The 72,089-nt window shown below is 40.5% G+C and overlaps 1 long non-coding RNA gene across 1 annotated transcript; it reads left to right on the forward strand.

Moving 5' to 3' along the window:
• The first annotated feature begins 11,013 nt into the window (after positions 1 to 11,013).
• LOC104086643 (uncharacterized) lies at positions 11,014 to 12,207 on the forward strand. The gene is made up of 2 exons (XR_684141.4): positions 11,014 to 11,501; positions 11,627 to 12,207. It is a non-coding gene; the product is annotated as an uncharacterized lncRNA (long non-coding RNA).
• The last annotated feature ends 59,882 nt before the right edge of the window (positions 12,208 to 72,089 follow it).

The following is a 72,089-nucleotide window of genomic DNA, read 5'->3' on the forward strand; positions in this document are numbered from 1 at the left end:
GAGGATGCAGAAGAGATCGTGCAGCCTCACAATGATGCACTACTAATATCTGTACTCATAAATAAAATTCGGGTTAAGCATGTGTTAATTGATCCAGGTAGCTCGGCCAACATCATTCGATCAAGGGTCGTGGAGAAGCTCGATCCACAAGACTAAATCGTGCCTACAGTTCGAGTTCTAAACGGATTCAACATGGCGTGTGAGACCACTAATGGCAAAATAATGTTACTGGTAAACACCGTCGGGACCATCCATGAGACTAAATTTTATGTGATCGAAGGGGACATGAGGTACAACGCTCTATTCGGAAGGCCATGGATCCACAACATGAGGGCAGTGCCTTCAACACTGCTTTAAGCATTGAAATTCCCAACACAAGGCTGAGTTAAAATAGTCTATGGTGAACAACCGGCCGCAAAGGAAATGTTCGCGGTCGAGAAGGTGATACCAGTGTCTACAGTTTCAATATCGAAGGGCCCAAACCAGATGGTAAAAAACGGGGCCAAATAGCAATCACTGATACCATTTTCGGCAGATTCGGACGAACAAAAGGAAGTCAAGGATGATGATTATGGGGTTCCCAAATCTTTTATAGCCCCCGATGATTCCGACGCCACTAAGTCGATAGTGAGGAACTGGAACAAGTCATATTGCGAGAAAGCTTGCCCGATCGAAAGGTATACCTGGGCACGGGGCTAAGCTTCGAGTTTAGGGAAAAACTCATTCAATTTCTTATAACTAACGAAGATTGTTTCGCTTGGTTCCACCTCGATATGACAGGTATCCCACCGGAGATAACCACTCACAAGCTGAGCCTGGACCTGAAGTTTCATCCAGTTAAACAGAAGAGGAGACCCCAGTCCGAGATCAAGCATGCTTTCATCAAGGATGAGGTATCTAAACTTCTTAAAATAGGGTATATTCGGGAGGGCAAATACCCGGATTGGTTAGCAAATGTAGTGGTAGCCCCTAAAAAAGGGAATAAACTGAGAATATATGTAGACTGCAAAGATTTGAATAAAGCATGCCCCAAAGACTCTTTTACTTTGCCCAACATCGACCGTATGATCGATGCCATGGCCGGCCACGAAACCCTCAATTTTCTCGACGCTTATTCCGGGTACAACCAAATACAGATGGACCCGGGTGATTTAGAAAAAACTTCCTTCATCACTAAATACGGCACATACTGTTATAACGTAATGCCGTTTGGATTAAAAAATGTTGGTGCCATATACCAATGCTTAGTAAATCGGATGTTCGAGGAACAAATAGGAAAATCAATGGAGGTTTACATTGACGATATGTTAGTTAAGTCCTTGCGAGCAGAGGACCATTTAAAAAATTTGCAGGGAACCTTCAACACACTGAAGCAGTACAACAAGAAGCTGAACCCAGAAAAATATGCGTTTGGAGTGGGGTCGGGTAAGTTCCTCATATTCATGGTATCCAATCGAGGAATCGAGATTATTCCCGATAAAATCAAAGCCATCAAAGATATCACGGTCGTGGACAACGTAAAGGCCATGCAAAGGTTAACCGGACGACTAGCCGCCCTGGAGCGATTTATTTTGAGGTCGTCTGACAAGAGCCACCAATTCTTCATACTGTTGAAAAAGAAGAACAACTTCTCTTCGACCTCGGAATGCCAACGAGCTTTAGAGGAACTCAAGAGGTATTTATCGAGCCCTCCCTTGCTTCACACACCGAAGACATACGAGCAACTGTATTTGTACTTGGCGGTCTCTGAGATAGTGGTAAGTGGAGTCCTAGTTCGGGAAGAGCAAGGTACATAATTTCCAATTTACTATGTTAGTAGGACCTTAGGTGAGGCCTAAACTAGATACTCTCACCTGGAAAAACCGACGCTCACTTTGCTAAGCGCCTCTAGGAAGCTAAAACCATACTTCCAATGTCACCCCATATGTGTCGTAACTACTTACCCATTGAGGAACATTATGCATAAGCCCGAACTCTCGGGTCGATTGACCAAATGGGCCGTAGAACTAAGTGGGTACGATATTGAGCATCAACCTAGGACTGCCATTAAGTCTCAAATTTTGGCAGACTTTGTGGCCGACTTTACACCGGCCCTAATACTCGAGGTCGAAAGAGAGTAATTGGTTAACTTAGGAACTTTCTCGGGAATCTGGACCCTCTTCACGGATGGCGCCTCAAACGCAAAAGGGTCCGGACTTGGCATCGTACTAAAACCACCAACATATAATATAATTAGACAATCTATTAAGACTGTGAAATTGACTAACAACGAGGCCGAATATGAGGCCATGATTACAGGCCTTGAATTAGCCAAGAGCTTAAGAGCGGAGGTGATCGAAGCCAAGTGCGACTCCCTCCTCGTGGTAAACCAAGGCAATGGAACATTCGAGGTCAGAGAAGAACGAATGCAAAGATACTTGGACACATTACAAGTGACATTACATCGGTTCAAAGAATGGACTTTGCAACACGTACCTCGAGATCAAAACAGCGAGGCCGATGCCCTCGCTAACTTGGGGTCGTTGGTCGAAGATGACGAGTTTAACTCGGGAGAAGTCGTACAACCTATGAGATTGGTGGTGGACGAAGGCCACACCGAGATCAACTCGACGAGCCTAACTTGAGACTAGAGGAATAAATACGTGAAATATCTCAGGTCCGGTAAACTGCCTCAAATCTAAAAGAGTCGAGGGCCCCGCGTACAAAAGCGGCTCGATTTAGCCTGTCCGAGGATGAAACCTTATTCAGAAGAACATTTGATGGCCCACTCGCAATATGTCTAGGGCCGGGGGATACTGAGTATGTTTTGAGGGAAATCCACGAAGGTACCTGTGGAAATCATTCCGGCACCGAATTGATGGTTCGAAAAATCATCAGAGCCGGTTATTACTGGATTGACATGGAAAAAGACGCAAAGGAGTTCGTTCGAAAATATGATGAATGCCAAAGACACGATCTGACGATCCATCAACCCGGGGAGCTGTTGCACTCGGTGTTATCTCCATGGCCATTCATGAAGTGGGGAATGGACATTGTTGGCCCCCTTCCTCGGGTACCAGGTAAGGCTTAATTTATATTGTTTGTGACTGATTATTTTGCTAAGTGGGTGGAAGCCCAGGCATATGAGAAGGTCAGAGAGAAGTAGGTCATCGATTTCATTTGGGACCATAACATATGCTGATTCGAAATGCCAGCCGAGATCGTATGCGGTAATGGGAAATAATTCATCGGAAGCAAAGTAACCAAATTCCTCGAAGATCACAAGATCAAAAGGATCTTATTGACACCCTATCACCCTAGTGGGAATGGACAAGCTGAATATACCAACAAAACCATAATCCAAAACCTTAAAAAGAGGTTAACCAACGCCAAAAGAAGATGGAAAGAAATATTACCTGAAGTCTTGTAGGCATATTGTACAACCTCGAAGTCCAGTACCGGAGCTACCTCATTTTTTGGTTTATGGCACCGAAGTTTTGATACGGGTCGAGGTTAGGGAACCAAGTATCAGATTCTGATATGCGACAAGGGAATAGAACGACAAAGCTATGAGTACAAACCTGGAGCTATTAGATGAAAAATGCGAGGCCACCCTTGTTTGGTTGGCCGCCCAAAAACAGCGGATCTAAAGATATTATAATCGAAGGGTCAACCTTAGACACTTCAATACCGGGGAATTGGTACTAAGAAAGGTCACGCTAAATACCTGAAACCCGAACAAAGGGAAATTGGGGCCGAATTGGGAAGGACAGTACCAAATTATCGAGATCACCGGGAAAGGATCCTACAAGCTCGGAACAATGAACGATGAGTTACTACCAAACAACTGGAATGTAACTCACCTGGAACGATATTACTGCTAAGGTACGATCCCATCCATTTTCTTTTACTTATATTTTGGACCAACTCTTGCAAGTGATCGATAAGGAAAAGTACGGGATTTTAGGTCGGAAAGCATGCGTTGCACTCTTTTTTCCTTGAACCAGTTTTGTCCCAAATGGGTTTTTCGGCAAGGTTTTTAACGAGGCAATAAGTAAATCGTGATATCATAGAATCGAAGGCTGGCAGTGAACCGGTGACAGTGATCAAAATAGTATTCGAGGTCACTCTTCTATCAACCTCAAACACTAGAGGGCATTACCCTACGATATCGACTGTAGCATGGAGAGAGATTTCAGGATTGAAGGGTCTCGATCGATAGGATTAAATAAGGGTCAAACAGTTAAATGAATCGTGCCCACATAGACTGCTCGAACCCTGACACAAAGCATGCACACATACATCATTATTATGCACAAGAATAAAGAGAAGTCTCTTCCTTGCAAACATCTTGTCTTTTAAAATCTTTTCATTTACATTTCTAAAGGAATTCCCCGCTACTGATCCCCTAAAGGAAACGTTCCCATAGGCCACCTTAACCGGAGTTTGAATAATCACTCTCTCACTCGGGGACTGCCGTCCGAAAACAAACTCGGATAGTCCATGCTATTAGACCTCGAGGGTATAAGACCTATTAGGCAACCCCCGAATTTTATAGGCTAAGGCCACCCCCACTTGGGGATTGCCTTCTTAGGTAGCCCCGGATAACTCGGGATAATAATATTAACACGGGACAACACCCAAACTATAAAGGCTACGTCCATATAAACACGGCTCGGAGACGTCCGAGGCCCGTAACAAAAACAACAAGGCCTTAAAATTTCTTAACCGGTTCCAAAGTCTACCCTCGACAGACTATGACTTAAAAAAGTCTAAGTACTTTGTGGAAAGAAAACTTTCGGTCACACCGAACCCCCACGATGCCTTAAAATGAAATAGTTGAAGGCAAGGTTTCTTTGAGTCTTTTTTTCTATGTCAAGGCACTTAGATCTTTGCAAATAAAAATAACAAGGCAAAGGGAAAACTTAAAAGCTGTTGAAGGGAAAAGACCTTATATTGATAATCAAAAATTTCTTTTACAAGGGCCGAACTGTCCGATGAAAATCTTTACAAGGGCCAAAAACGGCCTTAACAAAAAGATGGTACAAAAAACAAAATGCAAAGATGCCTAAAAAGATCCTAAACGGCCTAATCTTCATCGGGGGCCACATCATCATCTATGGGGTCTTCGCCACCATCGGACTAAACTGACTCTTTAGACCCCTCGAAATCTTCCTCAAGGTAAGCAAGCTTCCTGGACTTGGCTTCGTATATCTTGGTTGTCTTGATTTTAGCCAATAAGTCAAAATTCTGAGCATGGACTCCCTCGAGGGCCTCCCTTCGAGATTGCCACTTCGCATCCTTCACTATGTATTTTGTTTGGTCCTGAATCGCCTCGGCATTAGCCTTGTGCTGATCCACCTTATCATCGGCCTTGGCCCTTACTACGACAACCTCTAACTTGGTCGCCTCAAGCTCTTTGACCAGATTCTCTTGACCGGAGACAACCGAGTTCAGCTGAGATTGGAGCCCTTCGGTATTTTTGGCCTGCACCAAGTTTTTCTCCTTTACAGTCCGAAGCTGAACCTCAGCCGAATTCAACTGTGCCCGGGCAGTCTCCTTCTCCGAGGCCTGGCAATCCATATTCTTCTTCCATTCTTCGACATCGACTCTGACCGTATCCACCTCCCCCTGGAGCTGCTCAATCTGGTCAAGCTTCTTTTGAACCTGCGGGTTCGAATCGTTAGCCATTATGTCTGACTCATTATCACTAACTTTAAAAACTCTTCTTACCTTCTCGACTAGGTCGGCATTCTCCTTCTGAGCCGCTTCTAGCTCAGCTTGGGATTTCTCACTAAGAAGCTTGTAAGCATCCTTCTTCTCAGTAAGCTCCCGAGTCTTGACCTCTTGACGTTTGAACTCTTCCAGGTATCGGAGAAAAGCCTCATGATGAAGTACCGAGGCATGCAAGCACAAAGAAAAATGTTACGATTATTTATGACTAAATCTAAGAACATAATAAAGGGACATTTGAAGTTATCCGATTCAATGCATGTTGAGCTTCGTTGAACAGGTAGGGCGCTTCCACCTCATTCATTTTGGCCTAATCCTCTTCGGTCACCAAGCACCGAAGGTAATCGGCAATTCCTATGGGGTAGAGAGAACCCGGGCATCCTCCAGAATGTACATAAAGATTGCTCACTTCCGGGTAGGATCAGCATTAGGAGCTGGGAACCGGTTCACTAATTTTGGGCTCGAAGAAGACCCGCCCGCTCCCGGAGATAGTATCTTCTTCGGTACTGGTAAGTTACCCAACCCGGTGACATCTTCCGAGGCGGTAGAATCCAAGCCATCGAATAAGTTGTGAAAAGAATATGCTGCTCCTTGGGGCCCCTCACTGAGGAAACCTTTTAGTGTCTGAGCCTTGTTTATCATAGAATCAGTAAACAAGGGCGACCCGGAGAGATCTATCACCCAAGTGCATCTTTCGGTATATTATCTTATGATTGGGGAGTACCGGCCATGGTTTCTTTGTCAACCTCCTCAGTTCGGGTCAAAACAGCCTCGACCCTCCCTAGTTCGGAGGCTTCGGCCATTGTTTCTTCGTCAGCCTCCCTGGTTTGAGGCAGTTCGGAACCGCTTCTCACACAGGCCACCAAGTTAGAATCTTCTTCTTCTTCTTCTTCTTCTTCTTCTTCTTCAGACTCATCCCTCAACCGATGAAGTGAGTCCGATGTGAGTTCTCTTGTGCTTGTATTTTCTTTAGGTTTGTGCGCCAGCCGCTTTCTCGTTTTCTTTTTTTCGTGGCTCGAGGAACTCAGATCTTTTCTTATTTTCTTATTTTTATCCTGTTTCGGAGCAAAGGGCTAGGTGAATATGTCATCATTACCTAACGGAGGCCTCATCTCAATATCTTTTGATAAACCTGCAAAAGGAAAGTAAAACAAGTTAGAGATCGACAGCGTAAAAATGAGGTCGAATTTAACTTAAAGAAAACTTTCACCATGAGAACGGGCCTCCCAACGTCCCTTCGAAAGTTCGTGCCGCACACGCTCGGAGCAGGGCTTTTGCAACACGATGCCCTCAACCCACTCCTTGAGTCGAGGTACTATATCCAGCATCCGAGCAACAACTGCACCACAAAGAATCGATAAGACGAGGGTCAAAAGAAAAATGATGAACAAAACATCAAAGGCAAGATTATACTTACACTTCATGTTCCATTTATCAGGAAATAGCATGTCCTCAGCCGAAATTAAGTCCGAGGCCGGCCCAACCAGCCTCGGTCCCGATCCTCATTGATGCTAGAGAATGGGGACTTAGTGGCCTGACGTGCAAGCTTGATTAATCCCCCCCGGTATAGTCTGGGGCTATACAGGCGCATAAAGTGGTCGATGGTAAAGGGGCACCCTCGAGTTTGCTCATGAAGAAACAAAGTAGAATTACAATCCTCCAAAACGAAGAATGAATCTGCCCGAGAGTCACCTCATACCTTTTGGAAGAGTCTATAATAACTGGATCTAAAGGACTCAGCGTGAAAGGGTAAGTGTAAACACTTAGAAAACCCTCCACGTGGGTGGTGATCGATTCCTTGGGGGTAGGGACCACTATAAGCTTATCGGCCCAGTTGCATTCCTCATTGACCTTCTCGAGGACACTGTTGGTAATCAAACATATGTATCTCGAGACCGGCTCGCATCGACTCGATACCGAGGAGGTTTTCTCAACCTTGAAGTCGGCTCCGGTTGGGCATCCTGTAGGGATGAACGACTTTAGATGGGGTTCCTGTATCAGTTCCTCAATAGCAACATGCAAAGCATTCTCAAACGGTCTCGAGGAAAAAGGGGTTTCTTTTTGGGGAACAAACTTAGAAGTCTTAGCCATTCTTTGATGAAGATGAAGAGGAAGGAGTTCAAGGAGCACGCTTGAATAAGTTCAGGCAAAGGAGGAACCCTTACAAAGCTTACAAGAAATTGGGGTAAGCACTAGAAAATGCAAAGGTTCTTTAAGGACAAGAGTAGGAAAAAATTGGAGGTAAAGTTTGAATGAATGAAGGAGGAAGTATTTATAGTTTGCAAATGACGGTTCAAAACCTGTAGTGGACGACCAGAAACTGACGGACATTTAATGCCATTATGATGTGACTGACGAGACGTTTCACACATTTTGTCATTTTTGGCGCAAAGTATCGAAGTATGATCAAGGGCTCATATTGTTCCTCTTCGTTTACTCTCCGAAAAATGAGAGGACTATCTGTATACGGTAGAAACTGAGCTCATCTATTGCATGACAAATTGGGAATGAAACATAATGGATTAGAGATCGACCGTGGATTCCATCGAACCTAGGCACGAGGTTAGAGCAAGCGTCTTCAAGATTGTCGAGTTCATTCCCCCGGAACTAACCTCGACTCCGAATTAGCCCGAGAAAACATTATCGAACCAAAATAACGGAATGCCGAAATATCCGTAACCGGTCGGATATCACGACGGGGATCTCAGCATGTATCAATAAAATCGATTAATTAGCAAAGCATGAGATATTTTTACCCTATATAGAATTGTACCTAGGGTAGGACTCCTCTACTATATAAAGGGGCCTGAGTATTTGTAAAGGACATTGTAACACGCATCCCAAAGCAATAAACTGTCATTTTCTAGTTATTATTATTTTATTACTTTGTTCCGGCACCGTTTGTAGCATTTTTGATTCGAGAGTGATCAACCTTCAAGGCCAAGATTGTTCAACTTGTGTGATTTGCATTTACTTTTCTTATCATTAATTTCAATTGTATTATGATTTCTCAATTTGTATCAAGTTAGATCACGTATCCTTAAAAATGCGTATAAATTCAATTGTTATCCAATTTTGAGGGTAAACAATCAGTTTGAGCATTAGTTTCCTCACTTTAAGTAAGTTTCCGTGAAGATTGTTTAACTAACGAGTTTATGTTATATATATCGTTGGTATAAAGAATTTTTATATCATTAGGTCAATTTTGCAGGTCGCATGTAGAGGAACACTTGTAGATATTCTTTGTCCATCTAACAGTGTAAAAATTCTTATATTGACGATGTATATAACTTAAGCTCATTGACGTGGAAGCAGCCACTAATAATTGCATTAGGGCAGGAGGTTGTCTATACATCATACTTCTTAAGGTGCGGCCCTTCTCCGTACTCTATATGAATGCGCGATGCTTTGTGCACTGGCTGTCTTTTCTTTATAACTTAATCTTATTATTAATTGAAACGGTCCCCACAGACTTGATCTTTGAACTGCTAAATAACCTATTGTAGGACAATTCTTGTATAACGGGGTTACTATATGTGACCTTTGCTTTCTAAAATTGGAGCAGTGTGTTTACCCTAAAAATCGGATAACAATTGAATTTAAACGCGATTTTAAGGATACGTGATATAACTTGATACAAATTAAGAAAGCAGATTTATATTGGAATCGACGATAAAAGAATAAATGCAAACCACACAAATTGAACAGCCTTGGCCCTCGAGTTCGATCACCCTTGAACCAAGAAATGCTTCAACTGATGTATGAACAGAATAACAAGATGATAAAAGGTAGAAATGACAGTATATTGCTTTGTGATGCGTGTCATTTTTTTGTTACCAATGATTAGACCCTCTTTATATAGTAGGAGAGTCTTACTCTTGATACAATTCTATGCAAGGTAAAAAATCTCATTATTTGTTAATTAATCGGCGTATCCTTGATACGTACTGAGATTTCCGCCGTGATCTACAACCGATTGCAGATATTTCGGCCTTCTGTTATTCGGCTCGGCAAATTTTCCTCGATCTCGTCTGATCTCGATTTTGTTCGGTCCCGGTGTCTCGAGCTTAACGATATAACTTCGCACCTCGGTTCGATAAAATTCGAGGTCGAACTTTAACCTATCATATTCCAGTCTCGATTAGTCACACAAAAGGCGAACCCGATTTTGACCGTATACACAATGTATATAAAATCCTCATGACAGGGAATTTGGTTTTGGTTCAGTAGGCCTTATGGCCAATTGGCCATTCCATAGGAATTTCATGTTCATAGATTGGAGGAATTGGAGTTTAACAATAAATTTTACCATAAACTACGAGTAAGGCACATGCATGTAAGGCCTATAAATGTCGTTCGATTAATTTCTCTGTCATAGTGGACTAACTAATTAACTATATATGAGTATGACATTTGTTGGCACTAGATTAATATATAGACTGAAATAAATTTTACCATAAACTACGAGTAAAGCACATGCATGTAAGGTCTATAAATGTAGTCCGATTAATTTCTTTCTGCCTTAGTAGACTGTCTAATTGGATATATATGAGTACGACATTGTTGGCACTAGATTAATATATAGACTTAGTCCGACGAAGAAGGTTTCTTAGATAGGATTGTACAAACATATTTGGCGTGCTAAATAAACCACTAATGTTTATTTATAGATGGGATGGCCCTCTTTAGCCTTATAGGTGGGCGTGCGCATGAATACTTTTGGTAAGCTCAGAAAGAAGAACAAATTAACGAAAGATTAATATCGATAATTTGTTGGGTATGAAGTGTCTTAAACCTGCGTGAATAAGGCTAAAAATATATCGGCTTTTACATACACCAAACCGCGACTCAGAAACATCTCTTTTTTTCAGAGAATATATGAAAGACTCAAAAATATAAAGTTCCGTGTAGGTACGTAGTTATCGAGTATTGAGAACCCTCGACCTCTCTATATAAAATGAACCGAGTGATGTCTGCTGTCAAGAAGTGTCATTAGATAGATATATACATATATTAATATGATTAGTACAATTAAATGATATTAGAGCAAAATAGGAAACAGTAACGAATTCCTGAAAGAGAAAAAAGAGCTCTTTTGATCCCTTAATTCTTTCCTGTTGGTTTTCTTTATATTACTCACTTGAAGTCACTTTCCATGAACATGAAGATTATTAGATTAATGATAATCATCATTAAGTGGTTATCCTTTAATTATCCACTAGCTAATATGAGAGAAGAAGTGTGCCTATAAATATTGGGCCTTAAACACATCGATCACACACAATTAACCAGCTAGCTAGCTTAATTTCTATAGAGAAACCATCGATCATGGCAACCAAAATTACTCTCACTAATCTCTTCCCCTTAGCAATCTCCCTCACTACTCTCTTCTCTTCATCAGCTGAAGCAAAAACTACTGGCAGTGGATTTAGCATTCAGCTTATCCACCGTTCTTCAAAATTGTCTCCTCTATCTTCTCCAAATTCACGGTGAATAAGCTGAATGCTAAATCCACGGCCAGTAGTATTAGTAGTTTTTGCTTCTGATGAAGAGAAGAGAGTAGTGAGGGAGATTGCTAAGAGGAAGATATTAGTGAGATTAATTTTGGTTGCCATGATCGATGGTTTCTCTATAGAAAGCTAGCTAGCTGGTTAATTGTGTCAAGATCATATCCATCCCGGTGAAATGCTACGCATCACGTCAGAAAAGTAAAAGAAGAGATAAGAAGTGATGCACCTCGGTGAAACAACTAAAGAAGAAGAAATAAAATAACATATCAATATTTGAGGGTAAGTGATAAATGATGAAAAGTGCATATTTTTGAGTATATTTGCATATTAATTCTTGTGTGAGTCACGGGAGATTACGTGATTTTTGAAGTGAAATATGCTCATTATGTATTTCTTATGTGTAGGAACGAGTTTGGATGATAAATAATCAAATGATGACAATTTGACACAAAAAGGAAGAGATGGAAAGAATTGGGAGTTCGTCTAATCTCGTGCGTGGCACGAAAACGGACGCAAAAAAGGAGAAAACTGAAGGCACAAAACATCGAAGTGAAGGGAAGGCAGGGATCGCTTCGCGAACTGGAAAATTGCAAAAGCTGAGTCCGCGTCCATGGGCGCGCGACGCGCGAAGGCAGACACAGATTCCAGCTGTCCTATCCGAGATTGGATTGTATTGTACGACCCTCCACCATACTAGGTCATATAAATACACGCTAAGCATGATTTTTACGGAACTTTGGAGGAGGAGACACTATTTTAGGGTTACACAATATTTTTAAAGGCAAGAACAAGCAAGGACCAAGGCGGAAGATTCAGAAACGAGTTTTTATCTTTCTTCTTCCATTTTCTATTATTGGTGATGAATTCTTATATTGTAGTTGTGCAAATAATTATGAGTAGAGAAACTCTTTATTCTAGGGTTTGATGGAACTTCTTGGAGGATGAATTTTTGTTGCGTTTAATATAAGTTTGCCATTTGGATTTTCTCTACTTGTTCAACTACGTGATAATTATGGTTGATTGAAGGGCCCTCAATTGATTATGGCTATTTAGCATGTATTACTTCAAAAAGGGTACATATTTAGGTAGTTGTTGAACAACATCACTTCTAACGTATATGAGAAATCAATACGGAGGGTTTAAAAGTGGGATTAGGAATAATGAAACCTTGGTGTGAATTTTAGTGAGCGGTGAATTAATGCTAGCTAGCGTAGTTCGGAAGAATACGTTTAGTAAATTATTATAGTTTCTCGGAAGAGAATTACGATACCTAAAGTGCTTACGATCGGTAGAGAATATCTAGGCGAATTTATAGGAGACGTAGCTGGGAGAATTTCGATAAGAGGGAAAATCGTAACCCTAGACCTTTCCAATCTTGTTTACAGTATTTGCTTTGTTAGTAATAAAATTACAGTTTTTTAATTACCTTGCATTTAGTTAGTAAACACTCAACTCATTATTCAATATTTTTGAAAGTTGATTACTTGAGTTCTTGCGAAACTAGCAGTTGTGATTAGTAGGTTAATTCCCTGTGGGATTCGACTCCGTACTTATAAACCGGATTATGTTTGCAACGACCGCTTAGTTCTTTTTATAAGGCATAGTTGGCGTGATGAGTAAGTGACAAAAGAGTAGATAAATAACTTTTTGTGAGATTGAGAATTAGTTTGATTACCGTAGGTGAAATTAACCCCAATATTTGACGATCAAATAACATATATACGGTAGACATTAAAATTTTATTGGATCAAATCCATATGAAATTTGGACAAAATCTTAAATTTAAGATACTACAAGTAGAGTCCATCGATATTTTTGAAGGCAACTCTATTTGAAACCCTAACTTGAAGGCTACTGTACCTGAAACCCTAGCTTGGAGGGTACTCTACCCAAAACCCTAACTACACCTATAAAAGGAGGCCACGTATTCCCTTTTAAAATTATCTCGAAATTCCATAAAGAATTCATGGATTATTCACAAAGAGATCAAAGACATCAAACATTGTATTTCTCAAAACCACTGAAGTGATCAACGAATGTTATTCCTTTTCCTGAAGATCAAATACATCCTAAGAAAGTTCGCACCATCCTATGTTTGAGAAATATGCTGGTTAAGCCCTCGAATCCCGGAGAACTATCTAAAGAGAAGAATCAAGGGAACAAACAAAATTATACCCACATCATTTTATCAATAAAATTAGTTTTCTTCATATTTATATTAAGGTTGCAATTTATTTTTGTGTCACAAATAATTTGTTGCAAATAAATTGGCACACCCAGAGGGACCAAATCTGCCCTTCATCTCTTCTCTCGCGATGAAAAGAATGTTGTGTCATCTTTGCTAGTACTTCAAGTCTCGTCTATGACGATCTTGTAAATCTACGCCCCAACAAGCCTTGAAGTAGGGGGCATTTGTCGACCTCAAAATTTTATCGGATCAAATCCATATGAAATTTGGGCAAAATCTTAAATTTAATATACTACAAGTAGAGTCCATCGAGGTTTCTTGGAGGCAACTCTATCTGATTCCTTAACTTGGAGGCCACTATACCTGAAACCCTAACTTGGAAGTCACTCTACCCAAAATCTTTACACCTATAAAAGGGGGCCACATATTCCCTTTAAAAGCATCTCGAAATTCCATAAATAATTCATGAAATATTTACAAAGAGATCAAAGATATCAAATATTGTCTTTCTCAAAACCACCGAAATGATCAACGTATCTTCCTCCTTTTCCTGGAGATCAAATACATCCTAAGGAAGTTTGCATCATCCTACGTTCGAGATATACGCTGGTTAATCCCTCGAATCACGGAGAACAATCTAAAGAAAAAAATCAAGAAAACAAAAAAAGTTATACCCGCATCATTTTATCAATAAAATTATGTTTCTTCATATTTATATTGTGATTGCAATTTATTTTTGTATCACAAATAATTTGTTGCAAACACTTACTTTAGATATCAAACATCCACATGATAGAGACAACAATTGTGTCAATTTGGCGCAATTTGTGGGTTTAAAAGAAACAGTCATCTTTGTCAAGATCATACCCAACCAAGAAGAAAGACAAACAATGCCATCTCCAATATCAACAAAACTATTTATCGAATTCCACTTTACCTCTGCATTTTGAAATTGAAATCTTATAAAAGGAACATCTGAAACACGCAAGCCTCGATAACACAATTAATTGTGTTTCATTGTTTCCTAGAGGATTCAACTTTATTTCACTCTCTCATTACTATTTTCATCTCCGAGAAAAATTGTGTTGATTAGAAAGTAATCTATGGCAGTGTTTTCATCGTTACCGTTTTTCGAATCTTAGCAATATGGCAATTCCTATTCGCATAAGTATTTTTATCACATGAGCATTTTTATTAATTTCATATATTTTAATTTTGTAACTTCAACTCAATTTTTTATATAAATTATATGGTTTTTAAAAAAATTATTTATTAAGAGTGTTTATCCTTAAAATGGATAACAATTGGTTTTAAAGATATGTGGATTGATTCGACACGAATGATCAAGAATGTTGGATAAATAAATTAAAGGTATTATAAATAACCAAACCAGTTGTGATATTGAGTTCGAGCTCGGATTTAAGCTTAATAATAGTTTTGCCCTCGACCGGGCCCTCGATTCGGAGACAAATGCGTTTGAAGAACTATGATTAAAATAAGAACTTTCCAGTAACTAGAAAGTAGAGAAACAAGTTTGTATTGCCTTGGTATGCGTGATACAATGTCCCTATTGAATAAGAAACCTCCCTTTTATATTGTAGGAGAGTATTACCTCTCGTACAATGCTAAAAAAATAAAAATCCTCCTTGTACATCAATTACTGATATGCTACCGACATCGGGCGAGATCTGCGCCGTGATATCCGGTTGGGTGTGGATATCACGACCCTCTGTTAGTGTAACGACCCGGCCGGTCGTTCTGAGAATTTGAGCCCCGATCTCCTAATAACTCTTTTCCCCACGTTTGTTTCCGCAATTGGGACTTGCCGGAGTCTGTGTGAAGACGGATCCGGAATAGAATATCGTCAACTCTGTTAGCTCCGTTGAGTGATTTTGGGGTTACGAGCGCGTCCGGAATGTGTTTTGGAGGCCTGTAGTAGATTTAGGCTTGAATTGGCGAAAGTTAGTTTTTTTGGCGATTTCGGCCGATAGTGAAAATTTTGACATCGAGCTCGGAATGGAATTTTGAAAGTGACTGTAGGTTCATAATGTCATTTGTGACATGTGTGTAAAATTTGAGGTCATTCGGACTAGATTTGATGTGGTTCGGCATCGTTTGTAGAATTTGGAAAATTTTAAATTCTTAGGCTTGAATCCGTGTTTAATTCATGATTTTAGTGTTGTTCGATGTGGTTTGAAGGCTCGACTAAGTTCGTATGATATTTTAGGATTAGTTGGTATGTTTGGTTGAGGTCCCAGGGGCCTTGGGTGTGTTTAGGATGCTTAACGGAATGAATTTAGACTTAGGAGAAAATCAGGTGTTTTTGCTGGTTCTGCTGTAATCGCACCTGCGCAAGGATGCTCGCAGATGCGAGAAAATTGGCGCTGAAGTGGATTTGGGTGGATTGGTCAGGGGTCGCAGGTGCATGGAAAAAGGCCGCATCTGCGATACCCGCAAATGCGCAAGACCGTTCGCAAGTGCGCAAGTTATTAGCAGAAGCGGAAGGGATTTTCGCAGGTGCGGCCCTTTCGTCGCAGGTGCGAAGGTAGAGGGGGCAAGTGAATTGCGCAAATGCACACTTTTTCTGCACAAGCGCACCCGCAGGTGCGAGCCCAGATTCCGCAGGTGCAAAAATATCTGGGCAGTGGTTAAAACCGAAGGGCTTCGCGATTTTTGTCATTTTTGACTTTGCAAACTCGGTTTAGGGCGATTTTTGAGAGCATTTTTGAGGCATTTCTTGAGGTAGGTCCCTTGTGCTTATTTTTTATCAATAGTCTTGCTTTGCCATGAATTGTTTCACCTAGTTAGTGTGTATTTAAGGTGAAAATTGGAAGTTGGAGGCTAGGGATTTGGAGGTTTGATTTGTGAATTTGGAGGACCAAATGGTGTCGGAATTTAGTAAATTTGATATGGTTAGACTCGTGAGTGAATGGGTGTTCAATATTTATAATTTTTACCCGATTCTGAGACGTGGGACCGGAGAGACTTTTTGGGCATTTTTCCTAATTTCACGCCTTAGCTTCGAATTAATTAGTTAAATTAGTTACTTGTAGTTATATTTATATTATGCAATTAATTTGAATAGATTCGGGCCATTTGGAGGCGGATACTCGTGGCAAGAACGTGATATCGAATTGATTTGAGCGGTTCGAGGTAAGTGGCTTGCCTAACCTTGTGTTGGGGACTTTCCCCTTAGGATATCTTGATATTATTTGGTGTGTGGGCGCGGTGTATGTGAGGTGATGAGTACGTACACGGACTGTTATTGCAAAAATTCTGTTTATCCTTTTTAAATCATAAATTATTTCTCTTATTAAATTGCACTAATATGTTTATTTTTTTAGTTTAAACTAGAAAGGCATGTAAGTGTTTTAACTACCTATTTGACATTCTGTGCTCCATGCTTAGTTAAATCCCTATTTTCCTTATCTGTGATTAGTGTAAACTGTTTAATTCGAGGCCATGCCTGTCATTTTATCTTGCATTGCATATTTAAATTGGGACTACGGACGTATTCCGGGAGATCCCCCAGCACTGCATATTTACTTTGGGACTACGGACGTATTCAGGAAGATCCCCCAGCACTGCATATTTACTTTGGGACTACAGACATATTCCGGGAGATCTCCCAGCACTGCATATTTACTTTGGGACTACGAATGTATTTCGGGAGACCCCCCAGCACTGCATATTTACTTTGGGACTACCGACGTATTTCGGGAGATCCCCCTGTACTGAATATTCATTCGAAACTACGGGACAGTATCCCAGGAGATTCCTTATTGTTTTTACTTTGTTCTGAGCCGAGGACTCCCCTAACTGTTAAATTTTCGAGAATTTTCTTTAACTGTGTTACCGTAAATTTTACTTATATCTTTTACTGTTTAATTTATTATATTTACTCCGATAGGGCCTTGACCTGACCTCGTCACTACTCGACCGAGGTTAGGCTTGGCACTAACTGCGTACCATTGTGGTGTACTCATGCCCTTTCCTGCACATGTTTTCGTATGCAGATCTAGGTACGAGCTATCAGCCTTGGGGTTAGTACGTGCTGCTGATTCTAGGAGACTTCAAGGTACTTCTACTTGCATCCGCAGATCTTCGGATTCCCATTCTACTCCCTCGCCTAGAGACTTTCTTTATTATCTTCAAACTTTTGTATAGAGCTACATAGATTATAGCAGCTTGTGACTTAGTGTTATTCCGGGTCTTGGAAAATTATTTTGTATATGCCGAGTGGTACTACTTTTGGCTATTCACAATATGCTGTTTATCTTTAAGATGTTGTATTTTCTTTACATGTTTCGTAATATTAGGCTTACCTAGTCGTAAAGACTAGGTGCCATCACGACACTTTACGGAGGGTTAATTTGGGTCGTGACAAGTTGGTATTAGAGCACTAGGTTCATAGGAGTCGCGAGTCACAAGCCGATTTATTAGAGTCTCGTGGATCGGTGTAGAGACGTCCGTACTTATCTTCAGGACGCTATGTAACTGTTAAGAACAATCATATTCCTTAGATTTCCTTGTCGTGCGAGTTATTGACATCAAAATTCTAAAACTCTATTCTATTCTTTCTCACAGATGGTGATGACCTGTACTGGGAGGACCAACGATTAGGCACCCGAGACCCCTACCAGAGGCGCCAAGGGCCAGGGTCGGGGTAGAGGACGACCACACGGTGCATCCCGAGCACCTGCGAGAGCTGCGTCAGAGGAGCCCTTAGCAGCTCCAGCTGGAGGGCCAGCACCAGAGATCCCTATTGCTACTCCAGCCCTCCAGGAGGCTTTAGCTCAGTTCTTGAGCATGTTCAGCACTCTGGATCAGGCTGGACTATTTTTGAAAGCTCCCGCTACATCTCAGGACGGGGGAGGGGCACAGACTCACGCAGCCCGCACTCCTGAGCAGAGGGTCCAGGTTGATCAAGCCCCAAAATATATTCCTATACCCCCAGTGGCTTCGGTTCAGCATGAGACTAGGGTAGCTGCTTCTGAGGCAGAGCAGCTCAGAATCGAGAAGTACAAGAAGTACCACCCACCTACTTTCAGCGGACTAGCTTCAGATGATGCTCTGGGTTTTCTTGAGGAGTGTCATCGTATTCTCCGCACTATGGGCATTGTGGAGACGAGTGGGGTTTCTTTCACCGCTTTCCAGCTGAGGGGAGCGACATATCTGTGGTGGCGTGCCTATGAGCTGAGTAGTCCGGACGAGGCAGCCTCACTCACTTGGACTCAGTTTTCAGAGATGTTCTTGCGTGAGTATGTTCCTCAGAGCCTCAGGGACGCTTGGCACGCAGAGTTTTAGCAGCTGCGTCAGGGTGCTATGACTATGTCGGAATATGCAGTCTGTTTCAGTGAGTTAGCTCACCATGCTCAGGCTTTGGTTGCTACAGTCAGAGAGAGAGGGTTCGTCTCTTCATTGAGGGACTTCATCCCAGTATTCGAACCAGCATGGCCAGGGAGTTGGAGATGGACATCACTTATCAGCAGGCAGTGAGCACTGCCAGGAGAGTGGAGGGCATGTTTGCCCGGGACAGAGAGGAGAGAGAGGCCAAGAGGTCTCGAGAAACTGGTCATTATTCAGGAGCTCGTGCACCAGCAGCACGCTATGGTAGGGGTTTTGTGAGTCGCCCTTTTCATTCAGCTCTTCCAGCAGCCATCGGTGTTCCAGCTCCTCCTAGTACTCAAGAGCTCTATTATACACCGCTAGTATCCAGTGTGCCTCCTACTCGAGGTGCTATCACCGGCCAGTCTAGCAGGTCAGGTCCGAGTCAGTTTTGGCCGCCGCGTCCTCCGAGAGGTTGTTTTGAGTATGGTGACACTCGTCACCTGGTTGGATATTTCCCCAGAGCCAGGAGAGGTGCACCTCCACAGACTTATCAGTCTCCACGTGCTCCACCGGGTCCTCCAGCCATTCTTCCCGCACCAGCTGCCACCCCGCCTACTCAGCCAGCTCGAGGTGGAGGTTGAGAAGGTCGAGGTCGCCCTAGAGGGGGAGGCCAGGCCATGTACTATGCCCTTCCAGCCTGTTTAGAGGCCGTTGCTTCAGATTCAGTCACCACAGGTATCGTCCCTGTCTGTCATAGGGATGCATCAGTATTATTTGACCCAGGCTCTACTTATTCATATGTGTCTTCTTAGTTTGCTCCACATTTGGGGATATCTTGGGATTCTTTGAGTTCCCATGTTTATGTATCTACTCCCGTGGGAGATTCTCCCATTGTGGATCACGTATATCGGTCGTGTTTGATTGCTCTTAGTGGTTTTGAGACTAGAGCCGATTTGTTATTACTTAGTATGGTAGATTTTGATGTTATGTTGGGCATGGACTGGTTGTCACCTCATTATGCTATTTTTGATTGTCCCGCTAAGACCATGACGCTGTCTATGCCAGGCTTGCCGAGATTAGAGTGGAGAGGTACCTTAGAGTATACTTCCCGCAGGGTCATTTCATTTCTTAAGGCTCAGCGAATAGTTGAGAAGGGGTGTGATGCGTATTTGGCCTATGTGAGAGATGTCAGTATTGATACCCCTACAGTCAAGTCAGTTCGAGTAGTGAGGGACTTTCCAGATGTGTTTCCAGCTGATCTTCCGGGCATGCCGCCCAACAAAGATATTGATTTTGGCATTGATTTGTTTCCAGGCACTTAGCCCATTTCTATTCCTCCCTATCGTATGGCTCCTCCTGAGTTGAAGAAGAAGGATGGTTCTATGCGTATGTGTATTGATTATCGGCAGTTGAACAAGGTTACAGTGAAGAACATGTATCCTTTACCTCGCATCGATGATTTATTTGATCAGTTACAGGGTGCCAGGGTGTTTTCCAAGATTGACTTGCGTTCTGGCTATCATCAGTTGAAGCTTCGGGAGCCGGATATCCCGAAGACTGCTTTCAGGACTAGATATGGTCACTATGAGTTTCTTGTCATGTCATTTGTGCTAACCAATGCCCCAACAACCTTTATGAATTTGATGCAAAGTGTATTCCGGCCTTATCTTGATTCCTTCGTTATTGTGTTTCTACTTTCTGATCCAAGCTTCCACCTTCGAATCCACTAACGACTATCATTTTTTTCAAATCTTTATATATTCATCTTTGATCTTCAAATCTTTATAATTGTTCTTAGGTTTCTACCCAGATTTTCATCCCACCTTCAAACCTTCATACTCCTCTCTTCAACCTTCACACTCTTCTATTCAACCTTCATAAATGTTCCTTCAAATCTTCATTTTTTATTCTTCAAATCTTCACATTTTTTCCAGATTACAATTGCTAAAACTTTCAAATCAGTTCCTCAGCAGGCTGTCCCTTTATCTTCCCATCCGGCCACAGATGCCGAGGTGGATGCTTCTGAGGCGGCTGCTCCCGAGGTGGCCGCCCCTGAGGCAGGAGCTCCAGAGGCTGCCCCCGAGCCCCCCATATAATATTTTATACACGGGGGGTGTTTAATTGCAGATACTTCAAAGTCGGGGTGAAGATGCATGGAGATACATATGCTCCATTACTGAGGACACTCTTCCCATAGTCTGAGAGGATATTAAATGGGAAGGCAAAAACATGGTTGTCCCCGAGCCAGAGGACAATATCACTACTCATGTGGAGGGGTATTTAAGTATTTACACTTACCTCTTCACGCTGGACCCCGTAGACCCAATAGTTTTGGCATTTTGCAAGATATACGAGGTGTGCCTGGACAAATCCTCCTATCTCTTTGGAGGATCGTGATCCTCCTATGTTATTTTGTTAAAAACATTGAGTCCCCTCACTTGACCCTCGACCATCTACTCAGTTTGTACAGTCCTCGAATTTTCTGAGGGGGACTAATCAAGCTTACTCGTTGGGCTAGCAAGGCCCCCTTTTAGAGCATTGATAAGGATCGAGACCGAGGCTGGCAGGGGCGTATTTTTGGGGTGAAAATTGAAGATTTGATCCCTCCCAAATTCCTGCAATTTCCCAAGAAATGGAATGCATCTCGTAAGTGTAGCCTTTTCTTAAGTGTCAAGTTCCCTCTGTTTCCTTTCTCACTATCAGTATTTGTGGTCGTGTAGCTGTTGCCCGGGTTCCCAATGCAGTCCCCCAGCTCAAGGAGTGGATCGAAGGCATCTGCCAGCAGATGTCGTATTTCGAGCGCTCGTGGTGCAAGCTTTCGAAGGGACGATGAAAGGCCCATTCTCATGGTATAGTTCTCTTTTGAACAGTTATTATTATGCTCGAAATTACACAATGCTGACCTTTCCTTCTTCTTTCGCAGGTTTGCCTAAGACCACCAAACTTAGGCCACTAGAAGGGGACGAGGAAGCGACCTTATCCATTGATCCCTCCATTAGGGGACAGCCGGGGGTGCCGCAAATGAGGAGAAGAAGAGAAAAAGAAAGTCCTTGGGCTCCCTGAACCCCGAGGTAAACATTAAGAAGAGGGCTGCCAACCAGACCCGCAAACCCAAGAAGAATACCAAGTCTAGGGTACCAGACCCTGATTTCCTTTATTGGAGCAGGGATGAGTTCGAAGAAGATGATATCTTTATCTCCCACGGATCGACCCCTGCCATGGAACAAGCGATGACTGGGGAGAAGAGCCACGAGGTCGAGCCCCTTTCGGTCTAAGAGGCCGAAGTAGAGATGGAGGTTGCGACCTCTCAAGAAAATGCTCTTACATTGAAGGAGGCGACCGGTGTGATTGACATCATTGAGACGCCCTCATATATCGAGTCTATGCTTGAAGAGGCCCAAGCGGGCAAAGAGAAATCACGTGAAGGAGCACAAAGTTCAAAAGACCCTCTCCACTCCTTCTTCAATGTCATGGATATGTCAACTCTGGAATATTTCTCCCGGTTGGGCCACCTGGAGATATCGAAGAAGGATGCACCTTTGGGAGCTGACGGGCCGAGCATTAGCCCGTGATTGGTGAAGAAATTCCCTTCACCGAGTGCATACCCCGAGCGCAAGAGGATGATTATTCTCACGGTCCTAGAGGATGCCCCGATCCTATCCGCTCTAGTAGGCATAGCCATTTACCTCCGATGTATGGTAATCGAGGAGGAACAGATAAAGATGAATGAGATGGGCACGTCGAGAGTCTTCAATGAGGCACAACATGTATAAGCCTCTCAGTGAGCAACAATATGGGGCCATCAAGGACCTTCAGGCCGAGCTGGACAGGGCTCAGAAGAAAGCTTCGACCCTGAGGCGGGAGCATACCGACCTGGTTGAAAAGGTATAGGTCTTTGAAGTTAAAAACAAGGAGCTAGTCGTGGTGACTAACAACACAACCTCGCAGGTCCAATAGAAAATCGACCTGATCGACCAACTCCGAACCGACAAGAAGGGGGACCAAGCCATAGTGATCACATCCACAACACACCTCTATAATAGATATAATACAGTCGTATGCAATAATAATTACCCAACTATGAGTCGGGTCGAATCCACTGGGAGTTATGAGGGGTGTTAGGAGTATATATTCGAAGCAGGCAAATGGTTTATCTAAGATTGCACTTCCATAACAAGGTTTTGTTTTCTATTTCTACTGTTACTCTAATAAATGCAAGCTAAAAAAATAGATTATAGATAAATGTTTTTGAGGTTTTTCCAATTGGATTAAAGGCCTAGGGTTGTTACCATAACCTATGTGTTCGCCTAATGGGATAAAGACGTTTATACTTATTTTGTTGATTGGGGTGTATTATAGCTCTTAACTCTACGTTACCCACTCAATACCTCTTGTTTTGTTTTTTTGTTGTTTGGATGGCTTGCCTATGGTAATGCAACTCTTTGTGAAGGTGGATCACATTTGGATCACCTTGTGGAACATTAGCCCAAATTTGCCACGCCGATGATGTTTCCGCCATTTCATCTAAAATCTCACACGCCTCCGCATAAGGCGTAGTCATGAAATTCCCATCGGCAAGTTGATTCACTACATATTGATTGGTTGTGTTAATCCTATGATAGAAAGTTTGTTGAATCATATTCATCTTCATATCATTGTTGGGACATTCCTTAACCATTGTTCTATAGTGTTCCCGTATCTCGTGTAGTGGTTCATTTGGCTCTTGCTTGAATGCCAAAATCTCATCACAAAGTATAACCATGTGTCCCAGATAGAAGAACTTAGAAATAAACTTTTCCACCAACTCATCCCAAGTGTGAATGGAATGGTTCGGCAAACGTTCCAACCAATCTAAAGCTTTCCCCCGTAGAGAGAAGGGAAAAAGTCTTAGCCTCAATGCATCCTTGGAGACATTTGTTTGTTTTCTCCCCCAACAAGTGTCCACAAACCCCTTCAAATGTTTGTACGCATTTTGAGTTGGAGCACCGGTGATGAAACTCCGTTGCTCAAGCAAAGTGAGCATCACATTGGTGATTTGAAAGTTGCCCGCCCTAATACGGGGATGGGCTATTGCACTTGCATATCCTTCATTGGGTAATATCCGGTGTGGAGACGCTCGTGGTGGAGGTGGGGGTGGAGCGGGGACATTGTCATGAGGCGCTCGGCCTCTTCTATTGGCTTGAGGTTCAAGAGGAACCTCATTAACTTGCTCATCCTCGACGTCAACATCCCCCAAAGGCAAATTTTCGAGCTCATTGTTCGCCATAGTTGTACGTACGATTTCTCAAACAAGTTAGTAACACGGAAGGAAAAGAAGATATTCTAAAAACACATCCAAATATATAGCTAACTTTCCAGCAACGACGCCAAAAATTGATCACGTCCATAACACATCTCTATAGGAGATATGCTACGGTCGTATGCAATAATAATTACCCAACTATGAGTCGGGGTCAAATCCACTGAGAGTTATGAAGGGTGTTAGGAGTATATATTCGAAGCAGGCAAATGGTTTATCTAAGATTACACTTCCACAACAAGGTTTTGTTTTCTATTTCTACTGTTACTCTAATGAATGCAAGCTAAAGAAAATAGAATATAGATAAATATTTTTGAGGTTTTTCCAATTAAATTAAAGGCCTAGGGTTGTGACCATAACCTATGTGTTTGCCTAATGGGATAAAGACTTGTTTTGTTGATTGGGGTATATTATAACTCTCAACTCTACGTTACCCACTCAATACCTCTTGGTCAGAGAGTGGTTTTGCCCAATTTGAATTTCTCAATTCCAAATGAGTATCAAACAAAATAGTTGATATGAGCTCAAGTCGGGTTCTTACCATCTCTAATTTGAACCCTTTAATTAGGCTAATCAATCTCTCAATTAACCGAATTCCTTGTTAGCCAAGTTATCCTAGACTAGGTCTCTCTTTCTCAAGTAGAGACTAAGTCAAATAGGCATAAATCAATATTTGCAACCATTAATTCAAAAATTGAAGCATGAACTAAGCTAAATAATCAACACCCAATCATAAACAAACATAAAGTTAATCACCCATAAGGTTTACACAATAGGGTTGGGTCACATCCCTAGTAAAATTATAGCTACTCATAATAGGTATTGAAGAAAACAAAGAAGAAAAACTAATAAAATTAATAATGGAAGATTAAAATGATGTTATCTAATGTTAAAATGCTCAAATAAGCTAAAATTTCCTAAAACAACAAAGAGAAACGGCTAAATCAACTTGTATGTTCAAAACATGACCTAATTTTGTGAAACTCATCTATTTATACAGGGCTAAAAATCTCGGACAAAAATATTCATCGGGAGGTTCTGCGGCCGCAATATTCCATGTGCGGTCCGCAGATTTCTTTAGTTGGCAGGAAGAGGAATTCTGCGGCCGCACATTTCTGAACTGCGGCCATGAGGCAATCTTCTGCGGCTGCACATTTCTAGACGGCGGCCGCCTGGAAATCTTCTGTGGCCGCACAATTCTTGTGCGGTCCGTAATTCATAAAGGCTCTTGGACTTGGTCTTTTTTGCATACTCTATGATCTTTGACTCTTAGCCCAGTTCTGCGGCCGCACAATTCATGTGCGGTCTGCACATTGTTGAAAGTTCTGTTATATTTCTCTTCTTGGTTTGCGGCCGCAGATGGAATTTTGCGGTCCGCAATTTTTTCTGCGGCCGCAAAATTCCTTCTGCGGACCACACATTTGTGCTTCTGCGCCCTTTATTGCCTTGTGCTTCGGAACACTCCTTTTTTAGTCGGATTTCATCTCAGGAGACCAAAGTTCCAGCATTCCTACAATTTATACAATTTCATTAGTTTCGGAAATACAATTCAATACTTTCAGACAAAAATAAAAGCTAAAAGATGTTAATAAGCAGTCAAAATCCCCACTTATCACATGGCCTATGGGTGGAAAAACAAAATGGACCTGCTAGCTTCGGAGAAGGAAACCGCCAAGGCAAAGCTGGCATCGGTGGAGGTCCAACTCTGGGTGGCAAAGGAGAAAGCTCATAAGTGGCCTCAGCTGAATGACGATCTCCGAGCATAGCTCGGCTATCATAGATAGGGATGCCATCGGTAGCGAATACGAGGTAGTAAAGTCTAAGTTGGATACAACCTCCGCTGATGCCGAAGAAATGGTGGCCCAATACAAGGCTGATGTGGAGGTAGTCGAGGCCCACCTAAAGGCAAAGGCCAAATATATGAAGTGACTATCCCGAAGAGAGACCCTCAAGGAGATCCACGCCCGAGGTTTTGACCTGTCGGCTGAAATAGAGGAAACCAAAAAATCTGAGACCGAGGCAAAGAAGGTTTATGAGCCTGAAGGTACCGAAGGCTCTGGCGACGAGTCGGGCCCCGGTGAAGACCAGGCATAAATGCCTTAGTACTTATTTTTAGTTTTTGTCTTATGTATATTTTTTATTTATTTTGAGGTCATTTTTGTTGGGCCTTTGTATGTATATTCCGAAATATATATAAAAATATTCCCTTTCTGGCAATTTCAAGTCTTTACTTTTTCAGCATCTTCTCATAATTTCTATTCTTGCAATGTTTCTAATGCCTTAGCATAGAATCCAATGTAGTTATAGGGCGTTCGTTTTTTGAAGGTCCGAATGGAGCCCTATTTCGATACAACTTTTTTCTTCTTGAGGCTTTGAAAACTCGGTGTTACCGAAAGTTTTTTCAAGATGCTTAAGTGATTTTAGATGATGTTTTTGCTAAGGGTAACCTTTTAGCAAGTTTTAAATTTTTATAAAGGCCTTACTTTTGATTATGATCTTCGAACGTCTCCAAGCCATTTTTAGGTGGCTGTAGACTTTTGTGTTTGGGCACCGCCTAATAGGTTTGGTTCTCCCGGGATTTGGTAGCCCAGTTTATCTGAACATTTTTCGGATGATAGTCCCTGAGTAAGGGTAGCCCTTGGGCTCGATAGTCCCCGAATAGGGGTAGACCTTTGGCTCGATAGTCCTCGAATAATGGTAGCCCGTGGGCTCTTGGGATCCATTTTTTCAGAGGTAAGAATATAGCAAGGCGGAACTTTATTTCATTTCAATGTGTAAAGTACATGATAAAAATTTGTATCATGGCTAAGGTGGGCTATGTGGGCACGGTTCTCACGACTTTTTGGCCCTTACAATGAATCCTAACCAAGTATAAATTTTCCTTCTTTCCTTGCTAAAAACCTTAACCCGAGGGTAATAGCCCCCAGTATTCGAGGTCGAGCTTGAGAGAGCTCGGATACTGTTGATGCACCCATTGACTCTGGTTTGAGACTGGTCTTTGAATCTATGTTAGCACATTTTATTGTTGCCTCATTAAAAATCTGGCCGAAAAACCCATTTTGGGACAAAACCGGTTCAATGGAAAAAGAGTGCAATGCATGCTTTCAGACCTAATAACTACATCCATCCTTTGTCGTTGCCTTCAAGTGTTAGTTCAATCCATAATATTATCAAAGAGTAATTGATATTGTACCTTAGCAGTAGTACCGTTTTAAGTGTCTCACATTCCAGTTGTTCGGTAGTTGCACACTGTTTCCTGCTTCGAGTTTGTATGAGCCTTTGCCATTAATTCCGACGACTCGATATGGTCCTTCCCAATTTGATCCTAGATTCCTTTCGTTCGGGTTCCGGGTATGCAATGTTATCTTTCTCAACACCAAGTCCCAGACCATAAAGTGTCAGAGGTTGGCCATTCGGTTGTAGTATCTTTCTATTCGTTATTTCTGGGAGTCCAACCGGACTAGGGCGGCCTCACGCCTTTCATCCAATAGTCCCAGGCTCGTTCTCGTGGCCTTGCCATTCGACTCTTCGGTTGCATATTAGAACCTAAGGCTCGGTTCTGCCATTTCGACTGGTATTAAGGCCTCGACACCGTAGACCAATGAAAATGGGGTGGCCCCGGTACAAATTCGAGGTCGTGCGGTATGCCCACAAGACTTCGGGCAAGATTTCCTTCCATTTTCCTTTGGCATCGGTCAACCTATTTTTCAGCCGTGCAAATCTATATTCCAATAAGCCCTTGCCTTGCGAAACAACCTCCGAATGCCTCGACTCTAGCCACAAATAACTCGATACAATCAACAAAAGCTATAGGAATCAATTATATATGAAAATGCTAAGTGCTTAATCAAATATCAAAAAGTCTACTCAAAACGTCAACCTCGGGCCCACATCTCGGAACCCAACAAAAGACACAAAATCTGAATACTCATTCAACCACGAGTCCAACCATACCAAATTTACCAAATTCCGATGCCAAATCGTCACTCAAATCCCCAATTTTAACTCTCTATTCCCTAGCCCAATACTCCCAAAATTCCACCATAAAAACATATATACTAGGTGGGAAATTCAATGGGTAATCAATGTTATTGAATAAAAATGATCAAAAGTGACTTAGCTCAAGAAATCACTCGAAACCCCGCTCATAAATCGCCTTAATCCGATCTTGCAAAGTCCAAAATTGATAAAAACTTCAGAACCCTTCAACCTATATTCTGCCTAGTGCTTTCTCAGCAGTGAAATCTCTTTTGCGATAAAAATCCTGCTTCTGTGGAAATCTAAGTCCACAAGGTCCGCACCTGTGCTACAAGTTCCGCACCTGTAGAAGCGCTTCTGCGAAGTCATCTCACTCCCCCATTATCCGCATATGCGGAGCCTTGCTCGCATTTGGGGGCTCACAAATGCGGAAGACCCCTCGCACCCGCAACACACCTCAGGCCAGCCTAGATCTACTTTTGTGCCACATCAGCCGCACCTGTGGCAACGCACCTGCGGCTAATCCCCTCGCAGGTGCGATCACACCAGAAGGCAAATTCCAGCAATACTTCAAGTCCAACTTTTTATCCATTAACCATCTGGAATCCACCCGAGGCCCCCGGGACCTCAACCAAATATACCAACAAGTCCTAAAATACTATACGAACTTAGTTGAGGCCTCAAATCATATCAAACAATATCAAATACACTAATCGCACCCCAATTCAAGCCTAATGAAAACTAATGAATTCCAACTTCAACATTCGATGTCGAAACCTATCAAATCAAGTATGATTGACCTCGAATTTTGCACACAAGTCATAAATGACACAACGGACCTATTCCAACTCCGGAACACAGATCTGTGCCCGGTAACCACAAAGTCAACTCTCGGTCAAATTTCTCAACTTTTCAAACTTCTAATTTTCTAACTTCTGTCGTTTCAAGCCAAAATCAACTACGAACCTCAAAAATTAATATCCGAACAAACTACAAAGTCCAAAATCACTCTACAGAGCTGTCGGGATCATAAAAACTCCATTCTGGAGTTATTTACATATAAGTCAACATCCGGTCAACTCTTTCCACTTAGGCTGCCAACCTTGGGACTAACTATCCCAATTCATTTCGAACCATCCTCGGGACCAAACCAACTACCGCGACAAGTCCCATAACCACAATTAAACATAGAATAAGCAGTAAATGGGGGAACGGGGATACAACACTCAAAATGACTGGCTGGATCGTTATAGTTTTTCCCTTGTGATAAATACTTTAGTGCGTTTTATCATCGGCCCTTGAAGGACAACAACTCCTCCAATGATCATATTGATGATGTGTTGAGGTTCTTCCTGTTCAGTCTGTTTGCTGGTGTCCCTATTTTTGAAGTGGTTCTTGGCTCGATCACTCAAGAATTCTCGTAGGTGCCCGTTATTAAACAACCGGGCAACTTCTTCTCTCAATTGCTGGCAATCCTCGGTCCTGTGGCCATGAGTGCCATCATACTTACACATCAAGTTAGGATCTCTCTGGATAGGGTTGGATTGTAATGGTCCAGTCCACTTGGTATCCTTGATGCACCCGATAGCCGACATGATGCTGGCAACATTGACGATGAAGTTATATTCTGACAATCTTGGTGCCTCCCTGGCCCGGAGTGATCTATTGAAACCATTTTTAATCATTAGACCTTGGATACTAGGCCCTCGATCATTTCTCTATGCATTCCTCGTAGGGTGTCGCCCAGGCCCGATTTCCCCTATGATCTCTACCGTATGGTTGATACCGATCTCGGATCGATATTGATTCATGATCGATGACTCTCTTAGACATGTCGTCAGTTCCAACGTGATAACCAGGCCTAGAAGGGGTTCCGATTTGGTCTCCCTTAACTCTAATTTTTGATTGGTACCTGTTGTGGACGTCAGCCCAAGTTACTACCGGATATTCAACTAAATTTTATTTTAGCTGTTGCGAAGCCAAGGAGCTTCGTGGGTTAAGTCCTTGAGTGAATTCCTGAACGGCCCAATCATCGGTGACCGGAGGAAGGTCTATCCGTTCCATTTGAAACCTTGACACGAACTCCCTGAGTTTCTCGCTGTCTCCTTGCTTAACCTTAAAAAGGTCCAATTTTCTGGTTGCGACCTTGATGGCACCGGCATGTGCCTTCACAAAAGCATCTGCAAGCATATCAAACGAATCAATAGAATTTAGGGGTAAGTTGTGATACCATATAATTCCTCCATTTGACAGGGTTTCCCCGAACTTTTTTAGTTAAACCGACTCGATTTTGTCATCTTCTAAGTCGTTTTCCTTGATGACGCATGTAGAGGAGGTCACGTGCTCGTTTGGATTTGTGGTTCCATTGTACTTTGGAATAGCGGGCATACAAAACCTCTTTGGGAGCGGCTTTGGTGAAGCGCTTGGAAGGAAAGGCTTCTGGATAAACTTCTTAGAATCCGGTCCTTTTAATATCGGGGGTGCTCCCAGGATTTGATCGACCCTGGATTTATATGTTTCCACCTTTTTGTCTTTGGACTCAATTTTCTTTTCGTATGATTCCACCCGCTTCGTCAGTGCTTCAAGCATTTTCATTTTCTTTCCGTTGTACTTGGGCCCTAGGCTCAGCTTAACCCGACCTTTCAGTGGTTTGCACATTTCTTCAGGTGTTCTCCCAGGATCGTCTGGGCTCAACCCTACCGGGGGTGCCTTGATTCTGTAGTTGTGCTATTGCCTCCTATTGAGCCTGAAACATTTTGAAGATTAGCCGCAGACTTATCCCACCACCTTCGCCTTCAGACGTTTCTTGGACTGTTGGTCGAAGGCCTCCACGAACGCTATTTTCGGGGTTAGTTGGAAAATGTGCGTCGACAGCGACCTGTGAATTAGCGTCGATTGGATCAGCAGTCGGGACTCCGTTGGGATTAGCAGGGGGCACCTCATTGCTAGGCACCAGGTTGTTGTTTTCGCCATGATAACCAGATTCAGCCTCAACGCTCAAATAAGCAGACTGAGAATTTGACATCTTTAAGCAAACCTGAAATTGAAAACTTAAAGAATAAGTGTAAATAGAGTGCGTTATGAAAATTTGTATCAAATCACCACTATTATCCTTAGTCCCACGGTGGGCGCCAAACTGTCTACCCTTAAAATGGATAACAATTGAATTTATATGCGGTTTTAAAGATATGTAGATTGATTCGACACGAATGATCAAGAATGTTAGATAAAAGAATTAAAGGTATTGCGGATAACCAAACCAGTTGTGACGTTGAGTTCGAGCTCGGATTTAAGCTTAATAATATTTCTGCCCTCGACTGGGCCCTCGATTCGGAGCCAAGTGTGTATGAAGAACTATGATTAAAATAAGAACTTTTCAGTAACTAGAAAGCAGAGAAACAAGTTTGTATTGCCTTGATATGCGTGTTACAATGTCCCTATTGAATAAGAAACCTCTCCTTTATATAGTAGGAAAGTTTTACCTCTAGTACAATTCTAAAAAAAAGGTAAAAATTCGCCTTGTATGTTAATTACTGATACGCTACCGACATCGGGCGAAATCCGCGGCGTGATATCCGGTTGGGTGCGGATATCACGGCCTTCTGTTAGTTGCGTGCAACCGTTTGTAGTGCTTTCTGAGGTCTTGGAGCTCATACTGGGTTCGGGGGTTGTTGTCTTGTTGGGCCCGGTGGCGAGCACTCCGTTCGGGCCTTAGTACGAGAAGTTCCCAACTCCAATTTCGATCCCATGTAGTCATGCCCTTGCTTTGTTTGACCTACCGGAAAATCGGGGTGCTCATTAGCGTCGGTATTACCTGTACATAAAGATAGGGTATACATACAACGTGTGTACCCTGAGACAACTATATTAAAAGCACAAAGTCCCTTAGTGAAATATTGTTTGTCTTTTTTACCCTTTAAAATAGATTTTTACTTTAGATAAAATTATAATTTAAGTTAATTTCTTAGTATTCAAGACTTTAAAATTAACTAAATTTTCGTTATTAAAATTTTTCATATTGAACTAAGTAACAAATACTAATATTTAGATTTGTTTGTAAAAGAAAAAAAACGCAAGTACTGATATTAATGGGTGCCAAAATTTTTGGAAGATAAGATTTTTCTTACTAAAGCTAGGGCATGTTTCCCAAAACCATTTCCCTTAAATATGTAAGATGCTTGTTAAATTAATTTAATTTAGACTTAAAATTTTTGAATATGGCTAGTGTCAGTTCATCTAAACATGTAGTTGAGGAAATGAAAGTAAAATTGGACTCGACCACAATCAATAACTCACATGCATTGTATTTGCGTCTTTCTTCGTATAGTAAATTAAACCTGTTAAAATTCGGAACTACATATTTTTCCTTCCAATTCCGTCTCATAATTTTTTATACACAAAAACTTTACTGGCAAATCGAAAGAGATCGAATATCTCTGTTTATGGACTCGATATATAGATCAGTTACAAGAATTAAGTTTAAGCTATTTGGATTCGATTGATTAGTTATCCAAATTAATGTCATCAAATTCGATTGATCAGTTGCCAGAATGAAATTAAAGATATATGGATTTGATTGGTCAGTTCCAGGAATGAAATTAAAGTCATCTCGATTCGTACCGAAACAAAGTTAAAGTGATTCGAATAAGATTGATCAGTGGCAAGAACCAAATTAATGACTTGTGCCACCGTTTAACAGCCCTAGTTGTTCAAAGTCGTCTGAATTGGATTGATTATTTACTAGAAAGTCATCTGAATTCGATTGATCGGTAACCATATTAACGCATTGGCCACTGTTTAACAGCCCTAGTGGTTCAAAGTCTGAAATCGATTGATCAGTTACGAGAATAAAATTAAAGCCATCTGAATCTGATTGATGAGTAACCAAATTAATGTCTTCCCAATGGTTCAAAGCCATCTGGATTCGACAAATCAGTTTGTTTACCCTTAAAATGGATAACAATTAAATTTATACGCGATTTTAAAGATACGTTGATTGATTCAACACAAATAATCAAGAACGTTAAATAAATGAGTTAAAAGTACTATGAATTATCAAACCAGTCGTAACGTTATGGCCTAGCTTGAACCTGGATTGGGCAGTAATTTCTGCCGTCAGTTGAGTCTTGTGTTCGAAGCCAATCAAGAACAAAAATAAGGTAAAGACTTTTCAATAGCTAGAAAGCTGAAAAATAACTCTATATTGCCTTAAAATGCGTGTTACAAGGTGTCTATTGAATAAAAGATTTTCTCTTTATATAGTAGGGGAGTTTTACCCCTAGTACAATTCTAAAAAAGGTAAAAATCCTCCTTGTATGTCAATTACTGATACGCTACCGACATCACGCGAGACCCGCGCCGTAATATCCGATTGGGTGCGAATATCACGACCCTCTGTTAGTCGTGTGCAACTGTTTGCAATGCTTTTCGAGGTCTCAGAGCTCATTCCAGATTCGGGGGTGTTGTACCATCAGGCCCGGCGGCGAGTACCCCATTTTCAGCCTCGATTCAAAGAGTTCCTGGATTCGTTCTCTATCTCAAACGCTCATACTTCTTACTTTGCTTGTCTCACCGATAACTCGGGGTGTGTATTGACCCCGAGTTTTACCCGTATATAGATAGTCCCCTCATTTCTTAAAGAGTATGTTCCCCAAAATGATAGAAAACGATAGATGAGCCTCGGTTCCTTCCATCGTACGTTACAACCGAGACGATGAATAAACCGAAACGTCCCATCAGTCGCGTCGTTCTAACATCGTACACGTGTCAATCATCAGCTGGTCGCCTCCGAATGTGAAACGTCTCATATTTTCTCCTACAAAATCTTTGACCCTTTGTACTTCCTCTACTTTCTTATCCTAGCTTTTACCCTCAAACTCTCTAGCGGCTTTCAACTCTTTCAAATCTTCATATCTTCGTCTTTGGTCTTCAAATCTTTATTATTGTTCTTAAGTTTCTACCCAGAGCTTCATCCTACCTTCAAATCTTCATACTCTTTTCTTCAACCTTCATACTTATTCCTTTAAACCTTCATACTTTTTCTTAAAATTTTCGTATTTTCTCAAATAGTAATGGCTAAAACTTCCAAATCAGTTCCTCAGCAGGCTGCCTCTTCATCTTCCCACCCGGCCACAGATGCCGAGGTGGCTACTTCCGAGGCGGCTGCTCCCGAGGAGGTCCTCGAGCCCCATATGAAAAGCTTTATACTCAAGGGTTGTTCAATCACTGACGACTTCAAAGTCGAGAAGGCCTCATCTAGACAGGATTGGGGTGAGGGAGCATGGAGATACATATGCTCCATCACTAAGGATACCCTTCCCATAGTCTGAGAGGACTGTAAATGGGAAGGCAAAGATGTGGTTTTCCCCGGGTATGAGGACGATATTACCACTCATGTGAAGGGGTATTTAAGTGTTTACACTTACCCCTTCACGTTGGGCCCGGTAGACCCAGTGGTTTGGCCTTTAGCAAGAGATATGAGGTGTGTCTTGGGAAAATTCACCCGTCTATCTGGAGGATCGTGATCCTCCTACGTTATTTTGTGAACAACATTGAATCCCCTCGGTTCACCTTCGACCATCTACTCCGTCTGTACAGCCCACGGATATTTCGAGGGAGACTAATCAAGCTCACTCGCAGGGCCAAAAAGGCCCCTTTTTCGAGCATCGACGAGGATCGAGACTGAGGCTAGCAGGGGCATTTTACTCGGGTGAAAACCGGATATTTGATCTCGTACAAATTCCTGCCATTTCCCGAGAAGTGGAATTCATCTCGTAAGTGTAGCCTTTTCTTAAGTGCCAAGCTCCCTTATTTCCCGCAAGACGGACATGTATAGGCTTCTGAGTGAGCAACAGATTGAGGCCCTTAAGAACCTAACCGATTCTCCAGGTTGAGCTGGAAAAAACTCAAAAGGAAGCCTCGACACTGAAACAGGATCATGCCGACCTGATCAAAAAGGTAAAGGTCTTTGAAGATAAGAACAAGCATCTAGTCGTGATGACTAACAATACAACTTCACAGGTTCAACAGAAGATGGATCTGATCGACCAGCTGCGGGTCAAGATGGACGAGGTCAAGGCCCAAACCGAAGTGTGGAAGGGCAAGATGGACCAATTGGCCTTGGATAAGGAGGTTGGGAAGTCGAAGCTGGCATCAGTGGAGAACCAACTTTGGGTGGCGAAAGATAAAGCTGACAAGTGGTCTCAACTTAATGATGGTTTTCGAGCACAGTTAGCTCGGTTGTCGGAGAGCGGAATGCCCTCAGTAGGGAAAATAAAGTACTGAAGTCCAGGTTGGACATAACCTCTGCTAATGCTAAAGAGATGGTGGCCCAATACAAGGCCGATGTGGAGGCAGCCGAGATCCGCCTAAAGACGAAGGGCGAATACATGAGGCGGTTGTCCCGAAGGGAGACCCTCGAAGAGATCCATGCTCGAGGCTTCGACTTATCGACCGAGATCGAGGAAGCGAAGAGACTTGAGGCCGAGCCGAAGGAGCTCTATGAGCCCGAAGATGCCGAAGGCTCTGATGGATCCGAGGGCTCCGATGATTTCGGGGGTGAAGACTAGGCATAGATGCCTTAGCATCTTTTCAGTTTTTGTTTTCCCTTATGTACATTTTTTTTGTTTTCAGGTCCCTTATGTCGAGCCTTTGTAAATATATTTTGGGATAAATATATGAATTTTTCCTTTCTGGCAATATCGTGTTTTTACTTTTCCAGCATCTTTTTATGATTTCTGTTCATGACATGTTTTTGATGCCTTAGAATAGGACAAAACGTAGTTATAAGTCATCCATTTTTTGGGGGCCCGGATGGAGCCCGACCTCAATACAACTTTGATTATTCGAAGTTTTGTGGCCTCGGCATGATCGGAAGCTTTCAGATGCCTAAGTGATTTTTAGACGATACTTTTGCCGAGGGTAACCTTTTTGCAGGTTTTGAGTTTTTATAAAGGCCTTACTTTTGATTACGAGCTTTGAACGTCTCCGACCCATTTTTGGGGTGGCTGTAGCCTTCTTTTTTTGGGAACCGCCTAATAGGTTTGGTGTTTCTGGGACTTGGTAGCCCAGTTTATCCGAACATTTTTCGAACGATAGTCCCCGAATAGGGATAGCCCTTGGGCTCGATAGTCCCAGAGTAGTGGTAGCATGTAGGCTCTTAGGATCCGGGTTTTAAGAGGCAAGAAGATGCATAATAGCAAGGCGAAACATTCTTTCATTTCATTGTTTAAAGTACATAATTGAAAGCATGTAAAAGCTTGTATCATGGCTAAAGTGAACTACGTGGACACAGTTCGCACGACCGTTTGGCCCTTACAATGAATTCTAACCACCGAGCCTTAGCTACTAAAGTACAAAGTTTTCTTCTTTTCTTGCTAAAAACCTTATCCCGAGGGTAATGGCCCCCAGTATTCGAGGTCGAACTTGAGAGGGCTCGGATACTGTTGATGCGCCCATTGACTCTGATTTGGGACCGGCCTTCGAATCTAAGTTAGCATATTTTATTGTTGCCTCATTAAAAAACTTGCCGAAAAACTCTTTTTGGGACAAAACCGGTTCAAGGAAAAAAGAGTGCAACGCGTGCTTTCAGACCAAATAGCCTCATTCATCCTTGTCTGTTGCCTACAAGTGTTAGTCTGATTTATGATATTATTAAAGAATAATCGAGATCGTACCTTAGCAGTAGTACCGCTTTAAGTGTGTCACGTTCCAGTTGTTCGGTAGTTGCACATTGTTTCCTGCTTCGAGTTTGTATGAGCTTTTGCCGGTAATTTTGACGACTCGATATGGTCCTTCCCAATTCGGTCCAAGCTTCCCCTCAATTAGGTTTCGGGTGTGTAATGTTACTTTTCTCAACACCAAGTCCTGGATCTTGAAGTATTGTAGGTTGGCTCTTTGGTTGTAGTATCTTTCTATCTGTTGTTTACGGGCGTCCAACCGGACTAGGGCGGCCTCACGCCTTTCATCCAATAGTTCTAGGATCGTGATCATGGCCTCGTCATTCAACTCTTCAGTCATATATTGGAACCTGAGGCTTGGTTCACCCACTTCGACTGGTATTAAGGCTTCGGCACCGTAGACCAATGAAAATGAGGTGGCCCCGGTACTAGACTTCGAGGTCGTACGGTATGCCCACAAGACTTCAAGCAAAATTTCCTTCCATTTCCCTTTGGCGTTGGTCAGCCTCTTTTTTAGGTTTTGGAGTATGGTCTTGTTCGTAGATTCTGCCTACCCATTTTCACTCGGGTGGTAAGGTGTTGATAATATTTTCTTAATCTTATGTTCTTCGAAGAACTTATTTACCTTACTGCCGATGGATTGTTTCCCATTTTCGCAAACGATTTCGGACGTATACCGAATCAGCATATTATATGGTCCCAGATAAAGTCAATAACTTCTTTTTCCAGGACTTTCTCGAACGCTTGAGCTTCGACCCTTTTGGAAAAGTGATCGGTCATGAATAGTATGAATTGAGCCTTACAGGGTGCCCATGGCAGGGAACCGACGATGTCCATTCCCCATTTTATAAATGACCATGGGGACAAGATCGAATGGAGTAGCTCTTCCGTTTGATGGATCATCGATGCGTGTCTCTGGAAGCCGTCGCATTTTCGTCCAAAGTCCTTTGCATCCTTCTCCATTTCGGTCCAGTAATAGCCGGTCCTGATTAATTTTCGAACCAAAGATTCCTCCCCCAAATGGTTCCCCCAAGTGCCTTCGTAAACTTCTCTCAAGGCATATTCGGTATCTCCCGGGCCCAAGCATATGGCTAGCGGGCCGTCGAATATTCTTCTAAACAAAGTCCCTTCGGCCAAGCTAAATCTGGCCACCTTTGTACGTAGAGCTCTCGATTCTTTGGGGTCCGAGGGCAATTTTCCGGTCTATAAGTAATCTATGTACTTGTTCCTCCAATCCCAAGTTAAAATTGTAGAGTTCACTTCGGCGTGGCCTTCTTATATCACCGATTTTATGAGCTGTATTACTGTTCCCGAGCTGAACTCATCGACATCGATCAATGAACCTAAATTGGCCAGAGCATCGACCTCACTGTTCTGATCTCGGGGCACGTGTTGTATGGTCCATTCCCTGAATTGATGCAGTGTTACCTATTATTTGTCCAAGTACCTCCGCATTTGTTCTTTTTTTACTTCGAACGTTCCATTGACTTGATTTACTACGAGGAGGGAGTCGCACTTGGCTTCAATCACCTTGGCCCCAAGGCTTTTAGCCAATTCGAGACCTACAATCATGGCCTCACACTCGACCTCATTGTTAGTCAATTTCACAGTTCTAATAGATTGCCTAATTACACTCCCCGTAGGTGGTTTCAACACGATGCCGAGTCCAGACCCATTTGCGTTCGAGGCACCATCCGTAAAAGGGTCCAAATTCCTGATTGAGTACCCGAGGTGAGCAATAATTCCCTTTCTACTTCAGATATTAAGGCCGGCGTAAAGTCGGCCACAAAGTCTTCCAAAATTTGTGATATGATAGTGGTTCGGGGTCGATACTCGATATCATACCCGCTGATTTCAACGGACCATTTGGCCAATTAGCCCGAGAGCTCGGGTTTGTGCATGATGTTCCTAAATAGGTAAGATGTTATGACACATATGGGGTGACACTGAAAGTACGGTTTTAATTTTTGGGAGGTGCTTAGCAAAGCGAGCGCCATTTATTCCAAGTGAGGGTATCTTGTTTCGGCCTCGCCTAGAGTTCTATTGACATAGTAATAGGAAATTGCGTACCTTCCTCTTCCCGGACTAAGACTCCACTTACCGCCACCTCGGATACCGCCAGGTAAAGGTATGGTTGCTCATCCGCCTTCAGAGTGTGGAGCAAGGGCGGACTTGATAGGTATCATTTGAGATCTTCCAAAGCTTGTTGGCATTCCGAGGTCCAGGGAAAACTATTCTTCTTCTTCAACAGTGAGATGAACTGACGGCTTTTGTCCGAGGATCTCGATATGAACCGGCCCAGGGAGGATATACCCCCGGTTAGCCTCTAAATAGTCTTGACGTTGTCCACCATGGTGATGTCTTCTATGGCTTTGATTCTGTCGGGATTGATCTCGATCCCTCGATTCGATACCATGAACCCGAGGAATTTTCCCGATTTGACCCCGAATGTGCACTTCTCCGTGTTCAACTTTATATTGTATTTTTTTAATATGCCAAAGGTTTCCTGTAAATGTTCCAAAGGGTCCTCTGCTCACAGGGACTTGCCTAATATGTCATCAATATAAACCTCAATTAATTTTCCTTTTGTTCTTCGAACATCCGGTTTTCTAGGCGTTGATATGTGGCATGGGCGTTTTTCAACCCGAATGGCATTACATTATAACAATAGGTGCCAAATTTAGTGATAAAAGAAGTCTTTTCCTGATCGATCGGGGCCATCCGAATCTGGTTGTACCTAGAATAGGCATCGAGAAAGTTGAGTATCTTGTGCCCAGCCGACGCGTCGATCATTCGATCGATGTTAGGCAAAGGAAAAGAGTCCTTAGGGCACGCCTTGTTCAAGTCTTTATAATCTACACACATTCTTAGCTTATTTCCTTTTTTAGGCACTACCACTACGTTAGCTAACCAGTCCGGGTATTTAACTTCCCGAATGGAACCTATTTTAAGGAGTTTAGATACCTCATCTTTGATGAACGCATGCTTGATCTCGGACAAAGGTCTTCTCTTCTATTTAACCGGGTGGAACTTTGGGTCCAAACTCAGCTTATGAGTGGTTACCTCCGGTGGGATCCCTATCATGTCAAGATGGGACCAAGTAAAACAAGCTACGTTAGCTTTAAGAAAATTAATGAGGTTTTTCCTGAGCTTAGGGGCTAACCCCGTGCCCAAGTATACCTTTCGATTTGGCAGGTGCTCGATCAATGTGACTTGCTCCAACTCTTTGACCGTCGATTTGGTAGTGTCGGTATCATCAGGAGCTATGAATGATCTCGGAACTCCGTAATCATCCTCCTCGTCAACTCCTCATTCCTCCGATCCATTCGGGATCGGGGTCAGTAGTTGCTATTGAAGCCGGACCTCTCTGGTCAGTTCTGTGCTCCTTGATGTTGAAACGGCGGGTACTGGGAGTACTTCATGGACTGCGAACATCTCTTTTACGGTCGGCTGTTCTCCGTATACCATCTTGATTCCTCCTGGTGTAGGGAACTTCAATGCCTGGTGCAAGGTCGAAGGTACCGCCCACATGTTGTAAACCCATGGTCTTCCGAATAGAGCGTTATATCTCATATCCCCTTCAATCATATAGAACTTTGTTTCCTGGATGGTCCCGGTGGAGTTCACTGGTAGGTGTATCTCCCCTTTAGTGGTTTCGCATGCCATGTTAAATCCGTTCAACACCCGGATTGCAGGCACTATTTGGTTTTGTAACCCTAACTGCTCTACGACCCTTGAACTAATAATATCGGCCGAGCTACCTGGATCAATCAACAGACGTTTAACTCGAGATTTATTGATAAGTACGGATATTAGCAGTGCATCATTATGAGGTTGCACAATGCCATCGCCATACTCATCGTTGAATGAAATGGTTCCCTCCGGGATATAATCTCGGGTTCGTTTTTCCCTCGCGATAGATACTTTAGTGCATTTTATCATCGTCCCCTTGAGGGACATCGAACCCTCCAATGATCATGTCGATGATATATTGAGGTTTATCTTGTTCGGTCTATTTGTTGGCACCCTGGTTTCTGAAGTGGTTCTTGGCTCGATCACTCAGGAATTCTCGTAGGTGCCTATTATTAAATAATCGGGCAACTTCTTCTCTCAATTGTTGGCAATCCTCGGTCATGTGTCCATGAGTGCCATGATACTTACACATCAAGTTAGGATCTCTCTAGGTAGGTTCGTATTGCAATGGTCGAGGCCACTTGGTATCCTTGATGCGCCCGATGGCCGATACGATACTGCAGCATCGATGTTGAAGTTATATTCTGACAATCTTGGGACCTCCCTAGCCCCGGGTGGCCAGTCAAAACCGTTATTTCTCATCAGTCCTCGGTTACTGGGCCCTCTATAACTTCTCCTTTCGTTCTTCGTAAGGTGATGCCCGGATCCGTTTCCCCTTCGATCTATGTTGTATGGTTAATACCAGTCTCGGATCGATTTTTGTTCATGATTGACGACTCTCTTAGACTTTTCATCAGTTCTAACGGGATAAACGGATCCAGAAGGTGCTCCGAATTGGTCATCCTCGACTCTAATTTTTGATTGGTATCTATTATAGATGTCAACCCAAGTTATCGCCGGATACTCCACCAAATTTTGTTTTAGCTGTTGCGAAGCTAAGGAGCTTGGAGGGTTAAGTCCTTGAGTGAATTCCTGAACGGCCCAATCATCGGCAACCGGAGGTAGGTCCATTCGTTCCATATGAAACCTCGACACGAATTTCCTTAGCATCTCGTTATCTCTTTGTTTAACTTTAAAAAGGTCTGATTTCCTGGTCTCAACCTTGATGGCCCCAGAGTGAGCCTTCACAAAGGCATCTGCAAGCATAGAAAATATATCAATAGAATTTGGGGGCAAGTTGTGATACCATATCATTGCTCATTTTGATAGACTTTCCCCGAACATTTTTAGCAACACCGACTCGATTTCGTCATCTTCCAAGTCGTTTCCCTTGATGGCAAAGGTATAGGAGGTTACATGCTCGTTTAGATCAGTGGTTCGGTGCAACGCTCGGAGGGAAAGTCTTTTGGATAAACTTCTTGGAATCCGGTCCTTTTAATATCGAGGGCACTCCCGGTATTTGATCGACCCTGGAGTTATATGTCTCCACCTTTTTGGCATTGGCCTCAATTTTCTTCCCACCTGATTCCACCCACTTTGTCAATGCTTCAAGCATTTTTAGTATTTCGAGGTTGGCCCCAGGCACTGCTTCACCCGACCTTTCTGTGGCTTGCTCGTTTCCTCTGGGTGTTCTCCCGGGACCGTTCGGGCTCGACCCTACCAGGAGGGTGTCCTTGATTATGTAACTATGTTATCACTGCCTGTTGAGCCTGCAACATTTCGAAGATTAGCCACATGCTTATCCCATCACCCTCACCTTTGGGAGTTTCTTGAACTGTTGGTCGAGGGCCTCCACGAACGTTGTTTTTGGGGTGAGTTGGCAGGTGTGTGTTGATAGCGACCTGTAAATTAGCGTCGATTAGATCAGCAGCTGGGACTCTGTTGGGATCAGCGGGGGCACCTCATTGCTAGACACCAGGTTGTTGTTTTCGCCATGATGGCCAAACTCAGTCTCAACGTCCAAGTGAGCGAACTGGGAATTCGACATTTTTAAGCTAGCCTGAAATTGAAACCTTAAAGAACAAGCGTAAAATAAGGTGTGTTATGGAAATTTGTATCTAATCACCACTATTATCCTTACCCCGGCGCCAAACTATTTACCCTTAAAATGGATAACAATTAAATTTGTACGCAGTTTTAAAGATACGTGAATTGATTCAACACAAATAATCGAGAATGTTAAATAAATGAATTAAAAGTACTATGAATAATCAAACCAGTCGTAACGTTATGGTCTAGCTTGAACCTGGATTAATTGGGCAGTAGTTTCTGCCCTCGGTTGAGTCTTGGGTTTGAAGCCAATCAAGAACAAAGAACAAAAATAAGGTAGAAAGCTGAGAAATAACTTTGTATTACCTTGGAATGCGTGTTACAATGTGTCTATTGAATAAAAAACTTTTCCTTTTATATAGTAGGAGAGTTTTACCCCTAGTACAATTCTAAATAAATTAAAAATCCTCCTTATACGCCAATTACTGATACGCTACCGACATCAGGCGAGATCCGCGCCGTAATATCCGATTGGGCGCGGATATCACGGCCCTCTGTTAGTCGTGTGCAACCGTTTGTAATGCTTTCCGAGGTCTCGAAGCTCGTTCCGGGTTCAGAGGGTGTTGTACCGTGAGGCCCAGCGGTGAATACCCCATTTTCAGCCTCGATTCAAAGAGTTCTTGGATTCGATCTCTATCTCATACATTCATACTTCTTACTTCGTTTGTCTCACCGAAAACTCGGGGTGTATACTGACCCCAAGTTTTACCCGTATACACAGTTACTGGAACAAAATTAAAGGTATTTGAATTTGATTGATCAGTGGCAAGAGCCAAATTAGTGGCTTGGCTACCGTTTAATAGCTCAGCGGTTCAAAGTCATCTGGATTCCCTTGATCAGTTACTTGGACAAAATTAAAGCCATTTGAATTTAATTGTTCAGTTGCAGGAACCAAATTAACGCCTTGACCACGTTTAGCAACCTCATTGGCTCATCCAGTGGCGGACGCACATGGTGGAAAGCGGGTTCAACTGAACCCACTTCGCTAAAAAATAATACTGTGCATATGTATAAATTACGAATAAAACTGCATAAATTTTGTATAAATATTTTATTTGAACCCACTTGACAATTACTATTTTACTACTAAAGTTATGTACTTCTAAGATTGAACCCGCTTGCACAAAATTCTGAGTCCGTTACTGGGCTCTCCATGCATCCATCCATTGATTCCGAACAGTTTAGCAATCTCCCAACAGTTTCCTACTATAACTCCCATTGCCATTGATTCTGCAAGAGAGAGCACCGATAAACAATTCTGCAAGCGAGAGCACCGATAAAAACAACAACCATTATTAATCATGAACTCATATTTTTACTGAAAATGTTTCAATAAAGAAAGTAATTGGGTTAGGATATGAATTAAATAAATATAGTACATTGAAAAGACTAGAGTTGCATTTACTAAATATGCGTGCATTCTAGTATATATTCATCTATTCGAGCCAAGAAATTGCGACGCAATACAAGGTGAAACAAATTATTTCTAGAATATAATAAATCAATAGTGAAAATTTTTACCTATTCTCTTTAACTCTGACAGAAGAAGAGGAGGTGAAGAAATCAAATATGTCACTAGCTTATCGAGCAGTGAACCAAGCTTAATTAGTGTCCATCTGATTTCTTTATTGATTATGATGTACTACATGCAAATCAAAGGAGTTTAAATCTCTATCTATGGATTCGACTAATTAATGCCTTCATCTAGATCCAATTTGGTTGATCAGGTACAGGACTAAAACTGGTACCAACTAAATTTTGATTCGATTGATCGGAAACAGGAGTAAAACTACTATCAACTGGGATCATATTCCACCCATCAGTTACAGGATCGTCGGTGCCAAGTGGATGCTGAAAGCGCCAGACTGGTTGTTGATAGAATCCGGAATCAAAGTGTTGTCTATTTGGACTCAAACCACAAAAATAGGTAAAAAAAATATTAATTTTATATATAACGCATTTCTTCAATGCGATGTACCTTAACGGCACGTTTGTCCGTTAAGGTAAATTTGAATTCTAAATTGGCGGGCAAAAAATATATATAGCGCATATGCAGGATGCGCTCCACCAAAAGTTGAAAAGACATATAGGTATAGCGCATCTAATATATGCGATATACCTATATAAAATATCGGGCTCGTCTCCTTCTCCGACCAGATAGAGGCAGAAGGTGAAAAAACGCTTTGAATTTTAAATTGGCGGGCAAAATATATATATAGCACATATGCAGGATGCGCATCCTGCATATATATATATATATATATATATATATATATATATATAGTGCATATGCAGGATGCGCTCCACCAAAAGTTGAAAAGACATATAGGTATAGCGCATCTAATATATGCGTTATACCGATATAAATTATCGGGCTCGTCTCCTTCTCCGACCAGACAGAAGCAGAAGGTGAAAAAACGCTTTGAATTTTAAATTGGCAGGCAAAATATATATATATATATAGCACATATGCAGGACGCGCTCCATCAAAAGTTGAAAAGACATATAGGTATAGCGCATCTAATATATGCGCTATACCTATATAAAATATCGAGCTCGTCTCCTTCTCCGACCAGATAGAGGCAGAAGGTGAAAAAACTCCCCCCCTCCCCTTATTTTTTAACCAAAAAACTACATTGGAGCCCATCCGTCCCCCAAAAATTATGTCTTCTCCGTATTTTAGCAATCTAACACCGGATCCAAGGCGTTGTCGTATAGTGGATCTCGTCTATTGCTCGTTTCGGTTTGCAAATCATGAAATTTTCACATTTCAAAAAATTTTAAATCGAGGTATTCCGACTTACTTTTTGGTAAAACTCATGTATATAAAATGCTTATTAGTTGTTATTTACTGGGTTGTATGTTTTTGTCGTGATCGTTTTGTGATTTAATTAATTTTTTTGTTTTTTATCTGGATTAGTTTATTTATGTGCTAAAAATTAGTAAAAATATATATTGTTAATTTATGAATAATCATTGTTATATGTGATTTTATTGTTGTGCGTATATTAATATGTGACTTTATTGTAGTTTAGTGCCCTTTAGTGTTGTGTTGCACCCTTAATTATTGTGTAGTGCCCTTTAACGTAGTAAAACATATAATAAATTTTAGCTTATGGTAGTTGACTTTGTTTATGGCCATTTAGAATAGTGTTACTTTAGTGCTCTTTAAGATTTCGTTGTGTAGAATAAATCCTATGTGCTCTCCTTAACAAACTCGGATAGAGTACTCAATTATGAATTTAACGTATTAGTAGTTAATTATCGAATATTAGATATGAATCATAAAATAATCAGTTGATGCTACAAAAGAGAAGTTGCCCGGAAATTTGGGCAAAATATGACATTTAACAAACAAATCGTTAAGAATGAAATAAATTCAATATTATTTACTATTAAGTGTGTAGTATTTTTTAATATGAATAATTATTGAATATATCTTGATTAATTATGAAATTTTAATATTTAATTCTGTTATAATTCAAAAATAACTTTAAAAAGATGATAGTTCAAACAAAACCATGTAGAAATTTAGTAGAAAAATATAGGAAATTAACATATGAAATATTAATATAGAAACTTTATCAACCTAAGTATTTGTTATATGAATAATTACTAAACTATCTTTTTAGTTATTGAAATTAATTATTTAATTCTCTGTTAACCCAAAAAATATTTGAAAAAGGATGATAGTTCACACAAAAATCCTCTAGAATTTTAGCTAAAAATGTAAGAAAATAACATATAAAACAACAATATAGAAAATTTGGCAAACTAAGTATTTTTTATATGAATACTTATTAATTATATCATGTATAGTTTTTGAAATTAATTATTTAATTCTATTATACCCAAAAGTAGTTGAAAAAGATGATAGTTCAAACAAAACCTTGTCGAGTTTTAGTCAAAAAATGTAAGAAACTAACATATAAATTAATAATATAGAAAATGTATCAACCTACGTAATAATATAGAAAATATTTCAATTAAATATTAATATAAAATATATTACAATATATTTAAAGATGTTAAATAATTAAACAGAAAAATATTTTAATTAATATTGTTCAATTTACAGACATCGTCATGGAGCTTCCCCATGTGCATCCCGGACCTACATCTCAAGAGCTATTGTTGCTACAGGGCAACCATAGGTCTTCACACATCTGGGATGGGCCATGTGTCTGTCCCAAACATTCCACCCCAGATGTAGAGACGATATTTGGAATTTCATCAGGGACTATCCACTACATCCCCATATAGTTAGACGCCTTCAGGGGACAGGTTTTTACAGGATCATAGAGATCGGCCTGTTGCAGTTCGACTGAGCATTGATCACGGCTATGATAGAACGGTGGCGATCGAATATGCACACGTTTCATCTACCCATCGGCAAGGCTACCGTCACGCTAGAGGACGCGGAGGTTCTTTTCGGGCTTCCTGTTGATGGTTACCTATAGCTTACCCGCATGCTCTTAGAGACTATACGGGAGAGGATTACCTTCATATGTTAAAGCGGCTCACCGGTTTCTAGCCTGCAGAGCCGACTGCATTGAGTGGGGCCAGTCAATTGCAGCTGACGCCCGTTCGGCAGCATCTAGTGGCGATGGACGCGGAGATTACTGATGATTCACCGCCATAGGATATCGACCAGCACACGAGGTTGTTATTGTTGATGATGTTTGGTGGTATAATGTTCCCGACCACTTCGGAAAACCTAGTCAGCTTGTAATTTCTACATCATCTGGAGCGGCTAGATGATTTATTTGGCTACAGCTGGGGTGCAGTTGTTCTAGCTTACCTGTATAGGTAGATGTGTCGGGCGTGCATGGGCACCCAGAGAGACGTTGCCAGTTTTTTACCGCTACTACAGGTGAGAACATAGTCAATTCTTTTCATGATTATAAAATACATAGTAAAAAATGCATTAAATTTTATGTCCACAATCTATATTAGTTTTGGTCCTGGGAACAGTTCCTGCAGTTCCAGCCACCTCTGCCACCGATAGCTACAGATGCACCACCTCTATCGTTTCTCCTGCTAGCTTGGAGGTGGGTTGATAGGCGAGGCCACGCCCGCGAGGTCGCGGCTCGACATTATCTCCCCTATTATAGGGATTTGTTGGATTTACTAGAAGGCCCTTAGGTACATATATACTTAAGTTTATATGGCCTTGCTTGATATGTGTTGCGTTTACTCATGATTCTTGTGTTAATAAATAGTTCGTATAAGGGCCAGACAGCGACACGCTAATAGATGGATTGCCAGATTATTGCTCCCGCGGTCGAGCTATGTGGAGCTCTTCTGTCCCACTGATATGTCTCGATATAGTCAAGCATCATGCCACCGAGCGAGTCCTTCGCCAGTTTGGTCGACACCAGCTTGTACCTATGCCGTCCACTTGGCACATGACACATTACTAGCGGGATTATCACTGCAGGGTCGACCAGACATACTTGGCCTGGCTATAGTCACATATTGAGGATTGGGACTATAAGTATGGCCTGATTCCGCCATACCCTCCACCTGATTGTATGGAGGGCGAGCATGAGTGCATGGGTTGGTATCGCAGTGTTACCCAACTTCTCATCGGAAATCCTGTTCATCGCACTGGTGGTCGGTACATTCCATACACCGAGAGGCATGAGGCACTTATATGTTATTTGTTATACTTACTTATAATGTTACATTAGCTTTCCGTAATTAATTTTTTATATGCTATGCAGGCTATTGGCTTACACAAGTTCTACCGGTTGGGACTGGAGATGCTACAACATACAGGCACGGGAGTGGCAGTTATGCATGGGCTTAGCTGTCGGGTTACTGATCTTGCTGCTTCCACATTGAGACGTGCCAGAGAGGATGCATGCTTAGGATATGAGGCTGCTTATGTGCCGTCCGAGGAGTACCATCATGGGCCACAAGTGGCCCCTGAACGTGGTAGACGTGGTAGGCGTGGCAGAGAGGAAGGGGTGGCCCACGTGGTCGTAGTTGTCACATCCCAAACCGATGGGCCGCGACGGGCACCCGGTGCCTTACTTAACCGAGTACCAACGTAACGTATCTTCTGTATCATATTATCATAGGGTGACCCAACTTGATATACCGACTTATACATATGACGTACGGGCCTATAAGGCCGGTATGATCCTTAATATACTCAAAACATAGGCCGACAAGGCCATAAAAGTATCCGTATACATGATATCTGTTTACAAGCCTCTAAGAGTACATAAATATCATAAAGGTTGAGACAGGGGACCACCATACCAATCAACACATGTCCTAATAATACTGACCAAATAAGCAACTTCGGAGCAAATGGAGCGCACCAACACCTTCCGCTGAGCTGATAGCCTACTTGGAGTACTCTCAACTTGTCTATCGGGACCTGCGGGCATGAAACGCAGCGTCACCAGGCAAAAGGGACGTTAGTACAAATAATGTACCGAGTATGTAAGGAATGAAAATCAGTAAATAATAGACATGAGAGAAACATAGAGTAAAAGACTCAACATGTAAGTCTAAATAGCTCTATGAATCATTTCATATTTATAATGTCATGCATATGCGTATAAATGTCGTACCATGCATAGGTATATGCGTACATAACATCATCAAGCCTCTAAGGGCATCCCATCATATCATCTCGGCCATTGTGGGAAAATCATCAACGTATACTAGCTGATCAAGTGGTGATGCATATATAATGTTGTAACCTTTTTCCATATCCCATATACATATAATATACGCGTATATAATACCATCTGGTCATGGGTCAATGTACATGTATAAATGAATAAAATGCATAAGAAATACGTTCATAAGATCTTTCAGTATATCATAAAATCAATATGCCTTTGATATATCATAAAATCAAAAAGAAAGAAGGGATAGCCTTAACATACCTGAGCCGATTCTCTTGACAAATCCCTCTAACACACGTCAATTGTGACAAATCACGTAATGGCGGATCGAAGTAGGAAAAAATCCATATGATGTTCTTGAGAAAGACTATACCAGGCTCCCTTAGAATTGCAAATCACGTTACTATTACGTCATATAACTTCGCATGATTTCCTTTACTGAAGATCGTTACTTGGTAGATGTAAAACATCTTCGTTTTTTGTGAATTTGACCATAATCTTTATGACTTTTCTTGCTGAAGCTCATCCGTTACTTAGAAGATGTAAGTATCTTCATTTTGTGAATTAGAGAAGTTTTTAAGTCTTGGTGGTGTGGGGACCACTTTGATAAGGATTACTTGGCCAAAGAATGTCCAAATTATGCCACCTAATCTCAAAACCCAAAGAGTCATGGTTTGGTTTTAGCAAGTAGATCCCTTGCTGCCACATTGGGGTGATGCCCCCCCCCCCCCCAATCTTATCCACCAATCTTAATTACATGTTAATCTCTCATTAAAAATTAATAATTACTCAATTATCCACATAATTAAGAATTATCTCAAATTACTTATAATACTACTCACTTTTAACACACTTTATAAATCTTGCTATCATGGTCATGTGATACCTTGTATGACACTAGTCCATAAATACGGGTTATTGTAGCTTGGACCGTATTTTATCTCAAAATGTCAAACTTCGACGAAATTTATTTTCTTCGATTTGCCTACCCTCTCACCTTCACGAATTTACTCATCACTTGTTTGAAATAGCATAATGCTTATAATCTCAAAATAATCTCATTCCCGAACTTATGTTGATTAACTTACGACGAAACTTTAACATATGAGCTTCCATCAATTTCCGAGCTTCCATCAATTTACTTATTGCGTACTTTCACGTACGAATTCATGGGGTGTAACATCATCCCCCCCTCCCCTGAACATTCGTCCTCGAATATTGACTGATGCACTTATCATTTTCATAACTTATGTCTTCCGAATACTTTAGTACTCTCCTTGCCATTTAGGCAACTGTTCTGTGAATAATTGCAAAGGCCAGGGCATTCCCCCCTTTAGGCCTCTTTCTCACACCATGACTTGTGGTCTACTACCAAACTCCATGTTACTCTCGTTGCTTATCCTATATGTATAAATCTAAGTCCTTTAATGTTTCTTCATCACTGTTCATCTTAAGAATGATGGCCTATTCTCATCTCATACTTTATAACTTTTATTCATCCATTGTTGATTCACCTCAATGTTGATCTGCACTCTACTACTGATAACTTGGCCTCTTATGTAACACTGCCTCTAGGGCTCACGTCTCCTCGGGGAACATCTGAAATGATTAGACTGATCCACCTAGGGGCGATATTATACTTCTATAACTGTATTTCATAGCATTCCAATGTAATTCATCTTATGGGGGTATTCTAATCCCATGTTGTCCATGAAATCCTCTCTTTTTTTCTTTAAATCATTACTCAATAGAAGGCCCAAACGTCATCCTTTATCTATCACAATTACACCCTTATTCTACTATCAGGACAGCATTCCATCTCTTCTAAATGTTACTAGCCTTAGACTCCTTTGAGTTCATTCAGGCTATACTGAGTTTTCTATAACTTAGACAAACCATCAGCTCTTTTGTTTTCATGGGCTTAATCCCGAGGACTTATCCCTTCTCGTCACCTTCTCACTTGCCTTTCCTTATCCTTACTAATATTTTTTTAAATCCTTGTCGCTCTACCATACTTTAGCTTGCGAGCTACACATATCTATTTATACTATTTGCAATCTTCCTTCAACTTGCTTGCACCATAGATTTCCTTATGTCATCTTGGAACATCAAGCGAGACATCACATCATTTCTAACTCTTCTTTACTCTCTTAATTAGACTTCTCGATACCTAGAAATCATAAGTTGGAAGACATGCCACTGACGACGCTGCTATCATTCCTGGATACTGAATCCCCGTGCTTCTAGCCGTCTATCCGAAATATGGAGTATTCACAACCTTCTGCATTTGAGTATCTCATACCTTGTTCACCTTTACCTTACTTACCTTAAAAAGCTTGCATCGTATCTTCTATCTCTTTCATAACCCCCACCCCTACCCACCCGCCCCACCCTACCCTTTCCACATGATATGTTTCACATCTACAAGTTGAAGTTTTATTATAATACTTTCACCTCTGGCACATACACAATCCGGTGGGAGCTTCATACTGACTTCTTATGAAGCTGGTACTCTTCTAACTAGCTCTATCGTAGAGTCGTTATAGAATATGGTCGTTGTACTATCTCTCTTGTACCCCTGATATTAAGAGTGATTTCGCTATGTTCTCAATCACGATTTCTATAATTTTCTGGGTCTAATAATCAGACTCCTGATTTACTTAGTTGATGTAACTCTTTAGTTTCCTTTTCCTTCTGATCAACAATTATGTAGGCTTAAGCTATATTCCGATCTGCGGCTCATGGTATTAGTTATTACTTTAGCCTTTAATGGACGCAATGGAATATCCATGATACAATCTTCTAACAATTCAATCCTTTGTCTATGACCTGGACTCAGTTCTTTCTTTTAACTTATACCAGAGTCTTCTACTGCTGTATGATTGTCAACATATATGTTGCATGGGTAGTACTTCAAAATCTTAAGTGCGTTCATAACGTAACTAACTCTGGATCATTGATCGAATAATTTCTCTCGTTTCTTCTCAACTTTCTTTAAATGTAAGCAATTACTTTTCCTGGTCGTTTTGCCACTTGTTGCACGAATATTTGGCTTATCTTAGTGCCCACACATATTGGAATTCCATACAACCCATATGATCTTGAATATCACCTTTTGATTTTTTTCTTCTTATCGTTCATTAGCCACGATAGCTGCCACTTTCTTATGGAGTGCATACATTATTGTTGTGAGACTGTTGTTACAAGACCATTTCCTCTTCAAGTTACTATGTTTAAGTTGAAGCCTTCTTCCTTATTTCCTCAGCTAGTCTTTCATTGTAGTACTTAGGGAGGACCCTCTGACTTTTGTAAAGCTGCGAGCTTATTACATCGTATACTTGTCGAATTTTTTTTTTGATATCCTTTCATTCCTATAGTTATCCATAGTTACTTACGTCCACACCCTTGTGCTTGTAGGGTTGCTTCTGAACTGATATTTTGACTGTCTTCTCAGTGGCATTCTCTTTTATTTTCATAATACTCATACGGTACCTTTAACTACCCAACTCCTATCTGAATATTTCTCAAGGGTCACGATGTCATATCTGCGAGACTGAATTCCCCATGTTGGGGTTCACTCTGTTTATCTTGCACGATCTATTGATTTGTATGTAACCTCTTGTCTAGTCATAACTAGACTCTTCCTGAATTGACTAATAACTGCTCGTTGGTCCATTCTCATATCTGTATTCCGCGTAATCCCTTTTGGGTTATTCCCTTTGTCTTAACTTACATCTCGCATTGGCTCCTTATTTATCAATAACATCTTGGGTAGGAACCCTTATTTTCTTTCCTTGACGTCGTGCTTGCATAATGTTCTGGAATCGTAGCATATTTGTAGGATTTGAATAAGTGTAATCTTATCCCATTCTCATTCTTATCGCATTCTTCCTTTATTCTCATATAAAGGAACATTATGAAATTATGCAAGCATGACTAATAACTGCTCGTTGGTCCATTCTCATATCTGTATTCCGCGTAATACCTTTTGGGTTATTCCCTTTGTCTTAACTTACGTCTCTCACTGGCTCCTTATTTATCAATAATATCTCGGGTAGGAACCCTTACTTCCTTTCCTTGACGTCGTGCTTGCATAATGTTCTGGAATCGTAGCATATCTGTAGGATTTGAATAAGTGCAATCTTATCCCATTCTCATTCTTATCGCATTCTTCCTTTATCATTCCATAGTTACCAGAACCACTTAATTCTGACTTAATGCCATATCACTCCATTTCCCCCCTTTAGGGAAGTACTAAGATTTAGCGCTACGACGATGTATGTATAGATATTTTACCTCTTCATCTTTGGCATCTGTTCACATCATCGATGACCCTTACTCGCCTTGCGGTAATCCTTCTGTACCAAGGATAACAAATTTCCTTACTCACGAGGGTGACACTTAGTGTAACTGGCACATACAATCCCTTAAGCTTAACTTTGCTCACATTGCTTGCTTTAGGGAAGCGTCTTCCTGAATGACCATTCTTTGAATTTCTCATGAATCTTCTTCTGCTGTCCATTCTATTATCGCCGGAACGCAATCTGAAATTCTCATGATGCCGACCATTATCAAATCACTCAGTCCTTAATTCATGTTTAGTTTATCTTGTTCACCAATCCATACTAATTTCTATTACTCTGGGGTCTAACTTTTCCTTCCGGTAATCACGTTAGAGCCACAAAATTATTTCTCGAAATGAGGATGTTACTTTATGACCTATACTCTTTTGTTGCCTCAAGGCCTGTTACCTCTCTATTTTCCTTTCCTTGTCTACAGACTCTGTAATACTGTCATTTTTTTTATCTATTGTTTCCATTCATGTATCACATCTTACTCATAATGCTTTATTAACTCTCTCCTTATTTTCCGCTAACATTTATGTCTATCACTTTATTCTGAAAATTTCAACAAGACATTCTCTTACTTTTAGTTCTCCTTACTCCATCTACTGGTTCTTTGGGTTGCCTATCTTTATAAAAAAAATTGAACACTCTAGTATTCATATCTAGCTGTACTGTTTTAGAGTGCACCATCTGGGTGTCTCACAAGGAGATCTATTAGTATATTTGCAATATCCTTCGGGAATGTCAAACAATCCATTCACCATTTTGGGTTACTCTAACCCCAGTCGGATCTTGATATCCTGTCCTTCTCTTAAACTACACTTGTTAGCCCTCATAGGGCATTACTGAGATGGGTGTGGCCAATTATACATACCTCTGTTACTGTTGAAGGTAACTCAAAATGCTTATATTTTTTTGCCTATTGTAAATACCGATGATCTTCATTAACTGGTACCTTGTATCCTTCTCACCTTACTCCTTTTACTTGTTGAAACTTGTATCTACCTTCTGAATCTCTCGTTGATTTTTACCATATGGGTGGATAGATATTCATGCCTTAGGGATCCTTTTCCAGAAGCCCACTCTTAGTACACACATGATCTGTTGGACTCCTTACATTTACTCATCATAAGCACGATGCAAAATCGAGTTCCTCTGACTCAACTCTTCCACATTCGTATTCAATCCCGTACCAACCATATTTCTAGATGTAGGCATCGTCGTATTATGAATAAGATAGAGTTTAGGAAATTAAGTTCTTACAACTGAGCTCTACACGATCTAGAGTAAGAAGAAAGAGAAACAGTCCTAAATACCCTATAGCCTCCTGCTTATAAGTGTGGTGCACAACACACCCATAAACAAGACTCTACAAGACACGGCTTGTAGACTCCCTAGGACAGAACTGCTCTGATACCACTTTTGTCACGTCCCAAACCAATGGGCGGCGACGGGCACCCGGTGCCTTACGTAACCGAGTACCAACGTAACGTATCTTCCGTATCATATTATCATAGATAAATGAACCATAAAGGCTGTCATGAGATGACTAAAATAAAATACGAGGGAATACTCAATATAGGGTGACCCAACTTGATATACCGGCTTATACATATGACGTACGCACTTATAAGGCCGGCATGATCCTTAATATACTCAAAACATAGAACGACAAGGCCAAAGAAGTATATGTATACATGGCATCTGTCTACAAGCCTCTAAGAGTACATAAATATTATAAAGGTCGAGGCAGGGCCCCGCCATACCAATCAACACATGTCTTAATCATACTGACCAAATAAGCAACTCTGGAGCAAATGGAACGCACCAACACCTTCCGTTGAGCTGATAGCCTACTTGGAGCACTCTCAACTTGTCTATCAGGACCTGCGGGCATAAAACGCAGCGTCCCCAAGCAAAAGGGACGTCAGTACAAATAATGTACCGAGTATGTAAGGAATGAAAATCAGTAAATAATAGACATGAGAGAAACATGGAGTAAAAGACTCAATATGTAAGTCTGAATAGCTCTGTGAATCATTTCATATTTATAATGTCATTCATATGCGTATAAATGTCATACCATGCATAGGTATATGCGTACATAACATCATCAAGCCTCTAAGGGCATCCCATCATATCATCCCGGCCACTGTGGGCAATTCATCAACGTATACTAGCTGATCAGGTGGCGGTGCGTATATAATGTCGTAACCTTTTTCCATATCCCATATACATATAATATACGCGTATATAACGCTATCTAGTCATGGGTCAATGTATATGTATAAATGAATGAAATGCAAAAGAAATACGTTCGTAAGATCTTTCGGTATATCATAAAATCAATATGCCTTCGATTAATATCACGAAATAAACTTTATCAACTTACGTATTTTCTGAGACCCATGAACAGATGATAAAACAATAGGACACATGGGGAATCAAGAACATAGGCACCTCTAGTATTTCTATGAATAGAGTTATTTTATGAAAGTTGTGCACTTGCTCGTTTCGTTTGTATCGTATGAATTATGACAAAAAGAAAGAAGGGATAGCCTTAGCATACCTGAGCCGATTCTCTTGATAAATCCCTCTAACACACGTCAATTGCGACAAATCACGTAACGGCGGATCAAAGTAGGGAAAAATCCGTATGATGTTCTTGAGAAAGATTATACCGGGCTCCCTTAGAATTGCAAATCCCGTTACTATTACGTCGTATAACTTCGCATGATTTCCTTTGCTGAAGATCGTTACTTGGTAGATGTACATCTCCATTTTTGCGAATTTGATCACAATCTTGTATGACTTTTCTTGCTGAAGCTCATCCGTTACTTAGAAGATGTAAGTATCTTCATTTTGTGAATTAGAGAAGTTTTTAAGTCTTGGTTGTGTGGGGCCCTCTTTGATAATGATGACTTGGCCAAAGAATGTCCAAATTATGCCACCTAATCTCAAAACCCAAAGAGTCATGGTTTGGTTTTAGCAAGTAGATCCCTTGCTGCCACGTTGGGGTGATGCCCCACCCCCCGCGCCCCGCCCCCTTAATCTTATCCACCAATCTTAATTGCATGTTAATATTTCACTAAAAATCAATAATTATCCAATTATCTATATAATTAAGAATTATCTCAAATTACTTATAATACTACTCACTTTTAACACACTTTATACATCTTGCTATCATGGTCATGTGGTACCATGTGTGACACTAGTCCATAAATACGGGGTATTGTAGCTTGGATCGTATTTTATCTCAAAATGTCAAACTTCGACGAAATTCATTTCCTTCGATTTACTTACCCTCTCACCTTCACGAATTTACTCATCACTTATTTGAAATAGCATAATGCTTATAATCTCAAAATAATCTCATTCCCGAACTTACGTCGATTAACTTATGACGAAACTTTAACATATGAAAATGCGGGATGTAACATCTCATTTTCGAGCTTCCATTAATTTACTTATGACGTACTTTCACGTACGAAAATATGGGGTGTAACAGTGGTGGTCGGCGAGGATGGGGTCCCCGGCAAGGGGGCGTTGAGGCACCCGTGGAGGATATTAGAGATGATCAGTCGGGTAACCACCCTGAGCCACACGATGCTCCTCATGATATGCCGTCATTCAGCCTTCAATTGTCACCAAGTACTTCGAAGGTGACCCCGTTAGCTCCATTATTGATCGCGGACACAACCATTACGCAGCAGGAGTGGGATCAGTATTTTGCCGATCATCCAGAGCCATCGACGGTTGCTGCTGATCGTCCGGTACGAGAGGTGCATAGTGGTCGACGACTGAGTTATGGCTCATCACCGAGGGATGCTGAGGATCTTTCACATACTTCATCTACTCTCGTGCATTTCGATGTTCCGACGGAGCATTATGGCGCTACTCAGGTGCAGGTTTGTTTGTATTACTATTATTTCAATTTATTTTTACCTTATAGATTAGTCAGTAATATCTAAAGTATTTTTATTTTCTTAAAGATTTCGTGATCGCCCGTCACGGAGGCCACATTGTGCGATACTAACTTGCCGGAGACAGATGATCTTATTCAGGAGCCCGATGAGACCATGGTATGACCATTAAAAAAATTTGCTTAACACGTACGTTAGTATTTTATATTTCATACACTAAAATATCTTATTATACTATAGGTTACTATTGGCCCAACGATCTCTTCTACCGAGCCTGCCATCCTTACTGACGATCATGCTGCAACGCATCCTCCGATAAAGACGCAACGTGATGAGGATGATCCTGATAGCGTAGCCGAGCGGGATGAGATGCGCCTCAGGCCAGCCAATGCTTTAAAGCTTACAGGCTGTGGGACTCATTGATATGTATTCTTAGTTATATATATGACATTTAATAAATAATAATAAAATTATTTATGTTTTACATAATTTGCTCATGTGTTTTTATTTTTCGGGTTATTTATTAGTTTAACACTAGAACACAAGAAAAAAAATAAGATAGCTTAACATAAATTTAAATTCGTTACCAATTAAAGATAATACATGACACATACAGCATAAAAATATCAATTAGATTTAACCCTATTGAAAACATAATTTTATTTCAAAAATTTTGCAAACTAAACCTTTACAGTCATTTAGTACAATAAAAATACTGCAACAAAATACTATGTTTATCCTTGATAATTGGGCACATTGGATGAACTGCCACCTGGAGTTGAATTACCACCGCTTCCCAACCCAGATGACGGGCATTTACGACGATTGTGTCCTGTTTGGGAACATATGTCACATTTACGCGCATAAATGGTATCACCAACATCCATTTGGTTTTGTATCCACGTTCTTTTTTGCACTTGCCATTGACGCACATAATCCTTGTTACACACTATTTTAAATAGTTCCGGCGGTCAATAATGCTTAGCACCCACTGGCTGTAATTGTTCACTATAGGTGTTTACGTATGCAACAACACTATATTCTTTATCAGCTTACCTCGTTGTCGCGAAACATATATGCTGAAAGCACTTTATGGCATGTGAGCATGGCAAGTGATAGATTGACCATTTTCCACACTAGCATAATCTTTTGGATTCATTGACGGTGTGTGAATTATTCGTGCGGTTGTCATGCAGACCAATGCGAACTTCAAAAATATTTTGCTCGATGCAATGCTGCAAAAATGTATGCCACTGTGCTCACCTCCTATATTTCTCAAATCGTTTCATTGGCTGTGGCATAAATTCAATACCCATTTTCATCAATGATGATACACCTCTAGATCTTTCAACAAACCTCTCCGCCATCTGCTTGAATGACATCCACACCATGGCAGTGACAGGCAATCCACATGCAGACTTTAACAACCCGTTGAAAGACTCTGACACATTTGTAGTCAAAATTCTCTATCTTTTGCCACCATCCTTATGCAAAGTCCACTTATCAAACTCATGTCGCATCAACCAACGATAGGCTTCTAGGTTTTCCTGCCTAATCAATTCTATTCGCCTCCAGAATTTACACTCTTGGTGATCTGTTACAGCCATCCACATTAAATCATGTAAGTCCTTGTTCGGATGAGCCCTTTGGAAGGCCTTCAAGTGCCTAACACAGTAACGGTGGTAAGCATATGGTTCCTGCCATGCACGCAAATTCTGTACAGAATTTAAAATACCATTATGTTGATAAGATATTAGACAAATACCTGAACGCTGTCTGACAACGTGCTCCTTCAAGCGGTTCAAAAATAATGTCCACGTCTCTTGGCTTTCATTGGCACAAATAGAAAATGTAAGGGTAAATATGCTTCCATTAGCGTCTATTGCAACGGCGATCAACAATTTAATATCATACTTTCCATAGACATGAGTGTCATCTATGGATATTATCGGCCGACAATGCACAAAACTATCAATGGCTGGTTTAAATGCCCATTACACATATCTGAATATGAATTCTTGTATTCCCGGACTCCGCTCAATCTTTCATTCAACAACAGTCCCGGGTTAAAGTGTTGGAATGCAGCCATGTATTTGGGTAGAGCGGCAAATGACTTATCCCAATTACTATAAACAATCTCAAACGCACGATTACGCTCGAGAAACATCTTTCTTTTGATAATAGTACATCCATATACCTGGTGGACAGATGTTATACACTCTTTAATCTTGTACCATATGGATGATTCAATGTGTGAAATCAAGACAAAAGAAATCAAGTCAACATTTAAGTTAAAATGATTCCCACTGAATGTGTCCATTTCACAAGTGTGGGTGCCAATGTATTTCCCCACCATTCACATATTTGTTTTCAAATTTCTCGCACGCAGCATCCATATACAACCTTGAAATCATCTACGATAAATAACCTTGTATACTTCTGGATATGACTCATGAACCACGATCTCACGATACTTTTTTATGCTGTACATTCGCACTGCTATTCTTAGGCGCACTTTATCAGCAAAAAGCATATTCTTTGACAACATCGTTGGTCTAGATTTATCCCACATTGATGTTTGAATTTTGTCAAGATCCCTTGTGAGGGCATCCACATCTAGCATACTGGACAACTGATCAAGGTAGGGAATCTCCCTTGAATGAAACGGCACATGGGACTCGTACACTCTCGGTGTAACGAGAGATGGAGGCTGCATATATGGAACATGCTCAATGGTGGCATCATGCTCCCTCGTCAAATCAGGTTCATCATTCTCGTCCTCAACATCTTCACCCTCGTCAGGGAAGGGTGTGTCATCTCCAGACTCATCAGCATTGTTGTCATAATCACTATCATCTTTTTGACTCTGTGCATCTGCCAGATCCCGATTAAATATATCGTCTTCGGGCAATTGAGTAAGGACGGGACCTTTAAATTGCTCGTTTTCACTTCACAACCAATAAAATAATGAGTTTCTCAAATTCATCCAAACATTACATATAGACTTTATCACTTAACTTACAAATTATAATCTGTTGATATCCCATGATGCACATTATCATGTTGCTGATGACTTCCGGACGGATCACCATGATCCAACATACCAAAACTAGGCATATTCTAACCGTCCGTTAGTTCATAACTTGTAAAATTCATATCTGGGTGGTACCCCATTTGGAATATATGAGTTTTAATACAAATACAATACATAAAGAAAACATCGTAATACAAAGGAGAATTAAAATTTACCACTCGGCTTGTGGATTATGTAAACTTTGGGAGAAATTATATCATCGTTCCTCATTCGCCCGTGGAGATAAGTTTAGATCTAGCCAAACTATTCAAACGGAACCTGTTCGGATAAAACTGCTCCAAAAAAATACCCTATGATTGAAGGTTATCCCTATTTTGCGGAACCTCAATATTGCGACCGTCTTCAGCCTTGACGTACATTTCCGACATTTTTATCACAATAAGTTCTCGGTGTTCATCCGGAGTCCTCAAAAAATCTGTAAGAGTTTCATCGTCTTTGATGTTAAACTTAGCATAACAAGCAACCCTTTGTGGAGTAACAGAATAAGGATATCTTCTGGTTACTTTAATATTAACCGAACGTTTCCTCACTCATTTTGACATAACAATGATATCAATCTATCGTACTCCATTATAAGTGATAACTTAACATGACACTGTGGAGAACAACTATAGCGTATTGAGTTATTTTCCACCACAACCTCATCTCCTCCCCCTCCTCTCCCCCCCCCCCCCAATATAATGCAACCATAATCTTTCGGTCTTCGAACATTATCACAAAATACGAAATAAGTTAAGCAAGCAAATATTTCGGAAGACCTGAAGAATCCTGAATGAATTTTTACCGAAATTCTGAAACTCCTTAAATAAGCAAAAACCAGTCCGGGGGTACAATAATTGAGGATATTGTCACACCTTCTTTTTTCCGAGGAGATAGGGGATAGGAGAGTTTTTCCAATTAAAGTGACAATATTCGAAATGGGATTATTTATTTGATCAGAGTCGCCACTTGGAATAAGTTATGGTGTCCCAAGTCACCGGTTTATTTAAATCCCAAATCGAGAAAATTTGACTCTATTTATAGTCTGCGAACACAGAAGACCGGGTAAGGAATTCTGTTAACCCGGGAGAAGGTGTGAGGCACTCCCGAGTTCTGTGGTTTTAGCACGGTCGCTCAACTATTAATAATTAGCCTAATTATCTGATTAATACATATTTAATACCTATTGTGCATTTTAGCTTTTTAACTACTTTTAATTATTTATGGAGTTTATTTGAACAAGCTGCGATGTCGCGCACTCGTTTGTTTTTGTACACATTGCGAATCGCGCCACGTGAAACGCACCCGCGATTTACAACGTGTTGATTTTATTATTAACATTTAAAGTTATGGTCGAGTCACGTGAAACGCACACTCGAATTTGGGATTACATATCATGACTATGCCACGGGAACCGTACCCATAGTCATGATAATTTATTAAAAGCGTGCCTAAAGCCTTCTATGAATTAAGAATTATTTTTCCAAAACTAGTTTTCCATGACCCTCTTTCTGGTTTTTGATTAAACGACCATGACTCGACTTCGATTCGACCCCGTCGTCACATAATCCATTAACAAAACTTCTCATACCATATTAGATTTAACTCACGCCTGTTTATTCTATATTTTCAAGTTCATAAGACAAACTCAACTAAAATAAGTTATAATTCATTAAAGCAAAACAACAAAATACTAATAGAGATAGGAACCCATTTGAATCTACCTATTTGCGACATAAAGGAAGAAAAGTAATTTATAGCTATTGACATTTGATAATAACCTAAGTGAACTTGGCATTCTATCCTTCACGGAACAAACAAAGCAATATTCACAAACAAAACTAATTAAAAAAAATAACAATAAAAAACCAATAAGATATCAAGTAGTATGCTGATGGAAACAAGATTGAAGTCCAAATGAATAAGGGACACTCTACCCATGTACCTAAGCAATAAGAGCTACGGAGAACAACTATTTGACAAGTTGATTTTTTTCATTTATATTTCACTTGAATTTTCTAATAACCAGATAGGATGCACTCTTCCAGTTTGAGACGATTTGAAAGCCATTTTTATCCGGAAAACCTCCAGCAACAGATTTCAATATGCGAAGTTGCGAACAGAAGACAAATTTAATCCTATCAAACAAAATTTTCAAAAAATAGAAGGAATTACTATATGTGCATGGAAATGTGCATTTTCAAATAATTCTAGTGTTTATAACAATCAGTGGCCAATGTAACTTGCATTAATAAACCATTATACAACACATGAATGTTTCCAACTACTAACCTTCTTGACCGGGCTTCACGCATCTGTCTTAAAAAAATACAGAGAGCTGAGCGACATTATCCCGGAGGGACACTAAGGCTGGAGCACAGCTACGAATTCGGCAAAAACAACAGCAGCAAACCGCACTTCTTAAGCTTGTTCGCACTTGAATTTCCAGAAAAAGTAGAGCATGCGAGTAGAATTTTAAGCTAGCTTTCAAATCTCTTTTTTTTTTATTTGATTTTTAGATCTCAGAGTTTTGCAAAGAATTTTCAGATGCAGAATTCCTAGCTATCTCTGTATTTGTGAAGCGTAAGTGAGAGAATGAGAACTTTGTGAGCTGGGTACTTCTATCTTGAGATCCTTTTGGGAATTGGAGACAGCGATTAGGGTTAGTCGCGGGGGGGGGGGGGGGGGGGAGGGATCGATCGTTCTCTCTAGGGTTTTTTGGGGAGGTCAAGTTTTAAAGAGGGGGGATCCGGACCGGGTATGGGAGTGAGCTGGCTGGTTTGGGGCATGGGCCTGTTTAGAGATGGTGGGCTGCTGGACTCAATCCGATTTTAAACTCAATACAGCCTCTTTTTTCCTTCTTTCTTTATTTTCCTAGATTTTTTAAATCCCACACAAATTAAATAAAATCCCAAATTAAATCCTAACTTAATTTAATTTATAAAATTAACCTTACTTATTTATTTTTTTTAACACTAATTCATTTAGCTAATGCATGTAGAGTTACTAATGTATCTTTTTGGTATTTTAGTGTTTTACAAATGCAATTGATTATGCAATTAAAATCTAAAAAATGTAAAAATTAAAAATATTTTTGTATTTTCTTTAGGATTTAAAATGCAACTTAAAAATGCATCAAACATGACTACGTACAAAGCAAACTAAGTAAAAATATAGAAAAATAATTTAAAGCTATTTTTTGGATTTTTTAGGAGTAATTTTATATTAGGGCAAGAATTAAGTACTCACAGATATAGCGCATGCATAATGCGCGCTATATATGTAACTCATATTATGTATGCGCTATATCATCAATTATTGGTGGGTCAGTAAAGTTCAGATGAATTATTGGTGGGTCAATAAAGTTTACATATAGCGCATGTAACCCATGCGTTATATCTTAACGGACAAACGTGTCATTAAGGTATCGTGCATTGAAGAAATGCGTTATATATAAAATGGTTCTCAGTTATTTTTTCCACCTATTTTTTGTATTTTGACTCCAAAAAGACAAAACGGTTACGGACTCGTCGCTGATACGCTTGATCAGGTGTAGGTGTAAAATCAACGCTAAATGGGTATTGATTTGATTGATCAGGTTGAGGAGAATCTATCTCAGGGAAACCTCATTGTTTAATATCACTAACATCTGGTGATATTAAACCTCCGAACAGTTTTCTACTATAACTCCCTTCGCCATTGATTCTGCAAACGAGAGCACCCACAAGAGCAATTATAACAATAATTAATCTTGAACTCATATTTTCACTGCAAATGTTTCAGAAAAAGGAAGTTAATGGGGTTGGGAGCTATAAATATGAATTAAATAAATAATACATTAAAAAGGCCAAACATTGGGAGCTGCATTTACCAAATCTGAAATTGCAACACGCATGCAAGTTTATATATTCATCTATCAAGTATTGAAGCCAATTTTGAACCAAAAAAAGTACTTCAAATCAATAAATTGTGACTTTAAAAAGTGAAAGAAACTATTTCCAGAATCTAAATTTATAAAGTACATATAATGGAAAACAAAACTACTCACTTTAATGAATCACAAATCTCGTAGAAAAAAGAGGAGGTGAAAAATTACATGTATATTACCAGCTACGAGTAGTGGATTAAGCTTACTGTCCAAGAGAGGGCATTATAATTTGTTTGGAAATAAAGGAAGGGAATCAAAATTTAATTACATTGACATTTAAGACTATCAACTAAATTAATTAGCATTTAGTGGTTAAATTTAAAACGAAAACTTGATGTCAAGGCAAGGAAATTCACATTCAGAGACGAAAAGTAATGCATTAAATAAAATCTGGACCTGGCAAGTTGCAGCCAAAATTTGTTAAATTTGAAACGTTTAAATTACATCTATTTAAATGTGTGTCTCTGAGAAAAAGAGAGATCCCACTTGTCGATTTTAAAGTTCTATTTATAATGAATTCATCTCATTTTATTTTCAGATTAAAGTACAAGATAAATAAATATCATAACAGGAGATTTAAAAAAAAAATGAAGTACGTTTAGAAATTGAAAGTTTTATATGGAGGGAGAAGAGAAAGGAAAGACGAAGGAAAAATAAGTTAAGCGTAAAAGCTGAGATACAAAGTTTCTTTTTAAAAAAAAAAATACCGTCGGACCAGCCCTCAAACTCTAAAATTGTTTTCATATGTCGTCTCACGTAAAAGTCCCATCGGGGACATCCGATAAAAAAGTCTTACGTAAAAGTTTTAATCCTTTATTCCTATAATTGTTGTTATGTAAATGTCCCGAAAACAATTGTGATCGTGTTATTTACTTTGCCCCGCCTTGTAGATTTGTATTGTGAATCACTAATGCACGTGTTAGTGTTCGCTCATATAAAAATTGACGCTTAATTAGTTCTACTCTTAACAAGCAATTTTTTATTTATTTAAATGTAACGGAGCTTATATTTGTCCAAAACCAGGGCGGTACGGACTTTCATATGTGCGCACTAATCTTTATGTTCATTAACAACGGATTTGGGCTTTAAAAATTTTAAATTTGAATTTAACTATTTCCTCTCAGAGAACAAAAGGCTTGTAAATTATCTATATTGCCTCGATAAGAATTTTTTGATTGTCATGTGCGGACTTTATATCTTCAATGTCTTTTTGACCCTCGTTTTTCAACTTAAGCATTGGACCTATGATTGTAATGTGACTCGAGGCTTCTTTGAAGCTATCACTGTGTCTAGAAGTTTATGTGGCTATTTTTCAACTGCATTGCCAGCTATGACTTATTTTTCAACTATTTCACAAATGCCGCTATATTCCAATTAGCACATTTAATTTAAAAGTGGCTCCCTACGTAGACGGATCCAAAATTTAAATTTTATGGGTTCAACCTCTCAAAATTTTAGTATTGAACCATTATATTGTTAAAGTTATGGGTTTATATTCACTATTTGTTCCTATTTTAAATAATTTTTATATATAAATTTATGTGCCGCGTCAAAAGTACTGGGTTCGATTGAACCCGGCACCGCTATGCTGGATCCTCCCCTGCCTCCCTAGTATCAGCATGAACTTTAAAATTATGGTTTTAGATCTAATATTTGTTAAAATTTTGTGAATTTTTATATAAACACTTATATTTTGATGAACTCGTGCTGAAGCGTTGGATCCACCCCTGAATAGCAACGAACATAACATGCATGTATAAATAAAACCATCCGTTAATAGGCCTGGTCCATCCTCAATAGTCAAAGACAATATCTTTAATTTGAGAAAATCAAACCCGTTATATGAAAAACGAAAGAATCAAGAAGACCCCAGCAAAACTTTCTTATGTAGCCCGAAGGAGACAAGTATATAAATTCAAGTAGGGATTGCCGGGTCAAAAGAGAGAAGTACAAAAATTCAGCTAATTTAGGCATATTATCGAACACCATCGGCATATCAGCTTTCTCATTTAAGATATAGTAGAGCTAGTAAGATGAATTTTTCTTAATTATTATTATTATTATTAAATTGCACCTCAATTGGTCATTCATGTGCAAAAAGATACAATTTTAGTTTGGCACCCCAAATTTTGTACATGATTATTGAGAAAAGGCTATTACTATTTGTCCTAGCCAAAATGGCCGTAAAAGAGCACTAAAATTACAGAAGGAGATTGATTATTCAAGGTGGTTCTTATCTAATATTAGAGGGTTTTGTTTATTTGTTCCCAAAGGAAGGTAGGCTCCACCTATCCATTGTTGGGTGTACAAACCAAACCAGAAAATCGCACCAAACCGATTAAAAAATTTGACTAGGTTTGGTATTGAGTAAAAAAACCCGAACCAAACCGACATATAAATATATAATTTTAAGACTTTATATAGAATTTTATTTAAAAGATGTCTATAAATATTTGAGATCCTCTCATAGGATATAATATTAAATAGAACTATAAAGTGCATTCATTTTTATTTACTTTAAATAATAGATTGTATCACTTTCTTATTATGTGTTATTGCAATGCGTCAATTATCTCTTTGTTCTTTCATATTCATATGTCAAGATTTATTATATATTTTTTGAATTATAAGTGGTATTTTGATAATCTAAAATTACATAGAACATATCATTATTTAGGTATCATATTGATTTTTATGTTTAATTATTAAATTTGGCTAATCCTGAAAGCGTACATCAACCAAAAATTATTGGTAGACGACTAAGAAAATAAACTATTATGTGTTACTAAAAAGAATTATCTCGTAAGATCACTTTAATAGATTATATATTTTTTTAATTTTTACTAAATATATTCACTTTTCAAAATTTTATCTATAACTTTAATAATGCAAGATTGAAATAATATTCATGAAATAAAAAAACCCGAAAAAACCCGAAATATTCGACAAAACCGAACTAATCCAAACCAATATAATTAGTTTGGTTTGGTTTTGCTAAAATTCGAACCAACCCGGTCCATGTACACCCCTAGTTACAAGCCCTTTCACTTATGTGGGAGTTGAAAGAAGGAGTTGAAGGCATGTATTTGTATGACCCAAAATTAGATCTAGGTTTATACAATCAAATTTATAATAAAGTAGGGTTAATCTTAGCAAATATTAATATCTAAAAGATAGACCAAATATTTTTGTAGTAAGATCTCTCGTGTATTTTTGAGTGGCAATGAATGACCACAATAATAGTATAATAAATGATTCAAGAATATGAAGGATAGCAATAAATAATAATAAATAGTATTTAAGTAAATAAATGGATGAAGGTCACCCGACAAAGGTGATATTCCCCAATAATTTTTCTGACAAGGATAGATGATGTTATGTCTTTGAATATTCGAATCCTCCTTGGATAGGGGGAGAAAGAATAGATAAATATACGAGAAAAAGGTGAACTTTGTAAGTGTATGATAAAGGAAGAATTTTCAGAAAATGTCAATGTATTATTTTTTACAATGAATATTCCCTCCCCTCTATAACTATATATCATTCTATTTATATATGTGCCACAAAATCATAAATAGTATAAGTGGGAGAAGTATTCTCTAAGGAACCATAATCACAGAACTAGCCGCTACTGCTTTAATAAAAGGAGTGCTCGTCCTCGTCTTCGTCCTCTGTTGAGCCACCTCGACCTCGTCGACCACGCGTTGTTTTCACATGACATCGACCTTTTGAAGCCAAGTCATTATACCTTGTTGACGACATGTGGCGGCCTTCGAAGGCTTCCATAATCTCTACTTGGTCCACATATAATCATGGTAATTTTAGCCCATACAGTTAGCCCCTCTGTTTGTTGAGGTCGTCCTCATGTCGAGTTCAATGAGCGGATAACACCGGTCGTGATCTTTGTGAAAAACGGGCGACGTGGCTTTTCATGGACCGCATATTTCAAATCTCAAATTTTCCGGGTGATTTAATGGAACCATCTTGTCAAGGAAAAAATGTGATGTCATGACTTTGTCATGATGACGCCTGTACCAGATGCATTGCATCGGTTCACGCGCGGTTCCTCATTGGCTGTGTCGTTTCGATTCTGGTGGCAATCATGATGAATCGTTTTGAGTTCGGTGCCTTCATCTCTATAACTAGAGATTGTTTTACCAGAATCCAAACTTTATTTTCTTTAGACTCTCCTTCGAATTTTCATCCCTTGCTTCATATCTGTTCTTCATAATTTCAGTTTTATTCTCTTAACTTTTTTCAACTTCCATAGCTCTGTCGAACATCCCTTCTGATATAAATGAGAAGAACCAACCCGTTTTGTTGGCTGTTGTATTTCCCATTCATAGGGAAGGCACTATCTCCGCCGCTGAAGAGAAGGCTCTCCCTTCAGTGGAGGAGATCATCACACGTAACCCCAATGCTAAACATGATATTTAACGGCCGCCGGAGGTGATGGATGAGAAATTTCAATCATCGATGATGGTTAAGTGCTTGGCTGAATTCAAAGCCAAGTTTGGCCTCCTCGAACACGTGGAGCTAATTCCCACTGATAACGATGAAGTACACTTCCACCGTCCTGAGTACTGTGCTCTTTACGCCTACCCGTTCGCCATCGGCTACTCGTTTCCCCTCCTTCCACTTATGGAGGAGTTTTGTCGTCATTATGAGGTTTGCCCTGCTCAGCTCGCCCCCTATATTTACAAAGTGATGAAGATGTAATCGAAGTTCGCCGAACTGGTCGGGGTCAAGGTCACGTTGCAACACTTGGGGCATTTATTCGCACCCAGCTTTAATCGAGAAATGATATTGAACCTTCGACATCGTGGGGGAAAATGTTTGGTAGTAAAGATGGATAAAAAAGGTAGCCGACAATTCTGGCTCAATTATTTCTTTGTCAAGACTGAAGTCGTCTTGACCGATGTTACAGATTTTCCTGAGGCCTGGAACCACACTCGTAACTACTCGTGCTTTTGCTTTTACCTTTTCAAATATTTGTTCACTTCGAGCTTGTCGAATAACCCTTCTTTTTCTGCAGCCATTGGTCGACCTCTTCAATTGGTGGCGCATCTCACTGACTGGATTAGGCAAGTTCTCCATTGCACTGTGGGGATTAGTGATTATCCGAGCTTCTTTCAGAAATTCAAACTGGCCTTCCTCTCGACAGGTAATTTCCTTTTTCTGGTCGACGTCATTCTCGTATTAGTTTACATCATCGTGCTTACCATTTATATTTTCTCTAGGTTCCGTTAGGGGGGCTGCAAGAAAGAACAGGGCGTATGTGCCCTCGTTCAGGAGGAGAAGGTTTTGCCACGTCTTCCGCCTCCGCCCCCATCTCAGTTGTTGTGCCTGATCCTCCCTTGATTTCACTTGTCATCAAGGATGATGAAGTCTCTCCATATGATGCGGACCTGAGACCCCATAAGAGAAATACCATAAACGCAGAAGAAGGTGTGCCCTCGGTCGCTGACTTATTAGAGGATGATTTCATGATGGGAGACTACAATGATACATATTGGGGAGTATGTTGGGGCGATGTCTGAGGTCCCTCAGTTAGAAGAGACTGATGTGGGCGTACTTTCAGGTTCCAAAGAGGAAATAGTTGTGGAGGGGACATTCGGTGATAGCTTTGCACCTTTAGGGAAAGAGGAGATCTCTTCTTCTAGGCCGGCTGGGGATGTTTCTCCTGCTGATGGGGACAAAGGCAAAGGTGTCGTCGAAGAGGGTGATGAATCGGGTTCTAACATATACCCCGAGGATCTTAAGATGATCGATGAGGGGACTACTCAGATCAAGGTGAGGATGTATGGGGGTTCAAGAACTATCACGATTCCAATGAATCGTGACCTTCTATAAAACACCGAGGATCTGGTCAACGCTCTCGGTCCTCTCTACACTGAAGCTTAGTGTGTGACCCTCAAAGAACTGACTGACGGCACTCTATCGAAGAGCATTGTTGGCCTCGCCTTTAGGGTAAGTGTAGTCATCCCTCGTTCTTTTTCCTTTGCTTTAACTTGCTTCTAAGCTTTAACTTTTGCTTTTATTTGATTTGCGGACTATCATTCTAGAGAATGAAAATGTGCCGAGGGAGAAGAAGCGAAAAAAGATTTACAAGAAGTTAAAGGGTAAGTACCAGGAGTTCCGCAAGAAGTACCGGGATGATCATAGGCGGCTTTGCAAGGAGGGAAATATGTCGGCCTTGAGGGACGAGTTGAAGAAGAAAGATGGGGAGCTGATGGCGGCTATGGAGAGGTTCAACGTCTCAAGGGAGCATTGAAGAGTAAAGAAAAGGAGCTCGAACTGAGCAAGGGCGTGGAGGCCCAATGCAGTGACTTTTTTGCTCAACTTCTGTATTGTATCTTTTGTTGACGTCTTTGAACATCTTTGTAACACTTTCTTATGAAATACAATAGTTTATTTTGGTTGTTTTTGTACTTGTGTTTTGTTCCTGTGTTTTCTTCATTGTTATCCTCTACTCGAGTTTAGGATGAGGGCTGATATGTGTTGTTCGAATGGGTCGAACATACCGTTAAGTTAGGTCAAATTTTTCCTTTCATCGAGCCATGGCCGAGAGCCGATAGATGTTGTTCGAACTGGTCATACGTACCTTTGATTAGGTCGTGGCTGAAAGTCAATAGGTGTTGTTCGAACTAGTCGAACATACCTTTGATTAAGTCGTGGCCGAGGGACGATGGGTGTTGTTCGAACTGGAGGAACGTACCTTTGATTAAGTCATGGCCGAGGGTTGATAGGTATTGTTCGAACTGGTCAAACGTACCTTTGATTAAGTCATGGCCGAGGGCCTATAGGTGTTGTTCGAACTGGTCGAACGTACCTTTGATTTAGTCGTGGCTGAGGGCCGATAGGTGTTATTCGAACTGGTTGAACGTACCTTTGATTAAGTTGCGGCCGTGAGCTGATAAGTGTTGTTCTAGTTGATCGAACGTATCATTTTTAGAGAGCAGTTTTAATAGATATGTGTAATGACCCAGCCGGTCATTTTGAGAATTTGTATTCCGTTTAGTTGTTTGAAGTCTTGAGCATCATCGTATGATGTATTATGACTTGTATGAATCGTTGGTTTTGGTATTCAGGTTATTCGGAATTGATTTGGAAGAATGATTCTCAACTAAGAAGTTTTAAGTTGAAAAAGTTGACTAAGTTTGACTTTTGAGTATTTGACCCCGGATCATACTTTTGATGGTTCTGTTAGGTCCGGATGGTGATTTTGGACTTGAGCGTTTGCCCGGATTCGCATTTGGATATTTCTAGAAGGTTTCGGCACATTTTGGCGAAAATTAAAAATTTTAAAATTTGGAAGGTTGAGAGGTTTTACCGGGAGTTGACTTTGTTGATATAGGGTTCGGGTTTCGATTTCGAGAGTTGGTATAGCTCTGTTGAGTCATTTGTAACTTGCATGCAAAATTTGACGTCATCCCGGGTTGATTTGATATTATTCTTCGGGAGTTATAGAAGATGAAAGTTCCTAAGTTCACTTGGTTCGATTTGAGGTGTGATTCATAGTTTTGACGTTGTTTGATATTATTTGAGGCCTCGAGCAGGTCTGAATTATGTTATGAAACAGGTTGGTATATTTCTACGGGGGCCCCGGGTGTGTTTCGGATGGGCTTCGCGCCATTTTGTCATGTTTTAGAGTTGTTGGTTTTCTGATGCTTCAGGTACTCTATGCGATCGCGTGTTTGTTGTGGGAGATAGGCGTGGTCCTTCATTGCGTTCGCATAGCTGCTACTGCGTTTGCTATGCTTGAGTTGATTGTTAGTCGCATTTGCGTCA

This window comes from Nicotiana tomentosiformis, chromosome 1 (genome assembly GCF_000390325.3).
Source record: "Nicotiana tomentosiformis chromosome 1, ASM39032v3, whole genome shotgun sequence".
In the NCBI taxonomy this organism is placed as follows: Eukaryota; Viridiplantae; Streptophyta; class Magnoliopsida; order Solanales; family Solanaceae; genus Nicotiana; species Nicotiana tomentosiformis.